Source organism: Hetaerina americana, unplaced genomic scaffold (genome assembly GCF_022747635.1).
Source record: "Hetaerina americana unplaced genomic scaffold, ioHetAmer1.1.p SCAF_1, whole genome shotgun sequence".
Lineage (NCBI taxonomy): Eukaryota > Metazoa > Arthropoda > Insecta > Odonata > Calopterygidae > Hetaerina > Hetaerina americana.
Window position 1 is genome coordinate 102170975 of NW_027286069.1, and position 72089 is coordinate 102243063.

The 72089-nt window shown below is 35.4% G+C and overlaps 4 protein-coding genes across 5 annotated transcripts; 2 read left to right on the forward strand and 2 right to left on the reverse strand.

Annotated features, from left to right (window-relative positions):
• Positions 1–719: 719 nt before the first annotated feature.
• On the reverse strand, positions 720–11339 carry AspRS (aspartyl-tRNA synthetase). 2 transcript variants are annotated; one of them, XM_071594230.1, is made up of 13 exons: positions 11193–11339; positions 11033–11117; positions 10782–10956; positions 10605–10707; positions 10342–10519; positions 9471–9614; positions 7358–7529; positions 6830–6977; positions 6235–6424; positions 4794–4874; positions 4342–4453; positions 1449–1644; positions 720–1085 (listed from the first exon to the last, which is right to left on the reverse strand). In XM_071594230.1, the coding sequence occupies exons 1-12, from the start codon at positions 11231–11233 to the stop codon at positions 1481–1483; spliced, it is 1593 nt and encodes a 530-aa protein (XP_071450331.1). In that variant the 5' UTR covers positions 11234–11339; the 3' UTR covers positions 720–1085; positions 1449–1480. The 2 variants fall into 2 exon arrangements, with proteins under 2 accessions (XP_071450331.1, XP_071450324.1); XM_071594223.1 differs by having other exon boundaries at positions 720–1644.
• Positions 11340–11404: 65 nt separating this feature from the next.
• On the forward strand, positions 11405–14127 carry zetaCOP (COPI coat complex subunit zeta). Its single transcript, XM_071594239.1, has 5 exons — positions 11405–11630; positions 11710–11955; positions 12036–12169; positions 12437–12527; positions 13666–14127. Exons 1-5 carry the CDS (start codon positions 11628–11630, stop codon positions 13711–13713), a joined length of 522 nt encoding a protein of 173 aa, XP_071450340.1. The 5' UTR covers positions 11405–11627; the 3' UTR covers positions 13714–14127.
• Positions 14128–19040: 4913 nt separating this feature from the next.
• Positions 19041–33371, forward strand: Galphaf (G protein alpha subunit f). The gene is made up of 10 exons (XM_071592177.1): positions 19041–19158; positions 22677–22749; positions 22828–22996; positions 23120–23217; positions 25492–25546; positions 25634–25780; positions 27011–27141; positions 29279–29406; positions 31329–31387; positions 33165–33371. Exons 1-10 carry the CDS (start codon positions 19041–19043, stop codon positions 33369–33371), a joined length of 1185 nt encoding a protein of 394 aa, XP_071448278.1.
• Positions 33372–39817: 6446 nt separating this feature from the next.
• Positions 39818–41154, reverse strand: ND-19 (NADH dehydrogenase [ubiquinone] 1 alpha subcomplex subunit 8). Its single transcript, XM_071583918.1, has 3 exons — positions 40917–41154; positions 40492–40667; positions 39818–40406 (listed from the first exon to the last, which is right to left on the reverse strand). The coding sequence occupies exons 1-3, from the start codon at positions 41043–41045 to the stop codon at positions 40184–40186; spliced, it is 528 nt and encodes a 175-aa protein (XP_071440019.1). The 5' UTR covers positions 41046–41154; the 3' UTR covers positions 39818–40183.
• Positions 41155–72089: the final 30935 nt, after the last annotated feature.

Genomic DNA, 72089 nt, shown 5'->3' on the forward strand with positions numbered 1-72089 from the left:
ATTGCTCGAGCTTTCGGCCCTCTCAGAGGCCTTCTTCAAGAGAGTCTCTTCTGATCTCTCTTGAAGAAGGCCTCTGAGAGGGCCGAAAGCTCGAACAATTTACCGTGTGAGTGTCCTTTTAATGTTTCTATTCTATTCTATTTTTGTTATATTGTGTCAGTCCATTATTGTGCCGCTTGTGTGAGTTTTTCCGTACAATCAGTATATATAAATATATATATATATATATATATATATATATATATATATATATATATATATACATATAAATATATATATATATATATCATACGTGTGGGGGTTCGCATAAATATTTTGAATTTGTACGTGGTTAACTAACACCCCCCACCACACACCCTTGCAGCGGCATGCAGGGTATGATGTAGATGTAGAATTCATAACTCAAATTACTTTTCCATGAACCATATGATACAACAAAAATTGTGATAATGGCTATCATGAGAATGGATACATTGACTCCAGCTATATCTTATGTATTGTACTTTAACATGGACATGGTCTTTCAGTAAATTTGAATCCATGCTGTAAAAAAATCAACTATTGACTGATACTAGGTAAGAATAAGAACAATAAGTGTGCAAACAGCTAAATGAAAATACAGCTTCAACAAAGTAATAACTGGGTCTGCAAGCAATTAATAGTTGTATGGTATAGGATAGTACAATATACCTGTCATGACAAAACTTTAAAATGGAAAATGCCATTTCAAGACTTTATTAAAGGCAACAAATCAATTTACATAAACGCACATAAGCAGACCAATTCTGCTTAGAGAATTCCAAAAGTCACAAAACAAGTTGATTAAAAATGTATACAACTGCTCATAAAACTTTCCATACTCCAAGATGTTTATGTTAAGGAAATAATAAAACTATTATGAATTTAATAATATGCTTTTGAAGTTTCATGATCAAAGTTCCAGTTTTACGCAGTCTTCTATTACATAAACTTATTAAGTCCATATTTAAAAAATGGCCCAGATATTGGAAAAATTCAAGAAAATGGCAGATAATGGCTTTTGGGAGCTCAGTTGTTACTTTGCATAGGATGAAATACATACCAATCTGAGGATGAAAAAGAAAATTCAGCAATAAATTCACTATGTGACTCGAGTTGCAGTAAAATTTAATCAAATTCAGACATTCAATTTTATTAATTCTTAGAAAATAGGGACAAGACTGACAGGGAATATTTTTGAGCACCAATGTAAAATAATTTTTCATTTCCAAATCCATGACCAAACTACCACTGATTTTCCCATTTTTAATACATGATTGCGTAAAAAAGTTTGAATATATTTTCCATATTGCAATAAAGCATGGATGTTCATGTTCACCTCTCCAATAAAAAATATGAATTCACTCAATATCTCAAGATGTCTATTCTGGTTTCTAAGAAAAATCACACAAATTATCAAATGCCTTTACTCTTATACTCCACAGCCAAATGTAGTATTTTTTTATGGAGTGATCCTCTTGGGGTCTCTTGGGAACATTGATGTTTTCCTAATATTATCCAGTCCAAGGTACAACATGACCACTCTTTCCATCCCAATTCCGCCTCCGGCATGTGGAGGACAGCCATAGCGAAAGGACTCAATGTATGCAGCAATTTTCTCAATGTCTAGGGATAAAAAAGAACACATGAATGAAAGGATCAATTTCAAAGATTAATAGCTTATTTATTTATAAGGAAACCAATGGGGTCAAAGTATCAATTAAGAATAATCAACCAATTAACGGCCAACCTATATAAGTAACCCACCAAACTAAATAGACAAACATTTCTCTTTTATTGTTCTTTTCCTGGAATAAAATTCCTTTACACACAACAATATTTTGCCTTTCAAGTTAATCTATTGACACCTCAGAGAGAGTTTAGACTCAATGAAAGGAAGTAGTTTCTATGCCAAAAAATGCCATTCTCCATCATGAGCTATCGTTGAACTACAGATGACCAAATTAAATATAGAAAATTGTGGAAAAAAGAAAAAGGGCAAAATTAATGTACTCTCCTTAAAAGTCCATCCAGTCATATTGACACATGCCATAATTAGTATCAGGAGATACTTATGGCTAGTTTAAATGTCATTCCACATCTACCTACTCATGTAACAGTTTACCCAAACATAGCAATAAGGGGCTGGGGGTATAAACATTTGCCCAAGTAAGTTTGACTATGTCACTCAAAACTGTGGCCTTGAGGTAAGCTGAAATATATTGGACAGGACCTAAGATGATTGTAAGAGGGATTTAGGCGGACATTCAAATCAAAGCAGTTCAGTTAAATCCACCTTCTTTTCCTAGCCCATACGTATAGATAATCTCAAAATTATACACACACAAGTTTTTCTGATCCAGTGGGGTGTCTACTTCAGAGTCAGCTGCTAAAGAATATGGTTCCGAAGATATTCCAACCTTAACTAACGTACACACAAAGAAGTAGGCACAAAGGTCGAATTACATTATCACTAACAAAAAAGTCATCTCCATTACATGATGGCAAAATTTACCAACTCAAATGTTGGGGAGCTAGTCTTAGCCAACCACTGACATTTAAAATATGGAGGTTTGTGATAATTCTGTTTCTGTTCATGCTTTGTGCAAAGGAACCATTAGAAAAGATCTTAAATTCTGCCTATGACTTCATTTATATGAAATTGAACTAAGGAGCAAAATAAACAAAAACTATCTCGAGGAAGCCAATAAATAAGTAATTTTCTTGTGAAAATGAATTACTATGCATTGCGCATATGGTATCACTTATGGAAACATGGTGGTCCAATGGATACAGCACTGGGCTGATTGGAGGGCCTGGGTTTTATTCTTGGCGATGCCTCTGGGCATCCTCACCTTCATCCAAGCTGTGTGATTTTTCAAGCAGTCAGAACACTCTGGAGAATTGCTGACAGTACAGGGTAAGGAACTGGTCTCCCTATCGTGATGTGCAAGTTTCACATGCCACAAAGGGCTTTGTATATGTTGAGCTCTTTCACCAATGAAGCAAACCTTCGGGCTGATTACTGTGGTCTGGTGGTATCATTTATGCTAAAATTTTATGTAGTTGGATAAACTTGGATGTTGAATATTTTCAGGTTGACGTACAAAATTATTAGCATCAGCATTTCATTTCCAACAGCTAAAACTCCGAACTAATATGAAGCTATCAATTTTTTAAGCATTCATAAAAACTTTTCTTTTTTAAAGTCATTCAGGAGAATGGTGTTTAGATAAAGATTAAAACTTTATACTGAAATGTGTGCTTTGAGTGCAAGATATATTTACAAATTACAACATACGTACTACACTATGCTAGTATATACTCGGCATGAAATTCATTTTCTAAAGAATATGCTGATACCCAAGGTCATTTGATCAAAAAACAATGAGCAATAACTTTTTAGAAATTATAATATTGAAATGAAATGCACCAAAAATATGAATTACCCAGTAGGCTGGATAGCCCGAGCATTTTCCTCCTTTCCCTTCTTTCATTTCCGTCAAAATACACCATCACTACTTTTCAAGATTGGCGGACCTCTAATGGATATTGCAAGGCTGGAAAACTGGTAATAACCGTTAAGATGGGCCAAAATTCTACTGGGAATAGGAAACATTTGATTGTCATCTGATACTCAGGAACCGGTGTTGTTTGTAATGCATTATTCACTCTCAGACACAGAAAGCAACACCACTATAGGGCTAGCTGATAACACGATACCGCTCCAATCAATAACAGTAATCAACAAAAACGTTGCTTTGATAGACGAGGGCAGAGCTCCAAAACACCAACTCATATACAATGAGTGAAATTCACTCATGGACATAGCCATTGTCCCAGTTCCTTACCCTGTGCCGTCTATGCTTTGCCAGGGAAATCTGGTACCCGAAGAACAGAACACTTGGGTGATGCCAAGGGTATCCCATGTCACCAGGAATTAAACCTGGGTCCTCCAGTTAATAGCCTTGTGCACTATTACTATGCTACCCCAAAATCAGTAATTAAAGTAAGTGCTTTTAATTAGAATTTCCTTTCTCCTATGAAAGCATTTATTTGGGGAAATCCTTTGACATAGACTTATTTCATAAATAATACAAGAATTTGAAGGGCAGTTATTAGTAATCGATATGAAATTTATTGGCATTTGTTGTAAATAATGTAATATGTTTTCATTGCTGCTGCAAACATCTTTCCTTTCAATAGTAATTCATTTTATGAAGTAATTTTGCTATTGAAAAGTACACCCGTATTATTCATAACGAGATGATTTAAGAACTGATTTAGGATTTTCTACTTCATTAAAATAATCCAAATACTCACCCACTCCATGAACTTTTGCCCTCTCAGTAAGATATTCTGGGTCATGGATTCGTTGGGCTCCGGACAATATTTCTTCTCCACGCATGAACATATCATATGAATTAGATGTTTTCTGCAAAACACAAAGAATATATAGCCCTTATCTTTCATGAATGAATCTAGCAAATGATAGAAATATAATTTAAACATTCTTCGCACAATGTACATTAACTCTTTCAAAAAATACGGGAACATCACTTTGATCCCAAGCAAATATTATAATCTATAAGCTACAGATTAAGTGGCTGTTACAAAATAGCAACTGAACTGTTAAAGAGAATTTAAGGTTGCATATCCATAGCCAAAATGTACTTTTTGAACAAGGGTATTCATGAAATTGACAAAATGATATAATATTGCTAGAGGTTTAAGTAACTAATGATATAAAGAATTTTAAAACAAGAAATACTCACAGGATTATTTGGGTCTGGCATGGTGTAGAAAGGTCTGACAGCTAATGGATACTTGTCTAGGATATAGAAATCTGTGTCAAACTGCAATATATAAGATAAGGATTTTCAAATTATATGAGGTACTTACTTTGATTTGTGCGATATTTACGTACAACAAATTTCCCAATATGTGTGGGAGTTTTTTCTCCCAAGTACATGAAAATCAGAGATATAAGGCCTCCTCAACGAGCATACTAAAAATCAAACATGCAAACACTTAATTGTGTACAATATCTTGGGTAAATTTTTGAAATTAGCAATTCATTTGCCGGTCAAGCAACCAGAAATGGCTAAAAATTACTTTTTAGAGATATCCTGTACTCCACCTGTACTAAAAGCATTCAAATTTTGTGCTTTAGGCTGAGGATTATACTTAGCTTTAAGTTACCTGAATTTTTATGTAACCAGGCTTGTAATAGCATGTCTTTAATGTACACAAAAAAAGTTATGCTGTTTTACTTGCATGTATTGTGTTTACATTTTGTTTTAAGATATCAAAATACATAATTAAAATTAACTAAACACTAGGATGACCAGTATCAGGTTGCATAAAAGAACATTATCTGATTTTTGGAAAAAGAAGCATTTACAAAGATAACTCAGTTTTGATTATCATTCACTAGAAAATATATTCAGCATCAAAAACTCATAATTCTCTGACCTCAAATTTACATTTTGAAAGGATCAGTGGAAAATATGTAAAAATCAAGGTTTAATTAAAATGGAAGTCACAGAAAAAGATTGTAAGTGTATTTTCATAATTTTATAAATGAAACACCTCACAAGACTATAATAAAATAAATAATATAAATAACATAAATCTGCTAATACGATTGGGCACAATCAATGCAAGTAAACAGAGGTCTAGCATCGAAAATTTTGAAGAATGACTGACTCATCATATACAAAGGTTTCCTTATTTCTGTATGCTTCATGTTGAATTTCAAGCTCCTATTTAGTTTCCAATGCTTTTATTTGCTTCCAATCTTTGGAAAATAATATTAATCAGTTTTAAATAAAATGAAATGTAACTAACATTGGTCATCAACAGTGCTGTTATTTGAAGAGGTCAAAAAAAGTCAATGCCAAATAAGAAACACAAGCATAATTAAGCTGCCTAGATTTTAGTAGTATTAAGCTAACAGAGATTGGATGAGATATGCAATTAGCCTTTGTTAGTTCTTAACAATTACCCAGATCCCATTTATTTTTACGGCAACATTTTTGACAAAACAGTAGGCCCTTTTGTGTTTGGAAAAATTAATTATGCATTGATGGATTGCAAACATACTTAATAGAAAGTTAGGCCACAGGTATCCCCACTATCTCCACCTGGAGAAAGTACTGAATCTTTCATTAAGTACCAGTTAACTTTAGTAACATCATAATAGGCGACAGGAACCTTAGCTTTCACCAGTCTTCCAAGTAGCTTCTCATCAGGGGTACTGAGGTCATCTTCTTCCCCCAGGTCCACACCAGCCTCCTTCAGGAGGGCCCTAGCTTCACTGAACTCCAATCGCAGAGGAGGGTCCAAGAATACAAATGGCTCCACAGGATATTGCTTGGCCACTGCAGCTATTTCTGCAGAATATCTGCAAAAGTCACGTAATTGTCGGTAATAGGCAAAATAGAAATCAAAGGGGTAAATAGAAAAACACATTATTCATTCTTAATACTCTATCTCAAAATTACATATTACAATTAGAGATGCCATAGTTTTTATCATTAATTCTGTACAAAATGAAGATACATATCATCTACTATATATTTTAATCCCAACGAACTTGCATTGAGTTACAAGTTTCAGAGTTAAATACAATATAAGCTTAGTTATCTTGGAGAGGGAATAATTAGCTTTTGAACAGGTGATGAAAGGTCATTAGCACTATGCAACAGTGGTAGATAATTCAGCAATAAGTATACAATGAATAAAAATTAATAGTATTATTTGAGAGCAATGTAATTATTGATTACCAAGAGTAACAAGAAGAGCTTACTTTTCTTGTAGACCACGGAACATATCAGTAAAAGTCTGCCCTATTACATCCAAAACTTCATGATAATGGTGTTTAAAAGCCATTTCCAAGTCCAAGCCTACAAATTCAGTTAGATGGCGATGAGTGTTACTGTCTTCAGCACGAAAAACTAAAAAAATGAAGAATTTTGCCCATTATTACGTTGCCTCTCAATTTTCCATTTAAAAAAATGGTTTTCCACCTATTTTCTGCATGCCTGCAGACCAAATTTAACCATGATGGTTCCTCTAGCATAGTTTACTAGATGTAGAAAAAAAACTTCCATTTTTTTTTCAAAACCAAACCACAACCCATGGTGGGGTTGGTGATTATGGCCACACAAAAAATTATCACACTAGTTATACATAGATGAATTGTTCAATTATACAACTTGCATATTCAATGCAACTTGCTTAAGTTGTTCCATTAAAAATATGATATGCAGAATGCAATTCACACTACTTCTTAAATTTATGATATCAGAATTTGTCCATATTTGAAGACACGTACCTGCCCCCACGGTGAACACACGATCAAAGTCTGCCGCTATGGCCATTTGTTTGTACAGTTGAGGGCTTTGCGCCAGATATGCAGAGCCTTTGAAATAGGACACAGTGAACACATTGGCTCCTCCTTCACTGGCGGCAGAGATGATTTTTGGGGTATGAATTTCAACAAATCCCTGACGAAAGATATTCAAGCATAATATATCAGTTTTAAATTCAGGTTTTATGCATTTAATGCTGGATATAACCATCAAGGATAAGAGTGAGTTCATTCCCAAAAACCCAACCCTCACTAAAAAAATCCAAATGCCAACTTGTTCTCATTGCATACAAACTTATTCACTTGTTCCAAAAGTTAAAAAGGTGTCACCATACCACAGCATTGTTTTATATGTACAACTTAAGGTATTATACTTTCTCCAAGGTATTTTATTATTTATTTGGCCTTAGTCCGAAAACAACACTTTTTGGCCTTTACATCAGACTAAACCATAAACACAGTAATCAACCCGAAGGTCGGTTTAGTAGGTGATGGTAGAGATCACCCAGTACTAAGCCCTATACGGCGTGTGAAAATTCACACTTCAGGGTAGGGGGGCCAGTTCCTTTCCCTGTGCCGGTTATGGTTTCCCAGGAAGACCTGGTACCCGAAAAATCACTTTAGCTTGGGTGGAGTTGCAGGTGCCCAGAGTGCCTTGCCCAGGAATTGAACCCGGGACCCTCCGGTCAGCAGTCCAAGGCTCTACCCACTGGACTACTGTGACCCATTTACATCAGACTATTAACAGTGAAAACAATGGAGACGATTACCAACACCCAAGCCCTAGGTGGATGAAACCCACCCAAGCAGGAATCAAACCAATGACCCTTGGATTGACAGATGAGGATGTTACCCCACCACCACCAAGGCCAGCCAATTGTGTTCATTTCATGTATTTATATGAATATATTATATGTACATTATTATAATACTTACGAATGCACAATATGTAAATACACTATTTTAATTATATGTGACACTATATGGGATAACCAATTCAAAGTGTATTAGAGTGGAATTAATTTGAAATTGTAACGAAAAATATGAATGATAAAAGCAATGGATGAAAATTTAATTGTATCAACTGATTAACTTAAACTTCCTTGAGGCAAACAGTTTAGTTTCATGAATCACAGAATTCCTTACAAGTTATTCCCACTAATTAAATTTCCATTTTTAGTTTCTGAAATACGATTCATAATTCTCCCATCTCAAAAAGTAAATTAAACAAATTTTAAATGCCTTTAATTCCAGGTTAACTCATCTTCAACCTGCGACCCTTTCCGGAAAGTTATCTATGCTAAAATTGTGGCATGGAAAAATTATTATGCCAGACAGAATAATCAATGCCATGGCCATGAACATAAAACCAGATACCAGGAAAACTGCTTACCCATACTGAATTATTTCCTGGCTTTAGAGATATCTCATCTAATATTAGACGACATTATTCGTCAATTTCTCCAATTTTGAATGAAACCATAATGAAGGATGGCACATTATTTCATAAACAAAATTTTCCCACATCTGCAGGAGGAAATTAACCCTTTTTACAACCCAACCCATAACTTTTGATGTAAAATTAATAATTTTAATTTCCATTTATTTTTTGTGCATTTGAAAAACTGAATGCCCACAACTTTAGGAAAAAAACATGTTATTTAGCATAGATACAGGGACCTCTTTACAGTAAAAAAAATTGATATTTAGCAAATTTCAAATTAACTTTCATCAAATTAATGCCACTTACTGCAGTCAGAAAATTATTAATAATGGAAAACACTTCTTTTAAATACCCATGAATAAAAGGAATATGAATAATGCCCGATTTGAACTTTTTATTTAATATTTTAATAAGTTGTTGGGCTTAGTATTGGGTGAACTCTACCACCACCTACCAAACCGAAGTTCAGGTTAATTACTGTGTTTATAGTTTTTTTTTAAACTGAACATGCAGTTTTGTAATATTACAAGTATTGATGAAACAGTGTCAATTAAAAATAATGGAAAATATTTTCATATTTAAACCATGCAGAATAAAATTATTTCTTTAACTTCAACATACAAACTTTAATACCTTATCGGTAAGTATGTCACGGAAAAGACGACAGACTCCAGCTTCTAATCTGAAGATGGCTTGGTTGGCAGGAGTTCTCAGGTCTAATACTCTGTTATCAAGCCTGGTGTCCTGATTAACAGCAATATTTGGTCCTTCCACTTCCTATCAAGAGAGGCAAAAGTATAAAGCACAAAATTAGGGAATAAAATTCAACTCCAAATGACAGCTTTTAGAAAAAAGCCCATTTCGGGAAAATGGCACTGTCCTGGTGAAATACTTAAGATAATAATTGCACAGAATTATTGTGCCATAATACATGGTCATTTAATGTGCCTACTTGCATCTACAAAAATATTGTTATACTCTATCAGCTATCAGTCTGTTATGCCTAATTAAACAATATCATGGTAAATTTTAAAATAGAAATTCAGCAAGATTTCAGCCGGTGAGTGGTCCGCATGATGGAAAAAAATCCTAAAATATGCTATTTCCAACATGAGTTGTTTATAATTCCATTTTACTCAAAATTAACAAAATGAAATGACTAATGACTTTGCAGTCGGTGTGAAGATTGGCTTATTATATCATCAAATCATAAAACTTATAATTACATTATCTTAACAGCTAACGGAATCGGATTTTAATATTTAGCTGTTAAGGCACTAAGAAAGTGCTAACTATCATTATTGTCAGGTAATGTGTCAATATCTCTCCGTACAAATTTTTGAAGAGTAGCTACCATTCAGATGGCTTTGGCAGTTTTGTGAGTCAGAGATATATATAGCAATAAAATAGCAGAGCCACCCCTTATTAAATTTTGTTATTTTTCATAAAAATATTAAATCTAAATGAACTGAACCTGGCTAAGTTTAACTGGCTATGCCCTTACCTCTTCTGTTATAGGCCTTGCTGCATCTTCGATTTGCAATGGAAGCTGTGGTTTTGCAGAACTTATTACCCATATCTGTTTTACCTGGAGCTCGACATCCTTTTGGGTGCACTTTTCAATTTTAGATGCTACTGTTGAAACTTCAGCCTCTACATCTACAATGGATTCCTTTGAAATGCTAAAAAATGGGGAAAATCCGTACTTGAGAGAGAAAACTGATCAAGACATAGTCACATATATTTCTGTTTGACGAAAAAACATACTTTGAGGCGAACTTAACCATTGGTTTGCTGATTGCATCATTCACAGCAAGAATAGCTTGCACAGTGTACTGCTGTTGTCTAATAAGCACAAAACACTGCTTCCCTGAAAGTCATAAAAACAGTAGTAAATATAAAATAAGTATCAATGGGGCAATTTACCACACGTCAAACACCGACCTATGGCTCGACTGGTATGAAGACGACCACGTATCCACACTGTCTTCCCTGCACTTTCTGGGTCCAAGTCCTTCACATGAACATAATGCCGCTGTACATGCTCTTTACTTTGTATCATTGGAGTATTACCATATTTCCCAACTGAATAATCATCGGCAGGAGGCTGGGTTTCCGCCTTAGGTAAAAAATGTTAACGTTTAGGTAAAGGACGCTGTTTTCAGGCATTGAACTAGAAACAATAATTAACTTACGACTTGAGATTTTCTGTCTTTTTTAGCAGCTTTTGCTGAGTCTTTGGCTTCTTTCTTCAGCTGCTTCTTCGATTTAGCCTGTGTTCTATAAAAAAACATATTAAAACAAATATATTTACCAGAGAAAAGTTAGTTTATTTATCATCCAGTGCACCATTACCCTTCCGCAGGAACTGCTTCATTTTCCTTATCCTGAACCATAATAACTGGTTCCAACTAATACAATATTCACAGAACAAAATTCAACCTTATCTTTACCACAAGTAAAGTCACATGTAAGAACAACCCGGGACGAAGTGGTGGGAGGGGGTTTAACACGCTTACCGATTCTCTCAATTTGCCAGCAGGCGAAAATAAATGAAATGCGTAAGACGCAGCCCGGACTGGTTCTTCCACGTCTTGTTTACATGTGGTAGTAAGGCATATTTTCATCATCATTTTTTGTCTCAGCACTAATTATTCTTTCTAGTAATTCACTGAACTTGAGGCAGAAGGTTATTCGTATTTTTACTATTACCGACCCCGATTCTATATACCAAACTATCAGTTGCGGCGGATTTGAACCTACAGCAATCGAGTCTTTCTTTGGGGAAAAATGGTAAATAATGGTGAATACCGCCTTTATTAATTTTGATTAATTATAAATGTGTCATTTATTTATTTCTTGAATTTTCAAGGAACCGACGTTATATACCGTTAAAGGAATGGCAATCCTGGACAATGATGGCCACCGGATATTAGCTAAATATTATGACAAAAACATATTTCCCACTGCTAAAGAGCAAAAGGCTTTCGAAAAGAATTTGTTCAGCAAAACACATCGTGCCAATGCTGAAATAATAATGTTAGATGGTCTGACTTGTGTTTACAGGAGTAACGTAGATTTGTTTTTCTATGTAATGGGAAGTTCTCAAGAAAATGAGGTATTGAGCTGAATTGTTCTGGCAAATTTTGATGATTTGAAATAATGGTCACTAATTAAATTCATTCTTTGTATTACTAGCTTATACTGATGAGTGTTCTCAACTGCCTGTATGATGCCGTGAGCCAAATACTGAGGAAAAACGTCGAGAAAAGGATTGTTTTGGAGAATCTTGACATAGTAATGTTAGCAATGGATGAAATATGTGATGGAGGGTATGTAAAACTTTAGCATGAATAATAATTGGTACACTTATATACCTACATGAAAAATATCACCTCAGTTACCCCCACTACCGGTTAAAGAACATTTGTAATGATATAATTTATTTGAATGTGTTGTATAATTTCATAATTTATGTGTGTATAGACTTGGAGGTTGTCAAATGCTGGGAAAAATCATTCAAATAATATCCAGTCTGACGTTATGGAATGTATCAATGTTGCTGAACTGGATTCTCATACATATTGCTTATTTTTCAGAATCATTCTAGAAGCAGATTCTTCAGCAGTGGTACAAAGGGTAGCCTTACGTACAGATGACATACCCCTCGGAGAGCAAACAGTAGCACAGGTATTTTTATAATTTATTTCAGCCCTTTTCATTATTTCATTTACTGTATGTAAATGTGACTTAGCATTCAACTCTCACTTTCCATCTCCAATAAGTCCATTTGAATGCTTTATTTATACAAATTAAAAGACCATATTACTCCATTGTTCTGTTTGAAGAAAATGGGAACCCAAAAGCTGCCTCCTGTGGCAATTGCAGGTAGAATCAGCGATGCTGAATACGCTAGCTTAGGGATTGAACATTGGATCACTGAAAATTAAGTTTTCCCTGGTTCTATGGAATGTGTGCACCTGTGGTACAACAGCATTTAAGAAAAATAACTGTAGACTTCTGGAAGCACTCCACTATTTAGATAACTGCTGTGCACACCCACCAGTTAACAGTCTCATATCCTATGATGGAAAGATTAGGTCAATCTATTTACAAAAAAATACCACAGGCTACTAGCCCCATGATCAAAGAATAAACTATAATCAGGTAAATTTCATATGTGAGCCATTTTTATCCTTGTTCTCCCGAGATTGTAGTATTTTTGATATCCTAAATTTCTTGACTAGTAAATAGTTTTTAAACTTGTTCTTGGAGAATGTCCTATTTTTGGGTTTCTTAATATTCCATCTTGAGGACAATATTTCACTGGTCTTTTTTGGATCTGAAATGAACATGAAGCCTGCCAGAGCGTCCGTGAAATAATATCCTTTAGAAAGAACAATGTTGCAGGTCCCACAGTAGGACAACTAAAAGTGTGGAAAATCAACCAAGTGATTTCATCTACCATAGTAATGATTGTAGAGCATTTCAACTAAGTGGTGTCTGAAGGCATATTTTTATTTTGAATTTAGGCCAACCTGAGACTTGGCAATAAATAGTTATATGTAGTTTTCTTTCTTGAACATTATTTGTGCCTGCATGTGGGGGAAAGGCCTTCTATTCACTAATCCAACATATTTATAAATGTCAGTTATTACTTTTATTGGATGTTATTAAATGATTTTTAATTGGTGGGCCCCTCTCAAATTACTCTTTTGTAAGTACTTAAATAATGCATGTGAGAATTTTTTAACTAATATTGCTTTCTTGATGTTTATGTGAAAATGTTTAACCATATGAATAATGATGAAAATTTCAATTTTTTTAGGTCCTACAATCAGCAAAAGAGCAGTTAAAATGGTCTTTACTTAAGTGACTGTTGCAAGATTTCATGTAAGAGCATTCCATGCAAACTGCATTGCATTGTTTTTTTTTCATTTTGTAAGATTATGTACATGTATAATAGAACTACACCTATGATGTAAGTCACTTATACTTGAAAGAATTAAGAGAATAAGATTCTTGTTAAATGTTTCTATCTATAATAAAACTAATTAAAACTGGCATATAATTGCTAATGTCTTAACTTTTTTGTATTTATCTTGATTATTGTATTACTTTGTTGTGAAGTAACTTGATGATATGCATTTAAAATGCATATAGGCATTGGCAAATGACCCTGAATTGGTTGGACATTTTAGTAAGGAATGTGGAAAATCAAGGACTTAAGAATTTTATGTATACATTAAATTGTGAAATTTTGTACATATTAATAAAACCCTTAAGAGTTGTTGAGTCAAAGTCAAACTTAGGGGAATTTTATGAAGTTTTGGAATGCAAACCATGATGAAATCTTCCTTCAAAGGCTAGAAATAACTCAGTACTTGTTTTGTGGCTAAATAAGGTGAGAGCAAATCATTTGTGTATGTATGGCCTGTTATTACACTAGAAGTTGTTGCATACTATGCAGCTTAGATTTAGAATTTCACATTTATTTAGAATTTAGCATTCATTTAGAATGTAGCATTACATTATGTTCAAAACTGTTACCTATAGGCTACCTGGGTTACTGGAAAATTTTATACCCAGAAATATTTTTAATGCTGATGAAACAAATTGTTTATGATGGCTCTACCTTACAAAAAACTTCAGCTCTAAAATCAAAATGCTGCTCAGAAGGAAAAGCATTGAAGAAATGCTTAAGCACATTGCCACATTCACGCAAAAGAAGTACATGTATAAGACCCCACATAATTGGAAAACCTGAAAACTAGCAAAGCTTCAAAGACAAGTAAAATTATGTAGGTATTACACAAGAGCAGTTATTGGAAAAAAGATTTTATTTGTTGGAAATTTTCCCTGTTGTCCTAATTTGATATTAAATAGTCACTTTAATGTTTTTCCCTTCAAGCATAAGTGCTCTGCAACCTATGGACCAGGACATGATGCATAAATTTAAACTGCATTACACTAACTATTTTGAAAAAGCAGAAAATCCAAATCTCTATGCGCAATCTCAAACTGACAAAAATCAATTACCAATCTTGGTGTGAAATTATGGATTGAATGAGTGAAAAAAATTCTGGTCTAGTATGTTTTTTCACATTGGGATTTTGTAATTTGGAAGTTATGTCCAAGGTAAAAGATGCATCTGTAGAATTAGAGCACTTATCAAAAGTTGTTGGTGAAGGCCCCTATCACGTGTCCATTGATTTGAATTTGTTGATGGTATATTGTGGGGTAAACATAGCAGAAAATGTCAAAATTATTGGAGATCAAGAAGACAGTGAAGTAAGAGATGGTGTTAAATCTGAAATGAAGGAACTTCAGTCCTCTGCAAAACAATTTTCATATCATCAGCTGATGCTGTCTGCCAAGTTGAAGATTTAAAAAAAAATCTGCATTTCCAAAGGAAATAATGATTCAGTTCAATATTTTAGTTTCATTTTATTACAATTTTGAGATATATAACAACACTGAAAATTATGTTATAATCTCCCCTCTATCTAAGGACACTTTCTACTTCCACGTCGTTGAACTGTAATAATTTATGAGAAGTTCCACTGTAGTTACAGCGCCATTTTTTAGAAAACCTGCTTAAAATTTTGTAGAAATACCTGCTGAGGATGTCTAAAAGGTAAATTTCTAATTCATATAATTTTAGGAATCAAATAAACTCATGACACTAAGAGGTATTACACTTAGGTGTCACTATCCGCTGCAAAGGAACATCCATGTTCTCAAAATTGGACATGTTCACTTCTAATGTTTCAGTCATTGAATGTAAGTATTTTTTAAATATTCTGAAAAAGAAAATTCCTAAACCTAATTTATTAAACTATCACATATATTCATTATTTTAAGTTTTGGTCGTAAAGTTTCACCCTAAGGTGATGTGACAAAACCCTGAAAATTGTCAGACTTCTTGTCTGAGGTAATTCCCAGTATGTAGCTCTGGATGCTACAGATTTTGTTTTGGGGTAATCCATTGCTGCTTAATATTTATTTATTGGTGGTTTGAACTAATAAACAATATTCTGGGTCATCTTCACACTTCTCTTTCCCTCATCTTACCTCCACACATATTTCCTGGGGCCCTGTACTGAATGGGAAAATTTTGAGACTTTTAAGTTGATGTTCAGTGAAAATTTTAAAGTTTAATGGCAATATTTTAGAAGTATTCCTACTCTTCCTTGCATTCAATTACCACGTGATTCATTTTTATTCCTACTAGTGGCACATTATTAGTATGTACACTTTATCTGGACCGTGACGGTTGGTAATTGCATTTTTAAGTACCTGCAGCAATAGAAATGTCATACCATTAAGCCGAAAGAGGAAGAACTTGTACGGAAAGGCTACATCCAACTGAAAGTAATTTTTTAGAAATGTTTTATAATCTGGGACTTGGATTACCCAACAACTATAGCAGCCATCAGGTGAGTAAAAGTGGCTCAAGGAGTGTTGCCATTCAGATTTCTTGATAGGCAGTCAATGTTACAGCTACTCTTCCAAGCAGAAGTAGATTTTGGACTGACCTGAAAACTATTGCACTGCATTAGTATTATAAATATACTCTTGCATAGGCAGGGGTGGCTATATCCCATAGTCTATGAATCCTTCCTCCCCTATGAAATCTAACCTCTCCCCAGTAACCTACTCCACAAAATTAGACTCACTCTAAATACATATATTTACAAAAAGGTGCTATATTTTGAATGAATATTGAAATTAATGCAAACTGTGACTAGCTGTTCTGCACGGGAAGTATTATCAGATTTTGGGCTACACACGCAGTAGAAATTATTACTGAGTTGTACAGGTATAAAATATGAATAGTGATAAATATTCATGTCTTAGTACTTAATCACAAAAATGTGGTAATTATTTTATTTTTTTTGATCAAATTTCAATGATTTAGTTTTTATCCTGACCCCCTGGTGCAGCTGCAGGGAAACAACTTCTGCTCTCTACTGTAGTCTTCTTCAAACTTTGACCCCTCACCCATGTTTCCTAAAATGTCTTTCTCTTTCACATCTTCTCCCCTACACATCCTTTTATACAGCTAGAAAACATCCCTATCTTTAAAACTCTCTACGTCAAATTTTCCATACCCACTTTCTATCATCCAAACCTATCTAGTACCCTTGCTTTTTCTACTTCTCTATTAATCCTGCTTTTGAACTATTTTAAATATTAATATCCCAAAAGCATCCAAACCACTCTCATCCTCTATCCTGATGGACAAGGTTTTAGCATCATTATAACCTCCATGTTGGTGTCTCCAAAAAGCATCATTTTCAAAATATCCCTCTCACTATCCCCATTATCTGACAAAATATTATCCAAATATGTGGATAGGCCCAACTGCTCTAATTCACATCCCTCTACTTTTAGAAGGAAGTGAATTGAGGGTGAATGGTTACTTAGAAATGGATTCTTGCCTCAACAGATGTTGGACTAAGTATGCACTTAAATTCTTTCAAGCACTGATTTATTTCTTCTAGCATTAACAAATATAATGTCCCTAATATCTAATTTTATTTTTAACGTGCTGACTACTATAAGTAAGTTCTTTAATATTCATCTACTGGAATGATGCCCACTTGCTTAGTTTTGTAAAGGTTTTACATATTGAAAAGGGAACATACAATCTAAATATATTTATATGACCCAGGGCACCCAGCTATTTAAACTGGTCCTGCTTGAGCAATAATTGTTGAACTGTCACATCTTTCACAAAGGGTCATTACAATAGTACTTAAAGGGTTCAGTTAATCAAATGGCATATATATTGTACGCTTGCTTTACCAACTATCCTTTCCTCTTGTGCCTTTGTCCATTTTTTCCCTTTGGTGAGTAAAATAGCTCCCCAACAGCATCTTCTGGCCAAAGAATTGGGACACTTGGTTGCCTAAACCCCCTGCAGATTTCAGTGTAATTTACATTTCCTCGATAGGTCAATGGATAGAGCATCAGCCTTCCAAGATGCAGATCTGTGGTAGAGTCCCAGTTAAGGAAACTTTTATTATGCCTGTGATCTGCTCAATTCAACCTTCCCCAACATGCTTGTGTTCCCAATACATATATTGAATTTAGAAATAATAAAAACTTCGTTGCAATTTTCCACCGTTAAAACTTTATTTCGACCATGGTTTCGATGCACTGTGTCATCATCAGGGACCTTTGCAACGAAGTTTTTATTATGTCTCGATTCCACAACATCACTCCTGACTCTTCACTTTTCGTTGAATTTAGAAAATTTGATTATACTTGCAAGACCTAAACATGATTAAATCAGTTTCATAAATCTTATTACTTACTGTGGCCTTATCGAAAGTGGAAATGGCCTTCAAAAAAGGCATTACCAAGTGGTATGAAATCATTGAAAGTCCTATTGACGCACTACATTTTTAATCAGTAGTGTACAATTTTTATTGTTTTCATACTGCATCATGGATATAAACTGTGTTAAGATGGTTGACTGGGCTTTAATAGGATGAAAGAAAGTCTAAATATAATGTGATGAAAAACTAAACACATGGTCGCTGCAGATAAACATTGGGAATACTTCCCGCCATGTGTAAGTATGTAGACCAAAGAGAGCAAAAGAAGTGCTTAAGTGAAAATATGTACCCAGAAAGAAAGTGCCGGTAGATTATTTATTGTGGTCAGGAGGAGAAGGGGGAAAGGAGGAGGGGGAGTCTTGCATCATAACTGGCTTATGGGAGGAGATGTTTACCTTCAGTCAGTGAATTGATAAAGAGTTGATATCTTATCATTGATTCCCCACCTCTTATTGAGACAGATGCTTCCATTCCTTCAAACCTCCTTCTCTAGTTGAATTTCCCTACTTTGACTCTGTCATCCACTTCTTATCTTTTAATGGCAAGCATTATACATGAATTCAGCTGAGGAATATTTTTTGATGAAGATATTATTTCTTGTATACGGCTATAGTTCTTTTCACATTGTGTGCGCTTCATAAAAAACTGCAACTGTTTTTCATGCTCACGAGTGCTAATTCTCCCTTTTGTGGGTGACACTCATATTCTTTGACTATAATTCAACCAAATTTAAAGTATCAATCAAAAAGAAATAAGAGGTGCAGCTTAAAGTTAAGACAAATGAGGATTTAGGGAAGTCAGTAGTCACTACAGAGTAATGATTGGTGAATTACTCTAAAATAAAATTGGTGGTGCCATGAAGCTTGACTGTTTTACTTCAGAAGATCCAGCCAGAAGGACTAGCAAAGAGCTTGAAAAGCAAATTGCATCATGGAACAAAGAGGACAGAAAAGCAATAAAGATTTTGCTTCTGGGTAAGCTAAATGGCATTTTGATTATAAACACAGTAATCAACCTGAAGGTCAGTTTGGTAGGTGATGGTTCACCCGTACTAAGCCTGACGGCATGTGAAATTCACACATCAGGGTGTGGGGGCCATTTCCTTTCCCTGTATTTTGATTATATAGAAGATTGAATCAATAGAATATTTATTGCTCTGGGAATTAATTTTCCATCGAACAAATTGCATAGCTTATCATAAATCTTCCATTAATCACCAAACTTATGCAATGACACTCAAAATAATAGTCATGAAAAATACTATTCATATTTATACACTGAGGTTTCATATTTAGAAAAACCAATGGCAATGATTATGACACTAATGTGCTTTAATTCTTCAACTGAACACCTAATTAACTCACTGTTTAGGGAGCTTCACAACTTCTAACAAATGTTTGTGATGCATTACTCAATTCAGTACTGCTCAGTTATGAATAGTCCAAGAGGTAGCAATCTCTGAATTCCTGTCATATGCTAACATCTGGGTCGGAAGTATGCTAGGAGTTAGATATCTTGGCAGATTTTATTTCTTGTTTTTATTTTGTGTCTATTTTCTATGCTGACAGAAATTATGTTCCATGATATTTTTTTACATAAAAGAAAAATGTGATGTGTAATTGTTTCTAAAAAGTCATATCAATATGCATAAATGTGTGTATATGATTATGATATGTGTATGATTTTCATCAAAGATGTGCATATGCATGGATGTGATGCATATTTTTCTCAATATATAAATTTAATTTAATAAATTTAAATAATTTATAAATATCTTCTAATGACCTGACAAACTCCAACATGCCTGTAAAAAGGACTCGGCCATTGGCAATGGTGTTAAACTTGGCACAACTTTTCACGATGAGCATGCTGCATGGAAAATCATAATTAAGCAGATGTATTGCATTTAGTACATTTGATTTGCAGACGATGTAATGAGGTTACAGCCATGAAAAGCAACAACAGCCAAAAAACATTTTTTTTGCAACTGTGGATGGAATATGATGTCAACAAAAAACTTCCCACGATGATATATTTTAATATTTCTTATAAATTACTAGCAAATGAAACTTCACCAACCAGAATACTCTTAAATTACTTTAACTAAAATTGAAATGCCTTCCTCAATATACTTAATGTGCTGAAAGCCAACAGGAGGGCATGTGATGGGAGATGTTAGGTCACCAGCAATTAGAGTGATTGTTAATTCTTACTTTTAGATAAACCATTATTTTACTATACTGGAAAATGTCATGTGATGTTTTCCATTACTGTTACCATGAATTATGAGAGGTATCAAGGCTTCCTTACACTATCTATTCAGCAGTTAATTGTCCAAAAATTCAACTGATATTGCCTACCAATGTAATATAGACCAAAGATTTTTCCCCTACCTATCAGTGTTTAACTTGAAAATTTATTTATTCAGTTGGTTAAATGAAGTACTTAGGTGGTCTTCATACTGCCAGTAGCTTCTTTCCAAGGATTCATAGTTAATGTGATGCTTTCTGCCCATTCCAAACAATTTATATTGAGATGAGCAGCTTTCTTTTGCATATTGAAAACATTAGCTCCTTCACAAAGACCCCAAATTCACAAGACATATTTTAAATGGGACTCTATTGAAGTGGAATGGCACCTCTCCTTAAATTGTCAATCTAATTACTTGTTCCCGATTTATTTGATGAAACTAAGCTAATTTAAAGGCTCAGCAGATATTATTATAGTGATTATTATAGTGTATTTGGTATATTTAAGGTAGATTTTAGATGGACACAGACTAACTACCACTACATTTATAAGTCTCACGTAACATGGAATCTGACACCCTACGCAACAATAAACCCTTCTTCAATTCTGCATACATTCTACTTCCTTTAATTATATTTATCATACCTATCCTTGTCGTTTCTAACATTCATAACATTCTCCCTGCTATCACAGCCTTCATCAGGCCTTCCCCAATTGAAATACTCTGCATCTATCTTTCCTGCCTCCTAAGAATTCCTCCCAATCATTTTCTCTACTCCCCCACCATGCACACTACTTCTTTGTGTGTTTTCCTTTCCATCCATGTAAATTTTCCCATCTTTCTCCACACCAGCATTTCAAAAGCCTCCAATCTATACGTAACTACACCTTCACACCTCTAATCTATTACCTTCTTGCTTCAACAACCATGTGTCTGTGCATTAGAAAGCCAAAGCCTAGGTATTCCCTATTATTTTCTTAACATCCTTACTCAATGTACCTCCTCTTGGTGAAAGCTTCTTTGATTAGCAAAGGTCTCCATTCAATGTCACTTCTTCTTTGAACATCTTAGCCCAAAATCCTTCCAAGTTAGGTAAACCACTCCATCAGCTCCAATTTCTGCCCTCCAATTTTAACATTTAACTTTGCTTTCCTTTTTCTCGAAACCTCATAAATTTGTTTTGTTTACACCAATTCTCATCTCATATCTATCGCACTGATTTTTTACTGCGCTCATCAATGATTGATAACCCTTAGCTGAGTGGCTAACTCAAGCTTGATCATCTGTGTATACATATTTTTAAACATGTCTCTCCTTTGAGGTCTCATGCTAAATTGACACGTTATTTATTCACTTGGCCCACAATGCTCCTGTCTATCATTGTGAGCCTTTAGGTATAAGGATGACTGGATTTCTTTTCCCCAAAATGCATAAATGCAAATTTTTTTGAGATTGCTGTAGAAACTCCACTCCTGATGCCTAATGCTAAAATTGTTGTGATCACCACAAAGAGCCTCTCAGTCCAATTTATTTCTTACATCTTAGTATATGATTGTATCATCAGCAAATAATCTGATATTGCTGGCTATTTTAGCATAAAAGTCATTGATTTTGGTCAGGATAAGTAAGGGGTCCATTATGGCCTCTGGGAGATGCCAGAAGCTGTCTATCTCCTTTCACAAAATTGGAACTAATTCTGTCAATTATTACATCTTGTTTGTACTCAAATAGAAAAATGTTAACCTAATTTCCTCCTTTTTTATTAATTCCATATCATCGTAATTTGCACATCACCTTCTCATGTGGTATTTGATTGAAGGCTTTTTGGCATTTGTTTCATAATGTAATTTACTTTTTCTTGATTTCCCTATTTTTAGGATGTTATGAATGGATTGACCAAGATGTTCTCTTTTGGAAATTGGGTTGGTTGTATATAAAAAAATTTCACTATCTAAGGATTGCATAATTTCGTTTTAATACATGGGATCAGTGCCGGCTGTTTCCCAGTCTTGTGGCACTTAACCTTCCAATAAGAACTTTATGCTTTTTAGGAAGGGTGCAATTTCTACTGCTATAGCCCCACGGCACTTGGGTTGAAATTCCTTGTAGTCTTCAGGATTTTTCAGCTTTTACACATGCTAATACCTTTTTAATAGCCAACTGGGTGAAGTATCCCATTCCTTTTCTTTTCTAGAGCTCTTATTAAATTTTTAGGTAACATGATTGCATTGTGTTTGATAGGTGCTGGAGAGGCAGGAAAAACAACTATAATAAAGCAGATGAAGATATTGCACATTAGTGGTTTTACAGATAGGTGAGTTTTACCAAATGCTTTAAATAGTGATGTGATATGATATTTATTATTGAGTTTAATTAATTACATTTTTGGCAGTGAACGCCGTGAAAAAATTAAGGAAGTTCGATCAAATATTCATGAATCAATCTCATGTTTATGCATGAATATTACCCAGTTGCAGCCACCTATACCACTTGAGTCAGAAGATAACTGGGAGGGTGTAAAATTCATTCTGGAAGGGCCAGCATCATCCTTATTTACTAAGGTACCTAAATTTCAAGAAAAATAGCATTTCTTTGTTCTTAAGTTTATTTTTCCTTATGAATCAATCATAATTGCTTTAGGATTGAAAGAGAAAAACATATTGAATCAATCTCTATTTCAACAGGAATATTTCGTTTGGGTAGAAAAACTCTGGAAAGACAGAGGTATTCAAGAATGTTACATGCACTCTAATGAATTTCAGCTGATTGACTCTGCAAAATAGTAAGTCAAATATCTGTTGAATATTTGTTTTTATGCTTTAAAATATATTAGACAGCCAAGAAGGAAACTATTCAGTGGCATGGCCAGGATGACAGGATTGAAGGGTTTTAGTGAAACTGATGTTTGATAAAAAAAAACATGCAGCCTGCAAAGCATACAAATCCTGTCATCAATAGCATGCTAAAAATAGAGCATGTTAAAAAAGGCTAATTAATACCAATCAGAGCACGACTAAAAATTAGTGACACCTTTTTAGAATTTGTTCAACAGAATGCTTATAGTTTAAGGAAAGAAGCAATAGTTCAAATGAAAAATCATTGACTTTCAAGAGCCATATTATCAAACTATATTACAGAATGAAAATTATAAATTAATTAAAATGGTATACATTTCTTCTATATATTAATGCATTGTATACAATCTCACATTTTTTCCTGTTCTGTTACAGGACAAAATCACACATTAAAAAATAGTAGAAGTACATTTATTATTAGACTATATTTAAGATTACTAAATGATAAATATACCAGATTGCAATACCTAATTATACATACAGGAAAGTTTTAGATAATATTTTTTCATGGTCAATGTGTTAGGTGCATGCCAAACCCCTTAGTAAAAGTAATAGTTCACCAGGAAAGCTAAATTTTCAGCTTGTGTCACATAAAATCACATAGTAGTGCACATTTTGGAGAGAGAAAGGATTCATTAAGTGACTTGGGTCTGAGGGAAGAGCTGTGGAGGGGCAGAGGATCAGATTGCAAGTGAGAGAAGGACATGGTATGTTGGTGGTGTTTCTGTTCTTCAAAGTAGTAGCATAAAGGAAAAGTTGATGGTTTTTAGGGCTGGTGATGAGGACAATCAATACACCTTTGAGTTTCACGGAGAAAATTTCACTGTGGTCAGTTCCTAAATTGTCTCACTTCAACATTTCATGTTCTGTGCAGTGAGGTTAAAGAGAGATTGCAGTTGTTCTCAATACACTGACTATACCAAGATAACTGATTCCCTCCACAATTGTTGAACGCTGAATGTCAGCTACTCTCAGTACAGTTGAACTTTGGTGGTTGGTGGCACTGAATTCATCCAAGAAGGAACTCCCAAGATGGTTGAATGATTCAATCGTTGTTATGATTTCACTCCTCTTAGTGCAACACCTCCCTAAATCTTCTCTCTCCATGTGCTAGGATTTCAGTTTCCTTTACAGTTACTTTCACTTCATAATGATGTGGAAGTATTTGATCTATTATTTTCAATGATGTCTGCAGGTCTTCTCTGCTATTGCTGTGGTTCCATCTTTGAAATGAAGCATGTTATTTTCTTCCCCATTGACCTTAATTATTTCAATGCTTTTTCTTCATGCTTCTATTATTGCCTCTCTCAAGTATATGTTGAAGAATGTTGGTGAGAGGTTAGAGCCTTGTCTAATTCTTTTATTTATTTTTCCTACTGTTGTTCTTCATCATTCATGCACATTTTGGTGATGTTGTTTCATATAGTTGATGGATAATTCTTCTGTAGTTATAATTCATGCCAAATGTTCCCAGCAATCTGAATATTTTGTTCTAATTGATATTGTCATAGGCCTTCTCCAAGTTCACAAATGCCCTCATAGAATGGCCTGTTTATATATAGTTTCTTTTACCAGTATCCTTAGACAGATTTTGGCCTCCTTTCTTATTACTCTTCCAATATTAGCATTGCTTTCTGACAGTTTGCCATTTATATTTCCCTCTCATGCAGCTGATTATCTACCTGTATATTATCACTTTTGATGCATATGACAGTTTTAAATTTAACCAACATATATTTCTATATCTTCCCTTTTAATTAATTGAGTTTCACTGAAGACCCGCACACTCTAATTGTCTTTATTTTCCAACGTTTGCTTTTTTGGTGCAATCATTTGTACTAAAAAATAGAACATATTATTATGGACATTTTTTATACTTTATATGGAGTACCTAGTACTCATTGGTATGGCAATGGATTGCATGCTGATCCATTTTTGAAGTAACCATCTGGGTTTTAAAATGAAGGGCCTAAGGGAATATTTCATGCATTATTAAGTAAAATAGGTAGTTGAATCATGGCAATATTTCTATAAAGAAATGCTCTCTTCACTTCTTAGGTGAAGGCTGTACTTAAGTTAATCTCTCACAGTGTGTCTCCTATCCAATTTGTTTCAATTTGGCCCAAATAAAGACCTCTATTTATCTAGCCATTTTGGGATGTCATGCTCAATTATATTTAATCATTATTATTTCTTTGGAGCTTTCTAGATAGACTGAGAATTGTTCAAAGAGATGAATATATCCCATCTGACCAGGTAATGATGTTTTTGTTTAATTTTTCTTGAAATAAGATTTATTTATATCACATGATTCTTGATTATATATTTTATCAATTTTTATAGGACATCCTGTATTGTCGCCACACCACAACTACCATCCAAAAAGTAGTGTTCAATGTAGCAGTTCCCAGATCATTTGGTGGTGGCACTCAGGAATTCTGGATGTTTGATGTAGGAGGTCAAAGAGGTCAGCGAAGGAAGTGGATTCAGGTATGTCAAGAGGATATCTACACACCCAGTCATATACAAAATGATGTATATAATTTTGCAGTAAAGTGAAGGGGTGACTTTTATTGTCAAATGGTGCAAAAAACACCAAGAAATACAAGTAGGTACACCATTTATTTATGGCTAAAAGCTATCAAAATCCTTGACACATTGAAGAAAAAAGGAATGCAAGGATTCTTAGATGTCTACATTGAAATAAGTACTTGGAGTGTTGGATATTCAACTTCTCTATTTACTGGTGTTTTATGAACAAAAAGAAAAACCAAAAAATGGCTTACTTTTTTAATTCCATATTATTCTTTAGCTTCCTGCACCACACACTGTCTTTCTTTGGAAGAATAATATGAAAGCTTAAAAGAAAATTTTTTTTCTCATTTTCTGCTATGATTTCAATTGAATGACATGATGCTAGAAGAGCTGATCACAGGCATGTAATGGCTTAACTTTTACTTCATATAATTTTCATACAGCTGATTGTTATTCTGAAAGTCTCATAATGTTTATTATTGGTTCAATCATTCACAAGTAAGTGTAAAGTGATTAATTTTGTTCATGAAGTATGAAAAGTTGAACTTATTATATTTTTGAAAGCAAGAAAAATCAGCATGCCAAAAAAATGAGCAAATAACTTAAAAGCTGCTGACTTTTTTAAATGATTTTTTCTCATTTCAAAGAATCACTTAAAGGAAAGACGAAGAAAATGAAAGGTATGAAGTATATTGCAGCTTACTTTATAGCATCATATTTAAAAGGTGTGTTAGGATTAAGGAAAGCTATTTTACTTAACAACTAGATTTGGGAAATAGCAGTTGTCATGAAATATTTTGAAACTATAGCCCACCAAAAACCCTAAATATGGTAATATTGGAAGGCTATGTGAATGTTAAAATACTCTCAATCAATTTTGAATTTCTCATGACTGACAAATGAATTAATAATCAAAGATGGTGTTAGATATGTACCGCCCAAAAAAATGTAATGCATATATTCAAACTAATTTTGATAGCTCGTGAATATTTAAATTACCATAGTTGAATTTTAGCTTTCAGCAGTAGCAGATTAGTCATGGAATAAGTGGTCATTTTTGAATGTCAACTAGTAGAACATCACATAGTTTATCCATGATTTTTATTGATTAATGAAAAATGGGTATGGTATATTTTAGTGATAATGTTGATTAATTTAAAATAAGCATTAATAATTCCTACTAAGGTTTTTGAAGGGATCCATGCAATCCTTTTCCTTGTGGCTTCAAGCAGCTATGATCAAACTCTCAGGGAAGCAAGAACAAAAAACAGATTGGAAGAGGCTGTGTCACTGTTTGATGATGTCTGGAATAGCAGGTTGGTTATGGTGAAATTAATGTCTTCTTATGATTTATCATGAATGAATTCATATAATATTACAATGCAATTTTCCCAAAGGCTCTGCTCTTACGGGGCACAAAGGGGGGATTCAACAACAGTAAATTTATGCAATGAAAAACCACTCTCTTGCTTGGGCTTGCAGGGCAAAGTGACCCAAACAAGCCTCACTCACTCATGGATGCAGAGCTTGTAGGAATATTCTTCACCCATTAGTGACCCATCATTTATACTTTTTATGAATTCAAAATTACAAAAATGAAATCACTCTCTCTATTGGATTTGCCAAGCACAGTGACTCACCTTAGTCCCAATCACTCACACAGACAGGGTTTGTGGGGAATTTCCTCCCTCTGCAGTGACGTGCAAATTTTACTAACCATCTAACATGGGGACGAAATTTTTAAAAACTGAATTAACCTTCCTTGTTTGAATTTGTTTACCACAGTCTCAATCACTCACACACACACATTTTATGGAGCATTTCTTCCTTTGGCTATGAACCACCAGCTATAAAGAACAGAAACAGTAAGCTCATGGGGAGAGCAGGGTGAGTGCGTAATAAACTAATTGGCTGGTTCTTGCTGAGGAAAGAAATTCACTGTAAACCTCGTGTGAGTGATTAAACTTGGAAGGATCACTGATTTTCACAAACGTAACTCGGGAGTCATGGTGTTTTTTTCATTGCTTTATCTTTACTTCATACAATCATGAGTAGCAGGTTACTGCCAAAGCAAGAAATCCCTACAAACCCTGCATTTGCGAGTGATTGAGACTCAGGTGGATCACTCTGTCCTGCAAACCTGAGCTTGCATTTTTTCACATATTTCACATTTATTCACATATTTCCCATTGCATACGTTTTGTCAAAACCATGCCTCCTCCTCCTTTTTGCATCCATTAAGAAAATTCCATCGAAAATTTCCTATGGGAATTGCATCACAACTTTATGTATTCAAATACCCTTGGTAATGTTCTTCACTTATTTGATGAAATCATATAATTAAAAATAACAATATTATGGGCAGTTAATTCATCATACGTAATAGTTAGTTAAGAGTTGTCAATACCCTGAAAACACTTATAATTGAATTTAAAATGCATTGGCTATCTCCCGTTCTCTAGCGCATGTGTATTTAACTTAAATTTACTTGACAATGGACTCGATAGACAGTGGCTACAGATATTTTTTCCAAATATAACATTTCTATTCATTGTAAATGTTAGCTAAAAGATTGAAATAAGTACAAACCACTTTCTTTTAGGTGCCAAGTATAAATGAAATGCCCTTATGTTCAACACTTTAATAAAATAGCCACATATTAAGCTATCTGTGGATTGTTTCCAGGAGACATTTATCTGAAAAAATTTTTAATAAGATAATTGTGATTAAGTGGAATCTGTATCTGTTTTAAATATTCACTGAACATGCCATAAAATCTGGACTTGACAGGACTGAATGTGCACTGCCATGGACCACAAAGTTCAGTTATTTTGTTCAGTCTAACTTCATGAAATTTGCTTGGATTAAGCATATAGAAGCTTCATTCTTGCCTTCATGTCATGAAAGATCTTTTATTGAAATGCCAATGATGTTTATTTGATTTTAAATTTCACACTTGGAATATGTCCTTTAATATCCATACCAATAAATAGATTGTCATTATAATATGTTCTGTCATCATGTCTGTTCCTCCTTGCTTTTTCATTGAAACTTTGAAGAAATCTGTTTAATTTGACAGTGCATCAAAAACTGAGATCTATTGAAATTTACCTCATAGTGACGGGAAGGAAAAAAAAGGTTTTAATTATTAAATATAACAATGCATTTAAAATTAGTTTAATCTCTCTCTTAATTCTTATCAATAGGATTTTTTTAAATCCCAGCATTACTAAGTTAGATGCATTGAAAAACATATTAGTGTTTTCTATTGCAGTCACCCATCCACTCCTGAAATGTCAAGAGAGATAGATTTTTTCGTTCCCATTCATTAGATTTATGTAAGACATTCATTATACCATCTATCTCCATTGCAATACTTAATGTGCCCGTAGGCAGTGTTTCTTAATTATTCCTCCATACACCATGTTTTTACTATATTTGTTACTTTCTTAGATTTCTTATAGATTCTGGATTCATCATATTCTTGAATAAGCAAGATGTGCTGGAGCAAAAGGTTAATCAAGGGAAGAGCATTGGAAAATATTTTCCAGACTACAGAAAATATACTGTGGCAAAGAGAGGTAAAGTGCAAATTATCAATAGATTTCCCTTTTGTGGTAGTGATAGTATGTTTTTGAATTATAAGAAAAAAATGTTTGGATGTGATCTGTCATCTATTGACATAATTAAGTCTTTTGTCCAGTAGATAGTATTCCTTTTTTAGGAAAAGGGTAGGTTCCCTGTGGTTTCGCTCATAAAATGGGAAGAATATAATTTGTGTTGATGGAAACTAGGTAGTAAAATCAAAAGAAACACTAGGAAACACATTATTATAACATAAACTATGTATCTGATGCCATGATGATGTAGTATGCAAAAAAAGTCAGATGTGCATTATGCGAAACCAATTTCCTATTAATAATCATTATCTAATATTTAATTAGCAATAATCTGCTGGATTGGGGTAGGTTTTTGATGGATACTGGCGCTACAGACTGTTGTACTTCTAGGCCCTAACATGACACAAACTACCCTTAGACTCCATACTAAGTATTGAAACAACTCATTCTTTAGCTCTGCATACTTTCTACCCCTCTTAATTTAATCTAAAATGCATTCCTTTCCTATCTCTACTTCAATTTCCAAACACTCTCTCCTCTATTACCATCTGCAGCATTCTATTTCCTCTCAGTATCTCTTTTTCCAATTTTCCTACTTCTTTGAATTTTCAAACAGCTCTCCTCCCACACATACCTAGATCTGAATTGATTGCTTTACTTTCTGCCCAAATTATTTTCTCCATTCATCTCCACACCCAAAAAAGCAGTCTCTATTCTTATCTTCTTCTCATTTAACCAAGTTTTTGAGAAATAGAAAACTATGCTCCTGAGTGTTAACTTTTACTTATATTTTCATTTTGTTATCACTTAGTGCACCTGTCGTCAATCCCTCCCTCTCTGTGACAACCTGATAATAGATGCTTGTGATATAATAACAGTTTTTAGTCCATAAATAATAATAAGTCCATAATACACTCATGCACATTCATTTAAAATCTCTTTCCAGGTAACAATACATTATTTTTCCTTTTAATTATTAAACAATTTTTTTACACTTCTTAAAACTGATTTATATGTTCTAAGTTAACCTTTTTCAACCAGCCATAATTTAATCCAATTGCAGAGGCAAATTGAATTTTTAAGAAGAAATTATTCAATTTGAACCTTTAAAAAATGGATTTTTATGCTATAGTGAAACTCTTTAATTCAATCTTGACCTTCATTTGTATGTGAAAACACAATTCTCCACTAGTAATGAAGTTTGTATTCAACTATTCATAAGATGGTCTTAAATAGAAAGTATACATTGCTTGGAAACTTTTTGTATGATGACTTATGAAGTCTGGATGACAACTTCTACAATTTCTCTCTGACCCTGAAACTGTTTGTGCATGAGCATTTAGATGATTAAGGTAAAGAATTAAATGTGATTTGATAAAATTTGTTCAAGGCATGTTTTGCAGTATTGAAGTACAAATCGATGAACTATGAAAATCAGGGCTTCATAATCATTGTTACTCTATGAGTAGTAATACTTTGACTAAACCAAAGTGGATCAAGAAACACAGAATAATTGTCATTTGAATCGGATATAAATTTTCAATGGCTAGAATAGTCATGAGATATTATGTAAATTGAGGTAAAAATAAGATACAGTGCAAAAGATATGATATGAATATCATATTTTTCAATTTAATATAACAGATAGATACATGGAATATCTAAAATGCTAAATATGCGAATGCCATGAACATATATGTGAAGTGATTGAGTGAATGTACGTATTTATTGGTGTCTCAATTATGAATTATTCAATGTGATGTGATGGAGTTGACTGAATCACTGGCCATTAAATCCACAACCCATAATTCATTATGTTAAAGTACCTATACATCCAGAGATTAAAAGATACATCAATAAGTGCTATAATTTTACTGTTTCAGATGGAAACCCTGATAATGAATACATCAAGACAAGATGCTTCATCAGGGACTTGTTCATTGTAAGTGATATTGATGACCTCCAGACCGAATTTTTCTAAACACTTTGCTCTTGCCTAAAAATATTCTAACTCGCATTTAAGCTTCCTTAAATGAATTGAAATTGCCAGAATTAACTTAAGCTTGTATAGTAATTCTCAATTTGTGGAATAAAAATTTAAAAAATTATGTATCGATGTTTTCAGGCTTAATTTTGTGGAAATCCATTGTCACCGAAATAAAAAAAGCCAATGTATCTTTCCACCACTTGAGGATGACGCCAATGCATTGAAATTAGTTGTAATGAATACAAAATTTGGTGGAAAGATACATTAGTTTTTTTTACTCAAATGAAAAAAAATCTTTAAAAGACTACTCCTGTGTGAAGGGCTTCTTTTGATTATTGAACTGCAAGCAGTATGATATGAAAAATATTTATAGTATAAAAAAAAGAATATATATACGTAGATAATGTAGAACACAAAATTCTCCGATATCAATATTTATGTCAACCAATTGACCAATTTCCAGGGGGAAGTATGTAGAAGGCCTATTCTAATTTCAAACTCTTCAACAAAAATACCGATATTGAAAAAAATTTCAATTAATCCCTTATTGATTATTGATATATGCACCTTTTGGTAGTAACATTTATATTTTATTGATGGTAACTTGTTAAGAGGGGTAGGTATACATACGCATGTAAAATCACAAGAGCTTTGCATAATCTTAGTATTGCCCGGTTTTATTTATAGCATATATCTATTTGCTAAATTAAATAAATGCTGTAGTATTTTTTCGCAATACTTCATTATACAAACTCTAATCCCAGCTTTAACTTAATGTTCAATTAATTAAAAAAATAATAATAGGTAGTTTATCTTGGACAAATTACTATGTACCAACCTTTCACTTGAAGCACTTCTCTCAAATCTATTATTGCATAATTAAAAATATTATAGAGTAAGAGTCAGTCATAAATAGAGCATTTAATGTTATATATTTCCAGCATGTGGCAATCAATCAATATTTTGATATAAGGTTTATATAAATTTTATATCTTATTTCTGCTTGGTTAAAATGTACCTTAAAGAAACATTTAAAGCTGTCATAAATAAAACATATATTTATACAAAATCTTTAAAGATATTTAATAAAGTTCCATTTATGAACTTGAACATGTTTTTATCAACAGTTGATCCTCAGGCCAACATATTTACATAATTATTTCAATTTATTGATATATTTTCCAAAACTATTTTTTTTTCAGTTGTCCATAAACTGTTTATAAAGCTAAATTTGAGTAGCAGCAGGTGGAAATGTCTCTATTTCAGATCCATACAGGGTCAGCCTCTATGTAAATCCATGTTCCTGTTAAAATTACGAGTCAGTGCATATTATGCTCATAGTATAACCATTTTAAAACGAGGAAAATTTACAATAGTGTGCTCTTATGGAATTTGAATAATGACTAATTTAGTTTGATGATTAATATGCACAACTACTAATATAAATGGTAAGTGTTCATGTCTCACTTCAAATATGATTGTTGGGTAAACTCTGGCAGTGTGATATCTGAGAATTCTGATTGAAAGCCAGGAGTGTCTCATTGGGGCTCTGGAGAAACAATGGCCACTACAGATGAGACATGACACAAAGTAAAAATAATCGCAATTTCCATTAGTTCAGATACCTCTAGAAACAAAACAGATGGGCAAAGGAAACTTTTAAATTTTACTTAAGAACTGGAAATTCATATATAAATGAAATAAAACTGATGAAGCTGTTCTTAAATGACAGGATGTGACCAAAAAAGGCCGCCGTCAGACGGATCGCAAATGGAGCCTAGGACCTGGAATTACAGTGACTGCAGAAGAAGGAAAAGTTCAAAGGGAGATTTACACCCATTTCACTGTGGCAACCAATACTTCGAACATACGAACAGTTTTTGATGATGTTCACAGCATGGTAATACAATGGAACCTTGAGAAATATGGCCTTCAGTAAACCAAGAAAATAAGAGGATTAATTCGGAAAATTTATTTTATTGGGAGACTATTCACAAATCAGGATTATTTATGTGAACAAAAGATTTTCATTTGTTGCCTGCAAGGGCACACTAGTTGAAAGTTAACCCACAGATGGAAAAGATTCTGTTATTGAAAATAATATCATAAATGAAAAATACCATCTCTAGATAATAAAAACGTTAAATAAAACTGAAATTCATACCCATATATTGTTCATTTTAACCCCTGGTCAAAGCTTTAAATTGCTCCACAGCAGATTTCTATCCATTGCAAATAGCATTTAGTTTTTGAATAAGTTATAAACAAAATTGATTAATGTTAATAAACAAAAGTTTAGAATAAAGAGGTTTGAATGAGTAGTCTGTAACTAATGTGGCCTGAAATAAAATAGCTACAAACAACAAACATGAGTTGTTGGATGGAAATATATTGCAAACTTAAAAGCCCAGATTAAATTTTCAATAAACTTGTCTTGATGGCACAAACTGTGAAATCATGCCCTTACCTCTTTGCATATATGTAGTGCATCGATGACTGGCTTCAAAACCTGGGCTTTGAGATAAGAAGTTGAGCGTAGATTGGAAGCTTTTGAATTGTGGGTATGGAGAAGAATGAAGTAAATGCTAGAGAGGAATACTGACTACAAATTTTTACATTAGGTAGAAAAAGAGAGGAAGTTGCAGTTAGGGAAATCCGGAGGAGACTGAAAAAGTGGACGGGGTTGCTTTCGTTTGGAGTGTTTTCTTCCTTCAGGAGTTGTATCTGATTTATTCCGAAAGGAGGTATGTGTCACCATGGTTGGCACTATTGGGACACTAAATCCTACTTTCTCCAATTCCCTTATGATGAGAGAGAAAATGAGAGCTCTATTGCTAGTTTTTTCCAATCCAGAAAAACCACAGTTTAAAAATAACCGAAAACGTTAGCTGTTCCTGGCTGAATTACCAAACAACTTAACTCAATGATACTCATGCTTAAACTTATGTAGCTCATTTGGAGCATTACTCATTGCAGAACTAACTATATCATAGAGAGAAGTTAAGAGCAATTGACAGCAGACCCAATCGATATAAAAAATCCTTCTTACCTCCCACTATTTGAGATCATAACAATAGCAAGGGTAACGTGCAAAAACTTGAACTTCCTGACCTGCTGCTGACCCAACATCCCTTGCTTCACAAAATTATAGTGACTTACAGAGTAAATTAGTAGTGATTTACATTGATAGTATACTTATATTTAGATAGAAGTGCTACATCTGGGAGTCATTTCAGGCATGTCCCTGATACGGTGAATATAATGGAAGTTAATAGAGAGCCATGAAAAAGATAAAAAATGGTAGTTTGAGATTTGAAATTTCAAAATCCTGAGAAGGTGCAGTAGAGAAGGTGTTGGTGAATGCGATGTGTGGCATTTTGAATAGGAATACTGCGTAGCTATGTAGTAAGAACCTCAAAGCTGCAGGTTCTAACATTATTAATTCTTCACATATCAATAGTTCTCTGAAGATAATTGCAATGGAATCTGTAATAATTTACACCAAGAGCTAATATCAACATATACCTTACTGGAACCTTCATCTGAAATTTGACAATTTATTTCAGTCATAGGTGAGGCTACTAAAGATTCGCTAGATGCTAATTTTGAGCGAATTCTATTTAAAAAAGTATTTCTCTGCATGAGTTACCAAAACACTCGGTGAGAAGAAGTCTTTTGATGGAGGTTACTCTTAGTGATGGTTTTGCAACTGATAATTATTATAAGACTGCAGATAAGAGTAGCATTCCTTACACAATCTCTCATGGAAGTAGGTATTATGAGCAATTATATGTTTTCATTTAACATAAAAGGCAGAATCTAGTTACTTTTTATTATATAGATACTCATAGAAAGGAGCTTTTAGCATGACAATGTTATATATTCCCTTGGGAAATCCCTCGGGTGTTCCTTGTACCCTTATATTTGTTAGAGGAGACAGTGTCATCCATGGTGCTCTGTTACTCAAATATGTAAACAAGTCATGAATGGGCTTAACTTTATTTTCCATGATCAGTTTCTGAATGTGCCTTCCAACTGCTTTTAATATTTTTAGAATGCGACAGCATGTAACTGTACTGTATTATTTAAGTGTAATGGATTAATTTACAAGAAGAATATTATAATATATTTCTTTTAAATTACTCCATGCATTGGAAAACATTTGAGAACTGCTGTCTTGATTTTTCCTATGCTAAACAAAGTAAAAATGACTTTTCAATAAACATTTCAAGATTTTCAGTATTATTCAATTCATGTTTTTTATTGAAGAGCACAACCTCCAGTTCCTGTTGGAACTCATTTTCTAGTCATTCCAATGTAGTTCTCACCAGTAATATTCTTAAGCTGCAATGAGGTAATGTAATATTATACTGGCAGCATTCAGGGGAAGCAAACAGGTTAAGAGAAGTCAAAATAATTTTCTTTGCTTTGTGTCATCTATTTAGATCGTGAAACTTACTGGATTGATTTGAGATAGGAAACAATTTCCCATGTTAATTGCCGTTTACAATGGTGTAAATAATTCAAAACTTTCAGGTACATGCCTCTAGAGTACTCAGACCATAAGTTAGTAATAAGTAGGTGTAGCATCCAATTCAAAAAGATAAAATAGGGAGGATGGTTTAGGAAATGGAACATAGAAGGATAAACAGGATGACAAGAAAGGAATATTAGAAGGCTGAGGAGAAATCATGAGTGAGAACAGGGAGCTCGGAAGTAAAGAAGAAAAAAAAGAGAGCAGCAAAAAAGGATATTGAAATATGCAAAAGAAACTATAGGGGCAGTAAATAGGAAAATGACAAGGAAACCATGGATTACCAATGAGATGCTTATGGAAATAGACAAGAGAATGTTATAGAAAATGTAAACATAAGTATGTAAAAGTATGAAGAGTCTAATCATCATCTGAGGAGGGAAACAAGCAACAAAAGAAGTGTTGCGATCAACGCAATGCAAGGATGTGGAAAGTTTATAAGGGATGGGTGAAATAGGTATGCTAATGGAAGGCAAAAGCACTGTGAGAGAGAAAGAAGGGAAAATCTGTGAAAAGAGTCAAGGAGCCAATACACACAAGAAGTTTGATTTTTCATGCAGCTTAAGTGGAACAGCGGATCGTCAATAAGAGGGAGGAGAGCATGTGGTTAATACAGATGAGCACAGAATACAATAAGCATTTTTATTATTATAGGTAAACTACCAGTTAAGGTAGATTTTGAATGGACATAGAAACTACCCACTGTACAGTGACAATCACCTTGTCTCTCCTAAAAAAACACAACCCAACATCCTAATCTACAATAAGCCCCCTTCAATTCCGTAAACTTTCTCCCTTCATCCCATCCAACATTACTATTCCATTACCCCTCATTACTACCCCTTCTTTGATTACCTAACATTCTCCCCTTTGTCAAAGTTTTTAACATTCCATTACCAATCAAAATGCTCAGCAGCCATCTTTCCTGTCTCCTTATGATTTCTCCCAACAACCATATATCCCCCTAGCCGTACCCAGCACTTCCTGGTTTGTTTTCCTTTCTGTCCTATTCACCCTCTCCATCTTTCTTTGCACCCATGTTTCAAAAGCTTCAAATCCATGCCAATCATCCTTCTTCAATGACCAGGTTTCGACACTGTATATAACTATGCTCCATATCAAACTTCAAGCGAACCTTTTCTTCACATCCTTACTCAACTTCCCTGTTATATATTCCCTTGTCCTTCTTCTTTGCCTAATGCAATTCTTCTCCTTATGTCCCTAATGCTTTGACCATTTTGGTCCAAAACATTTCCAAGATACGTAAACTGTTCTACCAGCTCTAGTTTTTACCCTCCTCTTTTAACATTGAGCTCAGTCTTTCTCTTTCTGGAAAACTGCAAAACCTTCGTTTCACTTACATTTATTCTCATCTCATACCTATCGCATGATATTTCCAATTCACTCAGCAGCACTTGCAACCCCGTGGTTGACTGACTAAAGCTTGGTCAATAGCAAACTTAACTGATTTTAGGACTTCCTCACTGACTTTCATTCCTACCTCCAGTTTTTTCCATGCTTATTTAATCATTTCCTCCACATATAAGTTGAATAGCAACGGTGATAATGGAAAATCATGTCTTAACCCACATCCTAACATTGCCAATCTGGATTCTCCATCCCCCATTTCCATCTTAGCAGTCTGATCCATGTACAGGTTGCATATAAGTCTTCAATCCCTCCCATCTACTCTATTTTCTGCAATATATTTCATAATTTTTTCCCAATTCACTCCATCAAACGCTTTTCAGAATCTAGGAAACATGTAAAACATTCTGATTGTATCCTCTGTACGTTCTACTCTCATTAGTGAACTCGTTACTGCAAAGGCATCATGCATGCCTCTACCCTTCCTGAACTCTAACTGATCATCCCCTAAGTAATCCTTTCTGCTGCTCTTCATCCTGCAAACCACTTTAACTGTGAGTGAAATCAAAATAATTGTTCTGTAGTCCTCACATGTTGAAACCTTTACTTCTATTGGAATAGGAATCAACACTGATCTCACCAAGTCTTCTGGATATATTCCTTCTTTGTAAATGCTACGAATTAGTCCATCGACTCTTCCTCCCACATTTTCCTAAACCTTTCAGTAGTTCTGCAGATATATTGTCGGCCCCCATGGCCTTATTTTATACATATCTTACTGCCAAGTAAGTTTGGACCTAAGCCATCTTCATCATATTCTCTTTTTATGTCTAACCTTGCTGGCCTCAATTCTTTACCATAAATTTCTTCTACTTATTCCTTCCATCTCTCTTGGATCTTTTCTGCTTTAACTATTATTTTACCCAACTTATCTCTAACTGTTAAAACAGATTTTCCCTTCTTACTTCCCGATAGTTTTTTAACCTTCTTGCATAGCACACCACTTCCACCCTTCCTCTGCAAAATTTCTGTATCCTCACACAGTGCTTTTCAACTCGCTTCTTTTGCTCTATTTCTTACATGCCTCACATTGTTATTGAAGTCCTTATACTTCCCTCTGACAGTATGTATTTAGTCTTCCATTTCCTTCTCTCATATATCTTTCTAATCATCTCATCAGTAAGCCATGGTTTCCTTGCCCTTTTCCTATTAACAGTTCCCATGGTTTATTTTATGGCTTTCAATATCCCTTTTCTGATACATTCCCATTTCTCTTTAGTACCCAACTTCCTTTCCTTGCTTTTGATTTTCTCTACTGCCCGTTGATACTCCTTTTTCAATTTATATAGTGCTTCTATGCTATATTTCTCAAACTGTTTTCCATAATTTATCCTATTGAATCAAATTCTACACTTTTTAATAACTAAATTGTGATCAGAGTCCACATCCACTCCCAGGAAACTGTGCAAATTGATCACATTGTTCCTATATCTGTGCCTAACCATAATATAGCCTAACTGATACTTTCCTGAATCATCTGGCATTTTCCATGAATACCGATGCATTTTGTGGTGTCTAATCCATCAAGCACTTATTGAATTGTCTAGTACTTTGTGAACTCTGATTGAAAACATGACTCTCATCACAACAGTGGGCCCTGGATCCTATACTATGGCATGAACACTGATTGCATACACATGCTAACAGAGATAGTAGTACTGGGTGTACTGTGTCAATTTCATAGAGAAAAATATGCTAGTTTAGGAGATATTATTGAATTCAAGGAAAATTCCACTACAAAAGATAACTGTCATGGCAGTCCAAGTCAAGTCTACAACGATTTTCACATTCGGTGGGCCCTGAATCCTATCCTAAGTCATGAACATAGGGCTTGTGTATGCAGGCAAATAGAGGAAGTACTTCTCAGTGTTCTGCTTTAATTTTAGGGGATTAAAGCGCTGGTTTAGGGGATATAGTGGAACTTGGTGGAACAATTTGTGTATTGACACGACTGAAAAATTTATATTCTGTAATGGCTGATACGTAGTCATGGGCTAAGTTCAGTTAACTGAAGCTAGAACACATTGTGTGGTCACCTATATGCATGAACAACATGTTATATATTGCCATGGTGACTTTAGATAGACCAGTTGAAGGGGAGTAGAAAAATAGACGTTTTGCATACTCATTCTGAAAGAAAAGCTAAATGCAACACAATTATTTGTCTCTTTGTTACCCTTTGGAAGTACATATATAATTTTTCCCCAGAGCATCCCAGATAAGCTGGCCATCTTGAATTCTTCATCTGCAAATATATGTATAAAAATATAAACCCAATTTTCCCTCAATCAGTACCATTGACAGATCCAGTCAGTACTTCTGATGATTCTAGGGCAGAAAAAGTTAACTTATAAAAAAGAGGCGACTATGAAGTCGCAAGTGAATTCTATGACACTCCAGCAGTTGATAGAATGAGAATAAAATGTTGTCGCAAACATATATTTTTTAACTATTTACATGAGCTTTACATATGTAAATGGTGTTTCATTAACAATAACTGTATCATGTTCTGCCAAGGAAATCCACCTAATGCAAACTACAAACTTAATTCCATTACCACTGCACTCGTTTTTTCAACAGTCAACCCACGTTACATCATATTTGAATATTTTGATCACATGATAACAGATTTTCTTTAATTACAACTGTAAAATGTGTCAAACGAACAAAATGAAATAGCACTGCACGTCACCGAAAAGGTTTCACTCCACAAATATGCTGCAAAACTCAGGTGAAACACCTCAGACTAAACCTGCTATTGTGTTACGTTATTAAACTTTACTCAAGATCTAGTAGAAAACATGGAACCGAGATCCATATTTCGCCCCTGGCTGGGGATAATCCTCGGGAAGCTCGGGAGTCGCATCTGGGTAGATTGCTGGGGGTTCTGGGGCTGGCTTTGGTCGTTTGGTGTCGTGCACTTTGGGCCGGCAGAAGTAACCGTATTCGGGGCGTTCAACATTTAATTTATCGAGCATACATTTATCAAACACTTCTTGGGTCTTACGGCATCTGTAAATGAAGATCAAACTATTCATTCAATACGGTTCAAAATTAGTGACCATGGTTTATTAAGAAACGTAAAGGAAAAGCTTACTTTGAAAATTCTTGCTTGCAGCTTGACTTATCAATGCAGGTAGCGTACTGTGTAAATTCATGGTAGCAAGAATTTTTTACTTTGCGGAAAAATTCCAGGGCACAAGAAGTTACCTCCTTTCCTTCTTGAATACATTTACGAGGGTCTTTCAGTTCACTCCGGCATAGCACGAATTCCTGGAAATATTAAAACATGGAATTGTTTCAATAAGGTGAAATAATAAGAATTTATTGCAATAAAATAATACTTATTCCAAAGCCCATTGAAAAGCTATTCCAATGAAGTAATTATAATTTTTATTCTAAAATCCGTTTTCAATTTGGTCAACCACATTAAGCCCCTTCCGCAGTCGTACTCTAACAAATTTTGTTACTAAGTATGTGAGAATTCAAAGCATAATATTGACATGAACAAATAGTACCCACATTGTTTTTGTTTTCACAATATTTCCCAAAGTGGAAAGAAGCAGCTCTTAGCGATGGAGATCCAACGTCTATTTCCGTCACCGTTAACTCTTCTTCTGTTGGTAAGGTCACATCAGATGTTATGACCATTTTGTAGGGTGAAATGAGGTGAATCTTACGGTTATTACCTAAATAATTACAACCCCAAGACAACTTTCCGATGATAAGAGTGGAGCAGCTGAAAGAAAATGATTATCGCTTGGGAGATGTTTTTAGTTAATAACCTTTTCTACAGGGTGTCGCCACGTTTCACGAAAAGCGCTCTATTCAAGCTCGAAGTAATTGGCCTCAAATCCCTTTTTACCCACCCCATTAAGTAAAAACATCGAGAATGGCTCCATCAGACCAGTTTTTATATTTTACTGAAGGCTAGGTATGGATAATATGCAATTTCGATCATCTTTGCACGAAAACTCCAATGTCGGTCTCAAATCTCTTTTGCAAATTTTGTCTAACATTAGACTCACGATGAATTATCAATCTTTTTAAATAAATATTGTAGATGTTTGAATTAAAATGACATTGGAAAGATAGTGAAATTTTTCATGCATTGTAAGTGTAAATAGTAGGTATTTAAAACACATGTAGTAGGGCAATCAATAATAATAATACTTATTTCATTTTGATAAATGGTACAACCACATTAATTGTCGTCAATATAAATATTACTTAATATATTAATGTAAATTCTCAAGATTGTCCCAAAATAACTCATCAGTTGAGTAAAGTGGGTTAGCAAGTAACCAGGTATATACTCTTTCTTGAAACTCTGGACACCGTCTAATTTCAACTAAGTAGGCAGATAGTTATACAGTCTTATGTTCATGTTATGAAATATGTTGTAAGTTGATGACAATAAGTGGTATTTAGATTTGATTTACCTCTTGTGGAGTAGTTATGGATGCTAGATCTTAATTGGTTGGCGAGTAACGAGGTGTAAGTGAGATCTTAGTTGGTAAGTCTCTAGATCTAGAACTTTCAAATGAATCAGAGCCTTAAAGAACATGTACAGTCATGATTCTACACCTAATAAAAAGGCTTGCAGAAATCATGTGGTGGTATATTAGCAAGAGTGAGAATAGCACTCTTTTGTAGCAACAAAATTTGTTTGAAATATGGGGAATGATCCCATAACTCAACACCATGATTCAAATGACATTGAAAGAAGGCATGGTAAAGTGTTAAACAATACTCATTTGAAATGAGAAAGTTGAGCTTTCTTAACATATCAACAGCTTTACTCAGTTTATTACAGGTCTGACTGATGTGAGTGTCCCAGTTAAGTTTTGTATCAGTATAAATTTTTAGTATTTTAGCAGTTTAAACATCAGTTATTTTTTATTTAAGAGTGTACACAATATGCTGAGTTTTATTAGTATTTAAATGTAAATGATTAACATCAAACCGTTCCTTAGCCTGTCTTTGGGTAGCGCTAGATTGTACCTTTGCATCTTCTAGATGTTAACATTTTTGCACAAAAGTAGTGTCATCAGCATATGAAAGAGATATTAGGTTTCATGTAACAGGGCAAGTCATTAATCATGATGATGGTATTGGGCCAAGCACAGAGCCCTGTGGTACACCACATTTTACTTTAAGAGCTGTCGATCGACCGCCATCAAGTTCAACCAATTGGTGGCAATCATCCAAATACGACTTCATTAGTTTCAGTGCAACTCTGTTAATACCATAATATTCTAGCTTTGTTAGCAATATCAAATGATTAACACAGTCGAAAGCCTTATTAAGATCACTGAGTGTCACAGAGACTGACTCCTTCTCTTCAAATGCATTAATGACATAATTAACTATGAACTCTATGGCCAAAATTGTAGATTTCCCAGATTTAAAGCCATACTGTGATTTGGGAAAGTGATTATTTGACTCAAAAAAATTACATATTTGATCTTTCAGAATAGCTTCAAATATTTTACCAAAAACGGGGACTGTGGAAATGGGGTGGTAGTTAGATAAATCATCTTTATCACCTTTCTTATAGACAGGTACTGTTTTGGAATATTTCAGAGATGTTGAAAAATCTCCTGTCTCAAAACATAAGTTGACTAACATAGCTAATGGTTCTGCAATGAACGCAATAATGTCCTTTATTAGGGAATTAGACGGACCATAAATATCCATACTGTTGGATTTTTAAATTTTTTAAACATTTGATATAATATCAAATGGAGTCGCAAAATTCCATTTAAAATTTAAATAATTTGGAGGAAGATTTTGAAGCATATTACCAATATTGGCACCATCAACGTTTCAAGAGAAGAAATTGTCTTCAACAGCTTTGAAGGAAAAATAATGTACAGCATCTGGGGTGAAAGGAAGATTTTCTTTTCCATTACCATGACCAACTCCTTCATTGATTACTCTCCATACTGCCTTTTGTTTATTTTTTGCATTCAATATAAAATCCTTATAAGCTTTATTTTTTATACACCTAACTGAATTTTAATAATCTCTTTTGTATTTCAAGTAAGCCTCTTTGTCCTTTGTCATGCAAGCTTCCACTGGTTTCAATGAATGTATCAAAGGGAAAGATAGTTTTTTATTTTCTAGGATAAGGGGAAATATGGATGAATGGAAGGAATATTTCTCTAAACTTCTTGGAAAACATTTATTACTACATTTAATTGAAACAGACTAAAGCAAATTTAAACAAACTATCATTCTCACAGTGGATGAAAGTACTGAAACACAATACCCACAAATTAACTTCTTAGATATCACTTTTTGAAATACAATAAAGGCTGGTTGCTAAAAAGGCTGAAATGCAATAAATCTTTGGTAAGGCCCTCACATGAACTCCTTGGAGGATCCTGTCTTGTAAACATTTAGGAACGATTTCCTTGCTTTCCCAAAAAAACTGTTAAAAATCCAACCAAATAAAATAAATAAAATTATTTATTCTATAAATAGTACATATGAATAAAAACATACAAGGGAGTGGGAGTGTTGAGTGTTTTGCATGGGATGGAATGTTGATGACTGTGATAGAGGGGAGAACTTCAGGCATATGAGGAAGGTGTAGGAATAAGATAGCTATGATAGATGCTTTGATTCATGGATTGAATGATGCGGCATAGGAAGTATAGCCATAAACCATAAACACAGTATTCAACCTAAAGGTCGGTTTGGTAGGTGATGGTAGAGTTCACCCAGTACTAAGCCCGATGGCATGTGAAATTCACACATCAGGGTAGGGGGGCCAGTTCCTTCCCCTGTGCCGGTTATGATCTGGTACTCAAAAAATCAGCTTGGATAGAGCTGCAGGTGCCCAGAGTGGCTTGCCCGCAAATCGAACCCAGGCCCTCCAGTCAGTGGTCCAACACTCTACCCCCTGGACTACAGTGACCCACATAGGAAGTATATAGAATTGAAAAGGGACAATGGTGTCAGATGTCAGGTTATGCTGTGATAGAGAAAGAAATTTAATGTATCATTGTATGGGCTGTGTTCATTCAAGTCTACTTTAACTGGCAGAATAACAATAATATGGTACATATCACTCTTTAGCTGGCTTGATATTAAGCTTTGAGGCCAAAGTGAGATAAAAAAGGATAACTGAGATTTTAAAAAATATAAAAAATTGAGCTAAAAAAGTCTATACCTATTTCCAGAATGATTAAATGCACAAGGGATATATTCAACGCATTTAATTGGTCAATTCTGTTGAGCTGAAATTGATGTGATGGCACAGCATGGGAAGAATTAACCAACCTTAATCAGAAGGGCTTTGATGTGTTGGCCACTATATCTGAAGGGAATGGGGAAATAATGTCCTGTAGTTTCTTGCAGAAAACCAATTAGAAAAATTCCACTGGGACTCCACATCTGCTTTATATGCCGATGATACCACTTTAGTATAAAAATGTTAACATCTAGAAGATGCAAAGGTAATCTAGCGCTACCCAAAGACAGGCTAAGGAACGGTTTGATGTTAATCATTTACATTTAAATACTAATAAAACTCAGCATATTGTGTACACTCTTAAATAAAAAATAACTGATGTTTAAACTGCTAAAATACTAAAAATTTATACTGATACAAAACTTAACTGGGACACTCACATCAGTCAGACCTGTAATAAACTGAGTAAAGCTGTTGATATGTTAAGAAAGCTCAACTTTCTCATTTCAAATGAGTATTGTTTAACACTTTACCATGCCTTCTTTCAATGTCATTTGAATCATGGTGTTGAGTTATGGGATCATTCCCCATATTTCAAACAAATTTTGTTGCTACAAAAGAGTGCTATTCTCACTCTTGCTAATATACCACCACATGATTTCTGCAAGCCTTTTTATTAGGTGTAGAATCATGACTGTACATGTTCTTTAAGGCTCTGATTCATTTGAAAGTTCTAGATCTAGAGACTTACCAACTAAGATCTCACTTACACCTCGTTACTCGCCAACCAATTAAGATCTAGCATCTATAACTACTCCACAAGAGGTAAATCAAATCTAAATACCACTTATTGTCATCAACTTACAACATATTTCATAACATGAACATAAAACTGTATAACTATCTGCCTACTTAGTTGAAATTAGACGGTGTCCAGAGTTTCAAGAAAGAGTATATACCTGGTTACTTGCTAACCCACTTTACTCAACTGATGAGTTATTTTGGGACAATCTTGAGAATTTACATTAATATATTAAGTAATATTTATATTGACGACAATTAATGTGGTTGTACCATTTATCAAAATGAAATAAGTATTATTATTATTGGGCTTAGTTTTCTACTTTATAGGACTGTGGATGGCATTATAAAATGATTTTAAATCATATCTGCTCTACTGATTCCTATCACAGAATTTTCTCTGAACTTCTTAGGGTTTGAGACTCACATTTACTTCTTTTAGTTGAGAAATAGTTGTTAAAACTAGCCAAGCAACATACTCTTGAATCTGTTTAAGTCAGATAATCCTTAGATCTTTAACGTACACTGTCTCTTTGCTTTGTAATTTACTGCATTATTATATTTTTTTCTTCCCTCTTGTTACCACAGATTGTGAAATCTATATTCTTTTGGCTCTATAATAATTACTAGTTGTCTAGGTAGCTTAAACAGCTGTCATTAAAAACTTCTTTTTCACACTGCCTTCCACCTTTAATCTCTTTTTGAACTATTATCTTATAGTTGTTGCTGACCTCATTTTTGATCTTATAATACTTTCATCATTGATAAAATTGATGCATCTTTCCTTTGTTCATTATTTCTTTCAAACACTTTCATTTATGGAAAAGTGTCAGTTTTGCCTCATTTCAAAATCTCATATGTATTTACTTGATGTTTTCAATTATGCCAGAATCATTTAAATTTTATTATTTGACAAGGAACATATAAATATCCTTGCGATTGAATCTACTGCAGGTCTCAATTGATTTATTCAGAATACAGAACTGTTGGTACTTATTTCCGCTCTTCCATGTTTTGATATGTTATTCCCAAAATCTCCAAGGTAAAATTTGTGGAACTTTCCCTATTATTTTGAATTCCTTTTATCTCATCCATTGCCTTTTTAAAAGCATAGACCAGTGAATTAATATTTTATTTCCATGGTGTCATTCATTTTCATTGTATTCACATGTGCTTACATGACTGGCACCATAAACTTCCTTTCCTGATTTGACCGTCATCATTCTTTCATTTATAAACTTTTTCAATCTTTTATTGTACCTTTTTGATTTTTGCAAATAATATTGCCAACTCTGGCAGTTGCTCTCTCTGTTAATTTGGTTTTAGTTTGTAGCAAGGTAATATGTGAAGAGATGGAGATTAGGACTCCTCCCTGTATGTTTACAGGTCCATTCTTCTTTCCTGAGGTCTCAAAATTTTAATTTTAGCAGCATCAGCTTTGGCTACTCTTTCAATATGTATTTTTCCATAAATGAGGGCATAATTCTCCCTTCAATGTACAGATCTCTGGGAAACTGTCCATCAGTACACTAGGAAAGAAAAAATTCAGTTCAATCCACCCAACTGTTTAATTCACCTACCCAGTTTTGGAGTGTTTAAGCAGTTATTTTCTTGGTAAAGAAGAAATTCATCATGCGCTATGCATATGGAAAGGAATATAAAAATATCTATGTATTTAAAACTATAAAGAGATAGAGCAGATAATAATGTATTGAGGGAGGCATTAGCTTCTGAAAACATTACAATTCTATTTTTTCCTTTCATATTAGGGATGCACAAGGGAACTTAGGAATTAGTGCTGCATTGTCATTTGCTAAATATTAAATGTCTAATGATGTTTAACCCATTCCCATTTATTGCTAGAATGGTTGAGTAATGATCTGTGGAGTTTTTTTGAAAAAAATGATATCATGAAGAAAATGTCATAAACATAATGCCATGAAGGAAAGGGACTGGGGAAATATAAACAATGATCAAGGCCGTTCAATCCTTAAATGCAATTAAAATTAGCGGCCTTATATTTCTCTTAAAGTGGGTAATCTGATTCTTTCTTATCTTGTTTAAATCACCAAAAATATGAACTGCATTTGGGACTGCTTAATACAGGTATCAGCTGATTACATGTGGTCCTTACAGCCTGTAGATGAAAATCATTGTTTCACCATATCTGTAATAGAAGAGTAAAAAAGCTTCTTGGTGACTTTATTAGAGATCTATCAGCTTTGGGTAAATTTTTGATGAGCCCTGTCATGGTATTCCTCAAAAACGCTAACTTACATGACACAAAATATTTTTAAGCTACATATCACAATAGCTCATTATTTAACTTTGCATACTAACTACCTCTCTTAATTCCATCCAAAATGCCTATTTTGTTCCTTCCTCTACCTCAATTTCCAAGCATTCTCCCCTCTATTACCATCTTCAGCATCTCATTTCCTTTCTGTATCTCCTGCATCCATTCGTCCTGCCTACTTTGAACTGCTCCCTCCTGCTGTCTATCATCCTTCATCATGCCTAGAACCTAATTCTTTCTTTTTCTTTCTGTCCATTAAAATTTTTCTCCAATCTTCTCAATATCCACATTTCAAAGATGCATTCCCATCTATGCTTATGTCAACTTTCTCGTCTTTATTAGCACATATTTACCTATTATAGATACCTTTGATGTCCTCACCAATCTGCCCACCCTCACCCAACCACTTTTATATATTAAAAAAATGTTTGAACGGGTCCAGTTGGTGTTACCCAACCTTAATAATTATCTTACCCTTTATCTTTCTCAAGAACCTCAATACCCTTGTTTTCTTATCATTTATTCCTATACCTTTCACACTGATTATGCAATGAAAATAATATTTTATAGTCCACTGACTGTACATATGATGTAACTTGATGAGGAGCCGTCAAACACAAAAAAAAGTACCAAACACAGGTACATTTTGACACTATGAACATGCTTAAAAAAGGGCAAATACATTTAAGTATGTAATAAAAACACCATGCATTATAACTGCTTGTCATTTAAAAATTAATTCAATGAAATAATAGCTCTTCATTAGAAGAAGCCTCCTGAGTTTCAATTTGAAATTGCATAATTTATCACTCGTTTTCAATGAATGTGGTAATTTGTTATAATTCTTACACCAATTGCCATTGGGCTTTTGAATGAACTGGCTGATTTGTGATAACTTGTGTGGATGTTGTGATGATTCCTAGTTGAACAAGGGTGAGTATTACTATCTGTGTGAAAGAGATGGATATTATTTTTTATGAAGACAGACATGGAAAACATACATTAATGGAATGGTAAGAACATTTAATTTCTTGAATAAGGGCCTTCATGGTGTCCTATAAGCAGCACCGAGTACACATCTAATAACTTTTTGAATTAAGAAAAAGTTTTGTGAAACATGCACACAAATGATTTCCAGAACGCTATTCCGTATGATACTTGGAAGAAAAAAATTAGAATAATACAAGAGTTTTAATTCCTCTAGAGACACTGTGTTATGCAGGAGCTGATTAGTGCACATCACAGTGTGAAGTTTAGAACACAGATTATTAACATGAGTATTCCACCCTTCACCCTGGCAAGTGTAAGAAAGGTAATTCCATTTACACTGTAGATGCAATGTGTAAAATATTAATCGAAGAAGAACTTCTGACAAGATGGAAAGAATGTATAGAAGAACTATATGATTAAATAATATGCCAGATTGTGTGGATATTGTAAGGGAATGTGACATTGATAATGATAACATAGGACCAGGAATACTTGATATTGAGATAGAAAAGATATTAATGGAAATGAAATCAAAGAATGCTATGGGATTAGATAAACATACCTGCAGAACTGCTTAAGCATTTAGAAAAATGGAGAAGAGAGAGTTTTTATTGGCTCATGTGTTAAGTTATGGTAAAAGGGAAGATTTTAACATAAGACTTTATTAGATCTGTATTGATACCATTCCAAAAACGGTAAAAGCAGTAGTGCGTGAGGAATATAAGTTTGATTTCACACATGGAAAAGGTATCACTTTGGATCTTATAATAAAAGAATAGAGAAGGAAGCTTATAAATACTTAGAAGAAGATCAGTTTGGATAATGAAAGAGAATGGTTATGTATAATGCCATAGCATTAGTGACGTCACTAGTAGAAGGGAACAGTAATTTGAGTAACCCAATCACTGTCAATTGGTTTATTCCGGGCACATTCACAATGTTTTCATCTAATTGGTCATATCCACTCAACTTCTTCTCTGACTGCTTATCGGTATATAAACCTTGATTGATCTCCTCTGCCCTTATTTCTAAACATATTATTTTATCACTCACCTTTTCCATATTCATTACCCATCTCCCTATTCTTCCATTAATTATTATGCCCCCCCACATTGACACTCCACCATCCATATATATATATATATATATATATATATATATATATATATATATATATATATATATAAATTATATATACACTCTTTAACTATCGTTCCAATTATCTCTACCTTCTTTTCATCTCACGTTGTCTATGCCCAATGTCTCTATATTTCCTGTCTACACCTCTCTTGCAAAATGTTTTCTAACTTCTCTGTCTTCAATCTAATATTCCAAGTTTCCATTTTCACGTTGGTGTTCCTATTATGTCTCTTCTTAAGCTGCCCTCCTATCGGTTGAGCAAGAACTTTATGTGATGATGACAATGGAGGCCTTGCATCCTTAGCTGCCAGGTACAACACTCAATCCTGTGGACCGAGTCCCAGTAGTTGTCAGGACTGCTTCATATTAGGTTCCATCATCATATCTTGGTCTTAATAATTGAGGTGGTTTCCTGTTTCCTTCCTCACTAGTATTTTTAACGTGACACTATTATTGAAATGGCCACCGCATTGGGGTCGAATGCGTTTGCAGACGTGTTTCACTGAGGAACAGACGCTGACTGCCTTTCCTCTGGCTCCAGACTTCCACCGAACTGGCATGAGTGACCCTTCTATGAGTAATAAACATTGCTACCGCCAGCACAGCTCTATTTATCATAGAAACACGCAATCCTTTCCACCACGTCAAGGCCATATTCCATGGGAAGGCCAGAGTGAACATTCAACGTTTAATGTTATAATATAACAGCAAAAATGTTCGACCTAACATGAAATCGCTTGAATCATGGAAAAAATGCAGGTCTAGATATCTCTGTATTCTGTTTTGTATCCTGCGCTAGAAAAGATGTCAGAACTCAAATGCGGTAGTTTTTTTACTTGTTTCAGAATTGCTGCCCTGTCTCACCCCTGTCGTTATCGATGTAGAGTCGATGAATACATTAGAACTCCTGCCTACAGGACGAATTCACATAGTACTCGCGTTTCTTAACGACCACGCATATTCGGTAACTGACGTTTAGAGAGGATTTCCTATACTCCAGTGCGTGATTTATTTTTTCAGGTTTGTGTTTAAGTTATTTTTTCCCTGCAGACGTTGGCTCAGTAAGTTTTAAATTTAATTTTTTCATTAAAACAAAGGGGTTAACTTTAATGGTTTAAAATATTATTTTGCTAACCTATTAATTCTAAAATTATAAGGAATGTACGTTTGCAGTCTGCTTTTAAACGATGGATTTTTTTCGAAATTGTTCTAAAATCCTAGAACTCTCTCCACGGAAATCAGGAGTACCTTTTTCAGGAACGAGAATAATGCCTTTCTCACCTTCCATCAGTGAACCTCCTCCCACTTATCTCCATTTTATTTCAGATAGGAAATATTATGGCTATTTCTTATTAAGTTTCTAAGAATTTCACCATTCAAATAATCAATGGGCAATTTCACGAATTAAAATTACGCTGAAAGTGGGCGCGAAAAAAATAATCTAATATTTTATAATAATTTCAATAAACTTGACATAATGTGGTCAAAATACAATACAGTATAAAATATATTGGAAATATTAAAACCTACACTATTTCTACTTACAAGCTAAAATTTGACACAGTAGAAAAATATTGGAAAAAAGAAAAATTTAGCGAATATAGTAAACATAATAATACTATCGTAAAAAAGAATAACACTATTTCAACATTTTTAATTACAAACATTAAACTAAACTTGCGATTAAAATAAATAGCAGCACGCAAGTAAAATTGTGTTAAAATATGTTAATTTTACAAGGCCCTTTTTTGGCACATTAATGGTCATTGTTGTGCCCACATAAACGTTCCCGGGACATCATAGTTATTGTCTTTATTGATTTCAGTATATTAAAACTAATTTCCCCAATAGATGCTGAGATTTAGAACAAAATTTAGATGCATATGTTAATAAAAAAATTAGAGAAAATATTAAATATACTCTTGTTCATGATGAAGGACGAAACATTTACTGGAAAACTTCCAGGATGCAGGAAGGCTGATAAGCTTAGTAGTCCTTGATGGAGTTCTTGACCATCAATTTGGCATTTCTTCAATATTGATCAACACTATTGTCTGAAGGTACATACAGACCCTATTCAATTTCTTCTCATCTCATTCGTACAGACACTGAATACCATAAGAAATTTAAAACTTGTGGTTTTCCCTTGATTCGAATATTTATTCATGTGAACTAATAGTCGTGACTAAGACGACATTATTTAGGTTGACTTTAAAGGAAATTTTCCCTGCTTCAACGTTTTTGTGCTCACCGTCATAGAAAAACTCACATTTTTCCCAGGTCGCATTATTAGAACCAAGTTTACCCTCTAGGTCTTTACCATAGATTATTATGCTTTTTAGCCCTTCTGACCTAAACCTCTCTAAAAACCTTTGAACTCATTGATGTTGTCCATAGCGCTCCTTTAGGTTGATCTTATTTTTTGGAGTATTTTGTGATGGCCTTACCTTACTGCAGTTGAATACATTGATTGGGCTAACAGAAGAATGGTAGAGTTCGAAAGCAGTGCAGGCGACACTCCTACTTCCGTTTGCACTACCTCCACGCTTCTTAGAGCGTCGTCCGCTGCGGGGCCTATTGTTTGCGACTAAAGAGGGTGAGCAAAGAGCCTGCTACGTCTTTTGGCACTTGGCCCCTGGTTATGGAAGAGAGGCGAAAATGGGACACGGTGCTTCAGCTAATTGTGGTAACTGCAAAATTATAGTACACATTCTTATTGCGAAATAAGATCAAATAAATTTCGTAATTATTATAAAGTTAAAAAAAATTGAAGACAGTGCTTGGCGAGGGGAGACCCTCATCTTAGTGACACAAGCGGTCATTCGAGCTTCGGACCAACTCTGACTCACCTATTGGCTCGAGGGTCAGTGGATTGAATCCTACTTCGGACGCGGATACTTCTTCGGGAAGTCGTAGCGCTACCCCTTTTGGGCGTAGTTGGTGGCTGTGGCTTCGATAAGTTTGCTATGAAGATGAAGTCTCACCTTACCAGAGACAAAAGTCTCGAGCTAAGTCATTTTATACGACGATACGAACACTAACATTTGGCTCCAGAGGAATTCTCCTCAAAAAACATTTCTGGATCCCTGAATCTTGGATAGTAAGACATCGCACCAATCAAGATCCCCATAGAATTTTTACCTTGACGATTTGCGACTCGAAATGTTGCTAGTGGTCAGAGCATTGGTGCGATGTCTTACTATCCAAGATTCAGGGATCCAGAAATGTTTTTTGAGGAGAATTCCTCTGGAGCCAAATGTTAGTGTTTAGTTCCGACGACATCTCATGGGACATCAGGGACTCAAGGGCTGGCATCGTATAAAATGACTTAGCTCGAGACTTTTGTCTCTGGCAAGGTGAGACTTCATCTTCATAGCAAACTTATCGAAGCCACAGCCACCAACTACGCCCAAAAGGGGTAGCGTTCAATTACCACGTTCAATAGCATTCCTCAATATAATCGATGGTTTCAGGCGTTATTTTATGGAATCGGTTCATTCTTAAGCGGATAAAATACAGTGGAATTACAAAGTATTATTTTATCCGCTTAAGCATTCCTCAAGTTGAAATGCGCAGGGGATGACATATTCATCGCGGCACTACTATTCCATTCGGCCGAAGAGTATAAACGCTATCGGACGGGAAATCACCGCCACGATCGTTGCATTACTGCTTGGATGTTTCGAGGACTCGGAGAGTGACGGGAAAGAAGAAGTTATAACGGAAAATACCCTTATCGGAACGCTTTGAAGAAGACCCGAAAGCAAAAATGTTCCTGACGTGCGTTGACTTCGGTGTTTCCAAAGGACTAAAACCAATGTGTATAGAAAGCATTCAGCCTAAATGTACAATCTCTCACGTTCTCAATGAGGAAACAACTAGGAGAGAAGTATTAAAATAATTATACGAGGTATGACTGAATTCCGTCCGAATTTCTTGTAGTGATTACAATTATTGATGAATTGAATAAAATATATTAAAACCGTGGAGGCTATACACTAGTTTTCAGAAACCCATTAAGAAAGGAATAGTTATATGTATTTGCGTTTACAGAGGGAATTCAGTAATAGGTACCATTAGCAATTCACATAAAAAAGTTAATTTCTCATTTAAAAATTTTCAATAGTTCCCCCGTTTAAATATTAAAACGTGTCAATTGATAAATAAGGAAATTGCTTCTAAATACTCTCTATTTTATTGTAATGAAATTTCGTTGTACCCTTTTGGCCTAACTTAATCAAGCATTCATTAAATTTCACAGATATATTTCTTTTGACTGATGGTTAATACCTATCTTAGAGTTTTTCAATTTTCAGTAATATGTTTTACATTTGGATAGCGTGATCAATTTTAGGAAACCCAAGATCATTTTCTGAATGATCCAAGCGCTACTCACGAGTTACACCTTTTCATTTGGATATGCGTGAAACTTCCTCTTGCAATTTGGGTAAATAGAGTAAAAAAAGCAAGTATAACGTATCAATGTTTTTGAATGACTTGTAATTGAAATAATAATGTAATGCAACTATAAGGGAGTTAGAAAATTAAAGTTTTTGCCGTATTATTATTAATATATTAGTTTCTCTAAAGAGAATAACATTTTGCACACCGGTAAAGAAATATTTGCAAAGAGCTTATAATCAACCTATGAGTTGAGGGTGGGGGTCATCTCATAATAACCCTTATCGTATGTGACATTCACACATTCAGGGTAAGTTCCTTAGCCTGTACCATCGACAGTTTCGTAAATAGATTTGGAAAAACAAAGAAATCAAATCACTTTGAATTTTCTTAGGTGTGTCCAGAAACATCTCGGTTTGAGCCTTCAAATCAGTACCTATCCACTATACTACCACACTCTTTATGCATTGACATTGATAGGACGATACGATGCGCTGTCAAAACTTTTGCTGAAAGAGTTAAAATTGTACGCCATAAATCCTGAAACGTATGCAACGAATAACCCAACAGCTATCCATGGGAAAAATAGGAGCTCGTAGTACAATGGTGACACGAGTGAACAAATATTGGAAATATTCAGTAGTCCTTCTTAATGTTAAGATTCCCAAAATCCCTGGCATTAATTATTTGGTTTTTGACGTCAATTTGGAGAAGTATGTACCATTCTTTTAGCAAGTATCACCTTTTATTGTTCGTTTACAGTTGGCTTTACCGCAGTCAGAAAAAAGTACTTTTAATTATGAGCTTGAGATTTTTTTGGGCGGTATAAATATTAATGACTCGTGAATTCCCTTCATTTTACCTTAGCACAATCCCTATCATGTAAATAATAGGGTGATTCTTGCGATCAAGGCATATCTTTTTTCCGAGATTAAATAAATTATGTATTGTCCATATTTTTAGCAGGAGGGTGAGATATTCACTCATTACAATTTTTCCTATTTTACTTTGCTTTACTTCATATTCCTTGACATACATTAGCGTGATCAGAAACTTTCATTCGGTGTGCCATCAAATGTAAAGATTTTTCCTTTTCGGATTTCACAAAATTGTATGATAAGCAATAGAAGAGCGCCTATTAATCTACGCGGTCGAAATAAAGTGTAAAGAGAGTTTTGGTGTCGGGAGTGGGGTTTGAGTTTTCATGGTAACGGTATTCCGGGCAGTAGTGACTACTGGTCTCGGAGAATATACGTGCCACGGCGACAGTATCGAGAACGGCAGGTTGCATCGGGGTGTGCCCAGACACGCCCTACGCATCCCGTTCGCACGCCTGTCTGCTCATATTTGCTCCCGAGGCGTGTGACTCTTTCCCACAAGAAAAGGGCGTTCCCCGCGGACAAAGGCAGAGAGAGATGCGGGTTATTGGAGATCGACCTCTTCCAAAGTGACCGCCATTATCTTCTCTTCGCTGCCCTCCCATTGTTCCGTCACACGAATTCACCCGGCAGACGGAACCCACGTGCATTGCACGCGCTGATCAGACTGGGAAAGGCGGCGAGGCGTGTATGGGACTACTAGAGATCCTCTCTTCCCTTCCCTCCCTCCCCATATTCCTCTCGAGGGGGAGGTACTCGGAGGGGAGGGAGAGCAGACATGGGGAAGTTAACAGTAACGCTAACACAGTTAACTCTAATAGAATATAAACAGGACTGAGAAGCAAATTAGAGCTCGAAAACATTAATAAGTTGAATCAGGATTCATTAACTCTTAAATTAATCCCCAAGCTAGTCCAGTAGACACTCAACCAGACAGATAATGGTACTCCCGCAAAAATTACCTCAAACAAAAAAGAACCATTAGAGAAGTGAATGAATAATTATCGTAAACAGGCGTCAGTGGAAATGGATGCAAATTAATTTTTACCAAATATTATTTTCATCAAGGGTAGGCCGAATCTGTTGATTTAAAAAAATGATTGACGAGTTAAGGCAAGAGTTACTCCAAAAGTTAACTGCTTAATGCGTTAACGGTTTGACGTGTTCACTGTCCAGGTCTGGGAAGAAGGGGAATAGCGTTTTGGGGGTCTGGGGACGGGTGTCGAAGAGTTGAAAGGTCTTGGAGGAGGTGCGGGAGGAATCGGCGTTCCGGACTTCGCTTTTTTTCCTCCTCCACCCGATGCACGTGGTCCGCCTTCCGAGCAGCGTTCCCCCGTCTGCGCGAGGAATCCGTGGCCTCCTGGCCGACCGCCATCTTGTTTGTACCTATCTTGTCGCCCAAGGGAACCCGGAGGGCCAGCGGCCGTCGCTCACACACACGCACACATCCACGCCTTCTCCCTTTCCCTCCTTCATTTGGTTCACTTTTGAATGCACCTACACGCACACCGGGTGGGGGGATGGAGGCAAGTGATATGCGACGCGGTGGCGACAATCGCGGGGCGCGCCCGCCGAAACGATTTATTTAGGCCGCCTGGCGTGACATCAATGACGCGGCCGAATGGTCTTCCACGGTCGGCTCTCCCCGCAGCGCGGCGGGAGGCGGTTGCTCTCCTCCGGGCGGATTTCCGAGAGCCACCAAATCTTACGCAATCATTTAGCCTTGAGCTTGAAGCCTTCGTGGAGTAGGTGGAAGCATCGGCCCCACTATCTTGTTGCCGTCACGGCTCTGCCTGACTTAGGATTTGCATGTCTGATTACATATATTATAATTATAAGTCATAAATCAAGTTGCTCGCCTTCTACTTTCCTTATAACATAGAAAAGATGTAGGCTGACAATGATTCCGAACGGAAAAATATGGATATCTTGAAATTTGTCATTTAAACCAGGATGATATCTTGAAGGAACTAAATAGGTTGGATTTTGCACAACTAATATGGCAGTGTTTATTCACAAATGCAAGTAGACTTAATTCCTAACTGCACGTATGAAAAATACTATTCATAACTATTAATATACATGACTATAATATAAAAAAGCGAAAGATAATATAACTGAATAGTTTAAGCAACTTAGTGGTAGTGTTTATTCAAAATATGTAAGTAGCTTTAATTTTTAATGAGGAGTTTTTATGAGAAATTCTTTTCCGAATTATTTAAACTCAAAACTACGTTAAGAGAAATAGGATGACAATATACTTCGCACTTTCAGGCTTCACTTTGTGGAATTGTTTGATGTCCATATTAAAAGAGTTTGCAATTTTCCTCAGACTTTATTTCACAGTACAATGCGTTTCAATGATGCCGCAAGTCGGTGAAACGCATAGTACTGTGAAATAAAGTCTGAGGAAAAAACCAAACTCTTTTAATATGAACAGGATGACAATAGTTTTAATGCATGAAGAATTTACAATGTAAATAACTTAGAGCGCAGGGTGGGGGGTATATAGCGATAACATCATCACGGGTTGGTAATCATAATCAGAGGATTGGTTTGCAGTAGCCCTCCATACCGTCCCGTTCCATGCCAATCTCTCCATTCTCTCATAGCTCCTTGCAACGACATTTTCAATCATCTGCTTCTCGTAGTTCATCCTAGGCTTTCCAAAGATCGCCCCCTAAATGCCTCCTTCAATTATTGTATTCAGTAAACTAACTTGTTTCTTTTTCTCTGATACTCCTATCATCAAAGTCTCACATCCATAGAAACGTCGACTCCACTTATAACTCAATATAAATTGCTTCCTTCTGTCTATGCTAGTTCTACTTTACGTCAACAATTGTTTCTTCTGATAAAAGATCTGTAAGCCATCCATTCCGATTTTACGCTTTTCTTAGCCCAACAGTTTCTTCAATAATTTTACTTTCCGAATTCAATTAATTGATAAAAATAACAGTGCTGTTTCAACATATCTACCACATTGATTCAGCAGATAATTCCAAGTTGAAGATAAGAGCATATTTTGGGTATACCCTGGTAGACATGCCTAATCTTATATTCGCATAGACCAAAATTTACTGAAATTTAACGCCGAATTTTTAATTTAATTTGGAAATTTAATCAAGCTTGGACAAGAAAGCAAAAGAATCGATACACCAATCTTGACCTGAATTTTCATTGGATCCTAATACACTTTTACACCTGGCACTTGGGGTGAAAAATCCTGGGAACCTGTTCCTTGGTGCCAGCACCTAAAGTAAGCATTATAGGGATATTACTGGGAGTACAATAATTTTATGTACCGGAAATCAAAATAAAAATCTAGATATTTCTCGGTACCTAGGTGGTGGTACCACATCAGCTTAATATGATATCGTATGAAGGGTTGGTGCCTTAGGCAAGGAAACTTGGAACCTTGGCAGCAGTACCTTGGGAACAAATCGGAGGTATTCCTTAGTAACTAGTACCTTGGTACTGATGCTAACCTCTGCATTTTCTTTATATCAGGAGAAAATAACCTATTTACTAAATCATACATTTCTTCATCAGTTAGTATATATATGTCGGTCGCGGTAGTCCAGAGGGTAGGGCGTCTACTGAGCGGAGGGTCCCGGGTTCGATTCCCGGGAAAGTCTCTGAGCACCTGCAGCTCCACCCAATTTTTCGGGTACCAGATCTTCCTGGGAAACCATAACCGGCACAGGGAAAGGAACTGGCCCCCCTACCCTGATGCGTGAATTTCACACGCCGTCGGGTTTAATACTAGGTGAACTCTACCATCACCTATCAAACCGACCTTCGGGTTGATTGGTGTGTTTATACTACATGTGGAAAGACTTTGGAATGAATCTACACCGATCCACATGATTAGTAATTAAAATCAAAGTATCGAAATAAATATGGGCCGGCTTATTTTAAAATACGTACTCAGCTTGCCTAATACTATCAAAAATAGGGGAAGTACGAAGACACACATGGAACTTAAAGAATGTAGCGGTATATTAACAAAATATTCAGCAAATATCATGAAAGATAACAGCATATTGAAAATTCCAATAGAAATCAAAAGAGACATTGACCAATATATAGCGATATTTCAAATTTATCGAATTTCAAATAAAGTGGTTTATTTTCAACTGCCTCCATCAGAACACCTTCTTTTGAAGAGTATTTATAAGGAGGTGTGACAAACGGCAGGGTTGTGTTGGTGGCTAATGAACTGGATTCCCATCCCGAGGAGGGTCATGGTACGAATGCTTGCGGTGGCAAAATTTTTCAGAGGTATTCCGTTCCATCTTTTGGGGGCCACGTGGAGAGCACTTCAAGTTGCGTTCGTCGTCCGTCGTGAGTGAGTTTAAATTGTGGACTCCTTGGTGCCTTTTATTAAGAGCAGGTTAATACCGAGGTTGTCTTTTTATCCACCCTTCCTTCACTACCTGAACATCCTACCTCTATCAAAATACCCACATCACCCTAACAGTGTCAATGACCTCAGCTGTTGGTCACCGTTCCTAATTACTACTACTTTTACATCTATCTCCTTCCCTCAATGTCCAAGTTGAAGAGCAATGAAACACCACGCTGCATAATGATAGCTTACTTCTTACTTTTAACACTCTATTCAAAGAGACAATATTTTGCTATCTATATTTTGAGAGCGCTAATTTTGTACAGTTATTTTTACAAATAGGGCGCATTTTTTTACAGATTTTCAAAATACTATCCAAGTAGGCAAAGGGCTCCACTCTATTAAGGCTATTGGATTTTTGCGTTCAATAACTATCGTATTCGGTGCACCAAAGAAGTACTAAATAACATAGGTTGATGCCCCCTCCGTTTATCTCCTTTTTTGGACACATTATAAATCCAACAAAATATGAATTTACTTGATAGATATACAAGAAATATATTAAAAGTAGGTTCCCTAAGGTGAACATTTTTAGGGATAGATAGAAGTTTTAGGAAATGAGTCAACTCTCAGTCAATTGAAAACGTAAGGGACTTGCGAGATCTGAAGAATTAGCAAACATTTAAGATATAAAGTGAGGTGGTAGTCCAATTGACGAAATGTTACAACTTATTCCGAGATTTTGACTGGTGTGATGTGGACTGGTTTCACAGAGACGAAATGGTAAGATGGGAGGAATGTCTGGATTGATGCAGTGAATATTATTTCTTGCTTACAGAATTCCGTTTTTTTCCCCGGAAAGAAAAGAAATTTCTGTTTGATTTCGGTCTACGGTCCGTTAAAGGAGTACTTCACTCAATCTAACGGAGGGGAAGTTATTTCTACGGACTTGAAAGAGGCCCCTTCGAATCGGCCATAGTCATTAATTTCGGGTTTATCTCCACTCTTCTTCCGTTCCTTAATTGTCACTGTACTCTAATTAAATGTCACTGTATTCTAATGACACACATATTTCTATTGACGATATTGCCTTAGAATTAAATTATTTTTCAATCAAATTCACGGGTGGTTGGATTTTGAGAGTGCGTAATATTATTTATAGCCTTAAGCATATCAATTCGTTCTTCTTGAATATATAATGCTGCAGATGGATATTTTATGAAAAAGCCACAGCCACAACCAATCCCAAAAAAGGTTGTTTTAACAGGTGAGTGTAAAGCTCGCGTAATAGCGAGCCCACCGGCGCGTTAAATGAGGGCATTAGTGGGGCTAGTTCTTTTCCCTGTGCTGCCTTTGGTGTGACACCCGAAAATTGACAGCTTGGGTGGAGCTAAGGGTGCCCAGTGGTATCACAAGAAATCGAACATTGATTTTGTCTGTTAACCAGCACTCTACTCACTGGAACACCACTCCTCATATCATATTTTATTTTCCTATATGCTCATTTGTTGTGCAAGAAGGCAAATTTTATTTATAAGGAAATTTAATATTTTTAAATTAACTAATGAAGTCCATATGGTTATTAAACAATTATGTTGCATTTGCGGATACCGCAATCTGTCTATAAAGTGGGTGGTGATGAAATCAACAGGGGAAATACAATTTACTGTACAACACGATCAAATTCTAATTCATGCGTGGAAGGAAAGAGAACTAAAAATTAAATTTCATCAGCATTTTGTAAGATTTCTTTGGTACACATGTAGTATGAGGCGTGAAAAAAGTTAGAAGAGTGTATTGCTATTTTTATTGAACTAGAAATATCGTAAATTTAGTTGTATTATTTAAAATTGAATTTGAGTGACACAAAAGTCTTGGGAAATATTTTTGAATGATCAGAAATATAAAGAATAATGCTATCATTAAGAAACTAATTTCCCAGAATAGTTCGTAAAAACGTCAGAAACAAACAATCATTTTAAGGAAAAGTCAGGGAATAATTTTTTTCTCATTTGAACAAGCATCGCCTTGAGATGCTCGTTCAATAATGTGGCAAAGTAAAATTAACTCTGATTTATAAATTATGCATTGGATATGAAGAATATTTATAACGGCACGAAAGGTACGGTCTTCAAGCAAGCATGCACATTTCACCAAAAAAATCATTTTACATCCTGGTATAAAGAGAACGGGAACTGGATTTATAATTTAAATAACGGGAAAAAGAAAATCACTGAAATCTATCGTAAAAGTATAGACGGTGTCCCAAAAGAATAGAGCGATGGGCACACGTATTTACAGTGTTCATTGTGCGATGACCCTCACTTTTCGCGGCCAACGCCTTTCCATTGTTGAGGGAAAACTTATTGGCAACTCGAATGGGATTTCCAATGATAAAGAGTCCGTCGTATCGCATTGACCAAGCCGCAGCCGCGTGCCTCGAAGGCTGGGGGCGAGGGTGAAATTATGTGAAGGTCGAAGAATGGAGGAAAATATTAGCGAAATAAGAGGAGTTGAATGAGTTTATGGGCGTCAAATGCGGATTCGCAGAAGCATTGGCCATTTCCATTGTGTCAAGGTTTAAAATATTGGATGGATGTGTTTGGCACTTGCAGGTGTAAATTTTAATGCTTACATCTTTCACACGTCGTGGGACACCTTCGTGTGGTATCTTACGCACAATATTTGGTCTTCCTAATTTTCCCCGTGTGATGTGGCTAGTCGAAATTCAAAGTTTACGGTTAAATGTTCACATTATTCAAACATATAAGCAATTAATTAGCATGCATCGCATGTGAGGAAATCAAGTCAGAGGGCCATGTTGATTCATCTAATGTTAAGTCACGGTGAGTATGTTTTCGGCACGGTCAACATCACGTTTTCATACGCGCCTGAAAGACAGTCAGTTTACGTAGCGCAACAAGCGAAGATTGATATTCTCTGAAAGAGACTTCTTTAAATCTGTATTTATTTATGGTTCTTAACAAGAACTTTATTGTTCCTTTTTTAGTATAACCGACCATGCCTTGTTTCTTTACATTCTCTAATTTTTGCAGTTTATTTCATTTTACGATTAGGAATTTTGCCATTAGCCGAAACTTTGCTGTAAAACACGATAGATCGTTTTAGTAAACTATTTTGGAAAACCATTTGAATAATCCATTTCAATAATTCATATGCATTGAATTGACGATATTGCCAAATATATACATATATATATTTTAAAGGTAATCTACCGGTTAAGGTAGGTTTTTGGATGGACACAACTACCAAACAAATATTTTATTACTCCTAACAAAACACAAAATCCATCATCATCATCCTACTCTATATCAGGTCCCTCTTCATCTTTGAGTACTTTCTTCCTCCCTTCATCCCGTCCAACATCCCTATCCTGTTCCTTCCCTTTCCTCTTTTGCCCAACATTCTACCCTCTATCACAGTCTTCAACATCCCACTGCCGGTCAACACCCCCTTCATCCACTTTTCCTGCCTCCATAGGATTGCTCCCAACAAACCCCTCTCTTCGCCCACCATACCAAGTACTTCCTCATTTGTTTTCTTCTCTGTCCATTTCACCTTCTCCATTCTTCTCCACACCCACATTTCAAAAGCCTCCAATCTACGTCTATCCTCCTGCTTTAATGACCACGTTTCCGCACCGTACATAGCTACGCTCCATAATATATATATATATATATCCATACATACACGCTCTGATGGCTTTGCTAACTTCACTGCGTAAGCAGTCAAGGCGTCTGTAGCATAATCGGCCGTGGCAGAATCCGCGATCTTTGGTTTAGCCGACAAAGAACTCATTCGTTCAAATGTTCGCTAGACTACCCCAAAGAATTAATAAAGAGAATCGAGGATAACTATGACGATAAAATCGAAAAAAATACTCAATTAAAATGTCTGCGTGATTATCAATTGAGATTAATCATTTAAATAGTTAACACCTATTAAAATACATTTGCAGATTGTGATACAATCATTCACTTTCCAGTAAGAAAATATAAAGGTTCAATTATCAGAATCATCAACAAACTATCTAACCTTTTTATAAAATCCAAAAAAGCTACTAATATCCATACATGAAGGACAATATGTAATCATATTAAAAATTTGAAATACTTCCACCAATTGAAGCCTGAAACAGTAGAATATATGACAATATGTAAATTTTCTCAATCGAAAAATATGACACTCGGCTGGATTTTAATTTACAGGTCCATAGCTATCATGTATCAGTACTTCGTGGACTTAGATAAACCTTCCATGAGCTCAAAATGTTCACATTTAAAGTATGTTTATATAATTATCCGTTCATATTTAGAATATATAATGTCACAACATTAATGAAGCCTTCCAGCTTCTTAATGCATATTGCTTGTTTACTAGCTTACGCGATACTGACTTTCTGCCTAGTAGGTTAGCAACACGTCCACTTCCGAGATAAACAAGTCATACCGAAATTGGATATCAATATGCCGTAACTTAAGCTAATGCGAATCGGATCCATGTTCGTATGGGGTTTTTAAATTCAAAACCAAATAGTGATAAAGAAATCACTGCATTCAGTCACCGGGCACCTTGCATTTCAGACGTGTTGATGCTTACGCCAAGCGTGAAAAAATGAGTTGCAATGCAATAAGATCAAAAAATAGAATAAAAGAAGGGAACGGCGTGCTCTGCGTGGGTGGGAGGCGAAAATATGGCAAAAGAAGCCGTCGGTCCTTGGTGAAAATCGTGACTGTGCGCTCTGTTGATAAAGACGACAAGGGCGCGTTCACCGATTCCGATTGCAAGCGACCGATTAAATAACGGCCGAGGTTTATCTCATGTCCATTACGTAATTATGTCACCTTGCAAATAACATAAAGATTTGGCAGAGTGGAATTTTAAACACCGACTCAGTGACTCATGGGGATGATTGGTATTCTTCCAGAGAGTGTGCCATCTGATGCTCGTTTGGCAAACGGAGGGCTGGCATTTAGCATAATAATAATTAGAGATACGCTAGCGAATAAATTGACGCAGTTAAGGCAATTATAAATTTCTAAGATCATTCTGACATCAAAATTTCAGTGAGGTGGCCGGATCTCTGAATAATAGAAAATTGCTGAATATAGTTGAATAATGGTCATTATAAAAATGTTATCTTTTTTAGGAATGATTGGTAGACAGATAGATAGAGGTCTTTATTTGCGCGAAATTGAGACCTAATGGTCCCTTCTTCCATTTAACCCATCGTCGTATACACATTATATTAGGCATTAAACTTATAGTTACATTCATACATATATATATATATTTATACACATACATATATATATATATACACATATATACATATATGTTTGTGTGTGTGTATATATATATATATATATATATATATATATATATATATATATATACATATAACTACACACACACTCAAAATAATGACAGTAAAGACAGAGGACAATAAAATAAGGAAATTCTAAGCGAAGAATGAGGTTTGTGGGAAAAGCTAGGGAGAGCTTGGCATTGCTCTCCTAGTAAAATCCACGCAGGAAAACACCGTCGAAGTGAGTTGATTGAGAACTGTATTGAAACAGATGCATAACAGGAAAATGATTTTCCTACAAGATGCTTCTAAAGTAAAAGAGTTAAATCAGCGTTAATGTTTTTAAATACTCAATTAAGTAAATATCGATTTCATGTGGTAACTGAAATATTATATATATATATATATATATATATATATATATATATATATATATATATATATATATTACGCCTACTGAATCACTTCTGCGGTGTTTTGTAGCTCAGGGATACCAGGAATAAAAAACTATTAGCAATGAGGCAGAAGGTAAGAGTTTTTGTGGAGATGCGAATTGTTATTTACTTTCAAGATTGCGTGTCAAGGATACAGAATACAAATGAAAACAGAATAATAGCTACCAATAGTGTTAGAAAAGGCGATTGGTAATTTTCCTACATATATTCATATAGGATAGACTTATATAGTCTGAGTATACTATTTTCTCAAAGACCGATTATCATGAAAAGCATCAATTAAAAAAACTGGTCTCATAAAATTAATTTTATTGGAATTAATCTTAGACAAAAATAATTATTACGTCAAGGTTAGACGGAATCCAAAATCAATCATAATTCATGCATGTATTGAGTTTCTCATATTGTAGATTGTAGTCATACTTACTCTCTGAAGATTGTAGTCTTACTTATACTAAATTAAAAATATTTCTATCATATCTCTGGTACTAAATGAACTTACAGCATGCGGAAATGGTCGATGTTGGAACTCTGGACCTCATACTCGTGTATGGGAGAATCATTGAGATGCAGCAGAAAATGCGATGACTAGGCAAGTCTTTTTATATCTTGGAGGTCGGATTAATACGACGGACTCACCGAGGAGAGCACTTGAGAGGCGACAGACCATCCTTTACATGAGCCTTTATACTCCTTGGCGCATCTCGCAGGAAGTTCCCGATGGCGTTGCGGTAGGGGTCGCTCCGTAGCCTCCTCCTTCCTTTCCGCACTGCCCATCTAGCTTAAATTACTCACCTATCCCTCTTGGCACACCTGACCTCAGCTATCTAGCGTCACCCACCACAGGAGACCTAAAGTGATTCGCTCCCTGGAATTCCTACATTTCCTGCGCACGGGGTCGCGGCCATCCCCGGGGGAAGTTGTCGGCGAGCGCATCTCCTTCCCCTTCCTTCCTTACCTCCCACTGCAGGGCGCCGGCGATTTCCCTGGTTCCAATTATGGAGTAAAAATACCGTAAAAATTCCAAAGACCCAAAGGCCGAGCGGACGTAACGGGGGGGGGGGGAAGTCTGGGATCGGGACGGGCGGTGCAGACGCGAGGGGGATAATCACGGGAGGAAGTCGTTTGGGGTGAGGGGGAGGAAGGAGGCCCACCTTCGGGCAACGGACGCCCTCCCCCCCGCCGCTCCACAAGGGGATCGGGGGATGTCAGCTCTCCAGGAATGGGAATGGCGCAGGGAATCGAGCCTTTTAGCACCCATTGGGGGGGGGCAGCGAGGGCACCCAAGGGGAGGTTTCGATAGGTACCACCGCTGCATGGGGGAGTGGCCAGGGAAGATGATGTCGCAGGAGGACAAGGTGGAAAAGGGTGGGTCAACACTGCGTGACAGAGCGTGGAGTCGGACGGAAACGGTGACTGTCCCGTAAGTTTTCGACTGATGCGTTTCAGGGCACGACTCGAGACCTTGCACGTCAAATTCCTTTTTTCAGAAAATGTAAAGATGGCCACTCCAATCGCAGGGCTATAAAATAATACGTACGGGTTTCGGAAGGCAAGCGGCGAGATGTGAGCGAAGAAAGAGTGGGAAAAGTCGAATGAAAAATTGACGAAAAGTGATTTCGTTTTAAATAGAGCTCAACTTGAACGCACTTAGGCATTTTGGGACCCTCCACAAAAGGGCATATTTTAGGGATTGATCGGATACCATAAGAAAATGACCTGTTTCGTAAAAAATCATCGAGATTTGATAGAATGGAATACGTTATAATTGAGAAGTAGTCGTTATCAAGGGAAGTAAATGACAGGTAAGGTCATTTTTGTCGTTATGGATAGGTAGGAAATTTATTAGGGGTATTCGGGGAATAGAAGAAGAGCGGAGAGAAATCAGGCGTCAATATTAGCGCAGTCTTAGCAATAAGCGCCAAGCGTTTTAAAATTTAACGTTCCATCAGACGGAAGACGCACTAACTTAAGGTGCTCTCCATACAGCACTCTAAGGTAGGGATCGGGATACATTTAAAAAGTTGTGTCAACTCCCGGTGGTTTTAAGAGTCCATTCGGAGATGGAACTCCTGGTGCAGATGAATTTTATTTTCGGTTAGCAGTAAATCTTGAAGAATCATACATACATTTCAGCCTTATAAGTTCATTACTCCATGTAAAATGTTTGTTTGAATTAAGCAAGAAGAGAGGTTTTCAAAAACTGGAAGAGAATTTAAAGTATTGGTCGAATAATATTTTATGAAAGGTAAATCGTCTCAAAAGTCTAGAGAGAAAATTTTTAAACGTTGAGCTAAATCTGTATCTTTGATTGAAATAATTTATTTGTCGTTTTAAAATTTGCTCAAAGGCATGGACGGTTGATGCTGAACGATCTGGGCACCCTGTTGAGGTCACTATTTCTCGAGAGAAAGAAATAATTGCTAAAATTCATGATATGCTGAAGGATGATAGCAGAGTAAATATGCGCAATATTGCTAATCCTGTTGAGATTTCGAGCGAACAGGTACATGATATTTTTCATTAACACTTGGGCATAAAAAAGCTACCCGCAAAATATTATTCGATATAAAGAAATGACTGGTGGGATGGAGATTTTATTCAAACGAGTAGGTGATTGCGGAATAAATACCTAGTTTTCAGAGTTGAAATATTATAACAATCTGGAGTAGCGTTGGACGAAATATATAGACGTCTAAAAGAAGACGATGTTGAAAAATAAAAACAATTAGTTTAGCCCGAAAAATTAAATAGGTTTCATTTTTGTATAGACTTTTCAAACCAACATCGTAAGGAATCCCTTTCCCTAGGCGCAGTTGGCGGAAACAATATTAGCGAAAATACGTTACGGCAATTTCAATTTAATTGAAATAATAATATATGGAACGCCAATAGTCATCAAAAATCATCAATCAGCAATTATCACTCTAACGGTTGGCAAACTCAGCCATCATAACACACGCCCTCTTGGTGGCCTGCAACGTAACGTAAGATGCGGATGGCTCATCACTATCGACAGGGTTGGTGTGTACTGAAATCAATGCGATCACTGCGCTTCCAATACCGTAAAATTGCTTTAAGATATTTTTGAGACGATCTTCAAAATTGTTTGAAAAAAAAGAAATGTACACTGATCTTTTTCACGACCAATTTGTCATCACATAATAAGAAAAAAGAAGGTATATCTTAGATCATATTGCTTTCACATCCATCCCTATTCGGACTGTCTAAACGTCCACCTTGAAGGAAGGGCATGGATGTTGGACCGCTGGGCGGCGCCCTAAATGGAGGGACGGCCAACGGATCCTGGCGCCCAGCGAAGGAAACGCAGGCCGTTATTCTGTTGCCTTAGGGATTCGGCTACTTCGATAAATAGGGACAAAGATTCCGTTGATTGAATGGGCACCGCAAGGCGGATGAGGTTTTAATATTTTTCCCACGAATATTATTAATTTTAAAATGATAATCATGGAAATAAATCTTTGTAAAATGGGTCCCTTCATCTGATCCAGCGCGTAAATTTCTACTGTTTACACTATTGGTGTTGAACTTAATTTGATCACAGTTGGGTAGATTTTTGTGTTATACAGGCGATGAATGCATTTATATCCTGGTAGCTTCCATCGCTGTGACCACCTGAACGTCAATAATGCAACTAAATTGTTGCAGGAAAAATTCTAGGATACACCAAATTTGTGCTTCCTTTAGGGAAGATAATACGAGTTAGATTCTCTCGAAAGGACTTACTGGAGGCAATGCATAATAAAGCAATTATTAAAAAAATCAAATAATAAACGGTGATATTATTTCCGGGTAAAACCGAGTTAATGTACTTTAAACTAAAATAAATAAAAAATGAATAAATAAAAACCAGGATGGATAAACAATGAATTTTTTAAATCGGATATTTTCAGAATGTCCTTACATATCTACGCCAGTGCACGGTAAAATTTCTTCCACAAAAGTTCTCATGCATAAAGATACTATTTTAAGGAACAACTATGCTCCTACATTTTTATTTAAAAAACTAAAATATTTCTTTTCCATATATATCCTATAAGGGATAAACATGATAACAAGATGGGCATTGGGCAATGTAAAAAATATTTAAAATCCAACGGAAGGAACGATTAGCCATTGAGAAATGCTTCGATGAGCGCGTGAGGAGAAGATTTACAGAAGCTAGTAACAAGAAGGTCCGATTTTATACTGCCTTGTTAAATCCAATCGTTAGTTAATGTGAATATTTACTTAACGCGGAGATTAGTGACAAATCCCATTCTATAAAAAAATAAGAGTTCTCATTCGTGATGTGAACATTGGAACCGTAGTAAAATCGTTTTTCAGTTATTAAGCAGTTTGACGGTCAGTTTTGAACTTAACTAGCCGTCATGAAACTGAGTGTTGGTTTTAGCTGGAGGTTAAAGTTGACCTTCAGTTTATCGAGACAATGTAAAATATGGCTTAAGTGTACAATGATATATTATATAATAATGCATCAGCGTATACTTCATATAAAAGTATAAAACGTATTGGGAACATTCCAAGGTACGATGGTTAACAGAAGATCCTAGTGGAAGGAATCCTGAAGGACAGAGCTACAGAGGAAGACTGAGGAACTCGAGCATTAATTGAAGAGTTGGAGAGTATGAAAATGCAGTTCAAGGAACTGTAGAGAAAGGGAGACTTCGGTAGAGAACAAGTGGGGCTGCTGCAAACCATTCGCAGGCTAGGCAACCCACGCAGACAATGACGATAAGAAGAACTTATACCCGAAAAAGTTCACTTTATGAAGTTTAAAATTACAATTAATCCTCAAAGTTCTTTAAAAGTCATTTGAAAGGGTGATACTAAAAAGGTTTTTATACATATATTCAAATACATCACGCCAGATCCAGGTTGATGAGCAACTGATTAAATTATTAATTTGATGCTGATAAGAGTTGTAGATGTAAAAGAAAACGAGCATTTTAGAATTTGATTTAATATATGCTCATTTTGGAAACATTAAAGGATATTCTAACATGAATGGAGGAAAATTGTGATACACGCTTGTCTCTTCGGAGCCCTTTCTTTCTTCCATCCACTCATTTCGTGGGCGACGAAAAATGCCTCTTCTTCGCTTCGGTCCCTTTGCCGTGGATGTCCTCATGAATAATCATATGTAGGAGAGAAACTTCGGATGCGAGATAAATAAAGGATGAAGCAATGTGAGTTTGAAAGGAAGGGACGAGCGAGAGGAGAGGAGAGAGGCAGGGAGAAAGAGGAAGGGAAACGAGGAGGACCAACTCCTCTCTGAGGAAAGAAATAATTGGTTTAGCCAATGAAAATAATCTCAATTTCTTTGTTCCTAGCCCTCAATCCTGCTCTTTCCCTCGGATTCCCTGCTCTGTTTTCCAGTTCATCCTCCGCAGACACTTCTACTTCTTCTATTCTCTTCCTTCCCTTCACGAGTAACTGTATTCCTAGGTGTGATATGATTTACAATGGTGAGCGGGGTAGATAGACACGGGAGAAATGACACCGTGGTGAAGGAAGAGAAACTTTTCGATGGGGCGTTTCTGTACAAAGATTGTCTTCAATCGTTAGAAAGGAAATCATGGCCGCAAAATATGGTGAAAAACATTGGGATTAGTGTTGCATTATTTCAGTGAAAGAAACTAGTCTCTCTTTTCTTTCCTTTTTTAATTTCCAACGCCTTAGGGCTTCGTACCAGCGGATCGGTTCCAAGTTCAGTATGTACCAATTTGACTAGTTGAATTCAAGGCTCACGAAACATGTTCACAACGTGGTGTCCCTTTTAAAGTAACACTTATTTGGTTTTACTGTCCTTCGATCGCTGAACACTCATTTCAGCATTTATGACATGTAATGAGGGCTGCTGTCTGGACGTTTTCAAAACCCAATTATCGAAGCCACTTCATACTGCCAGGATGCATTTTTTCTTCAAACTACACTATTACGAAATTATTGGGATAATACCCTTTCGTTATTCATCTTTATCCGTTACCCATATTGCACTACTGAAATGCTTTTAGCCAATGAAGAACTTGAACAGTGACGTCACAGAGAATATGAAACGCAGTTTCGCTCAACACAATTTTACCAAAACAAAAATATTGCTATCAATGCTTTTTTCCTCCTTTTCCACAAATATTAATCATTGAGGTAGAATTCCTCATTTCCTTGAGTACTGTTTCAATTTGTAGTGAAAGGCAAATGAATTGTTCGATTTATTTTTTATTAAGTATGGAGACGCAAATCTGACTCGAGAAATGGTTAAATTTTATAGCAAACAGGATTCTAATTTAGGTATTCTAATATCAGCGCTGTTTTATTGCTCAAAATACAAGGAAAGGCAATAAAATCAATGGCTGAGGTATGACTTCATGGAAGTCTCATACTCATGATGAAAGCAATATGGAAAGCTGTTGGGTAATTTATGTACTTTTCCACTATGCTTTTACTTGTATGATGATGGCATTCTAAGGATAAAATCCATCATACTCAGAGAGTATTCAAAATGAGGTCAAAACTCATCACTTCATACCTTTATATGTAGATCAAGCCAAAAAAAATCATGATATTAGGTTTTCCTTGACACTTACTCTCTTTTGCATATTTCTTTTGCTCACCCCTGTCTTCAACCTTACATACTTATTTCATTTAAGCCTTATTCTTTCATAGTTTCATGTATGCTCTTCTATTCCCGAGACTTATAGTGTTTCTTTTCTCGAGGGGCTCTACGACATATTCAGACATTTTGTCTACCTATTCTTTATTCTCAAACCATTTACTCTTCTCTTACATACTGTCCATGGCTAGCAATTCGATCCCCATCCATTCTCTAAGC

What these genes read in the sequence shown, in the direction of transcription:
- zetaCOP (XM_071594239.1), top strand. An exon ending in GAAGTTCTCAAGAAAATGAG is followed by an intron (nt 11,956 to 12,035) that starts GTATTGAGCTGA and finishes TTGTATTACTAG; the next exon opens with CTTATACTGATGAGTGTTCT. An exon ending in GAGAGCAAACAGTAGCACAG is followed by an intron (nt 12,528 to 13,665) that starts GTATTTTTATAA and finishes CAATTTTTTTAG; the next exon opens with GTCCTACAATCAGCAAAAGA.
- ND-19 (XM_071583918.1), bottom strand. Translation starts at nt 41,045, where the DNA reads ATGGTCATAACATCTGATGTGACCTTACCAACAGAAGAAGAGTTAACG. An exon ending in ATTGTGAAAACAAAAACAAT is followed by an intron (nt 40,668 to 40,916) that starts GTGGGTACTATT and finishes TAATATTTCCAG; the next exon opens with GAATTCGTGCTATGCCGGAG. An exon ending in TGCAAGCAAGAATTTTCAAA is followed by an intron (nt 40,407 to 40,491) that starts GTAAGCTTTTCC and finishes CTTCATTTACAG; the next exon opens with ATGCCGTAAGACCCAAGAAG.
- Galphaf (XM_071592177.1), top strand. Translation starts at nt 19,041, where the DNA reads ATGAAGCTTGACTGTTTTACTTCAGAAGATCCAGCCAGAAGGACTAGC. An exon ending in ATTAGTGGTTTTACAGATAG is followed by an intron (nt 22,750 to 22,827) that starts GTGAGTTTTACC and finishes CATTTTTGGCAG; the next exon opens with TGAACGCCGTGAAAAAATTA. An exon ending in AATATATCCCATCTGACCAG is followed by an intron (nt 25,547 to 25,633) that starts GTAATGATGTTT and finishes CAATTTTTATAG; the next exon opens with GACATCCTGTATTGTCGCCA.
- AspRS (XM_071594230.1), bottom strand. Translation starts at nt 11,233, where the DNA reads ATGGTTCAGGATAAGGAAAATGAAGCAGTTCCTGCGGAAGG. An exon ending in GAAGACTGGTGAAAGCTAAG is followed by an intron (nt 4,875 to 6,234) that starts GTTCCTGTCGCC and finishes TATATATTGCAG; the next exon opens with TTTGACACAGATTTCTATAT. An exon ending in GGCAAAAGTTCATGGAGTGG is followed by an intron (nt 1,645 to 4,341) that starts GTGAGTATTTGG and finishes TTTTATCCCTAG; the next exon opens with ACATTGAGAAAATTGCTGCA.